A 70,619-nucleotide genomic window follows, 5' to 3' on the forward strand; every position below is an offset into this window, starting at 1 on the left:
GGCCATATGGGCCTTAGTGGAGAGAGAGAGGGGCAGCCAAAGGTGGGCCGCACGCCTCCTCCCCCCTGGTCCGAATTGGACTAGGAGAGGGGGGGCGGCGCCCCCCTTTCCTTCTCCCTCCCCACTTCTTTCCCCCTCCTAGTAGGAGTCCTACTCCTACTAGGAGGAGGACTCCTCCTTGGCGCGCCATAGGGGCCGGCCGGCCTCCTCCCCTTGATCCTTTATATACGAGGGCAGGGGCACCCCTAGACACACAAGTTGATCCTCATGATCATTTTCTTAGCTGTGTGCGGTGCCCCCCTCCACCATAATCCTCGATAATATTGTAGCGGTGCTTAGGCGAAGCCCTACGACGGTAGAACATCAAGATCGTCACCACGCCGTCGTGCTGATGGAACTCTTCCCCGACACTTTGCTGGATCGGAGTCCGGGGATCGTCATCGAGCTGAACGTGTGCTAGAACTCGGAGGTGCCGTAGTTTCGGTGCTTGATCGGTCGGGCCGTGAAGACGTACGACTACATCAACCGCGTTGTTATAACGCTTCCGCTGTCGGTCTACAAGGGTATGTAGATCACACTCTTCCCTCGTTGCTATGCATCACCATGATCTTGCGTGTGCGTAGGGAAATTTTTGAAATTACTACGTTCCCCAACAGTAACATACCGATGGACAAAGGGAATAACATATGTTGTCATAACGGTTAGACCGATAAAGGTCTTTGTAGAATATGTAGGAGCCAATATGGGCATCCAGGTTTCGCTATTGGTTATTGACCAGAGAGGTTTCTCGGTCATGTCTACATAGTTCTCGAACCCGTAGGGTCCGCACGCTTAACGTTCGATGACGATATAGTATTATATGAGTTATGTGATTTGGTAACCGAATGTTGTTCGGAGTCCCGGATGAGATCATGGACATGACGAGGAGTCTCGAAATGGTCGAGAGGTAAAGATTGATATATAGGGCGATGGTATTCGGACGTCGAAATTGTTCTGGAGGGTACCAGGTACTTATCGGGTCACCGGAAAGGAGTTTCGGGCACCCCCGGCAAAGATATGGGCGTTATGGGCCAAGTGAGAGAACACACCAGCCCTGATGCGCCCCTATAGAGCCCAGCCCTATGAGGAGGAGAAGGAAAGAGGGGAGGGCAAGGAAAGTGTGGATTAGGATTCCTACTTCCTTTCCTCTCCCCCCCCCTCTTTCCTTCCACCTCGGTTATATATGGCAGGGCGGGCGCGCGGTTTGGGAGGACTCCAAGTAGGATTCCTCCTACTTGGGCGCCTCCTATGGCTGCTCCTCCCTCCCTCCCACCTATATATATGAGGAGGGGGTGCCTAGCACAAAACAAACAATTTCCTAGCCGTGTGTGGCGCCCTCTCCACAGTTTACACCCTCGGTCATACCTTCGCAGTGGTTAGGCGAAGCCCTACGAGGATCACTTCACCATCACCGTCACCATGCCGTCATGCTAACGGAACTCATCTACTACCTCTTCGTCTTGCTGGATCAAGAAGGCGAGGGACATCACCGAGCTGAACATGTGCAGAACTCAGAAGTGTCGTACGTTCGGTACTTGATCGGTCGGAGCTAGAAGAAGTTTGACTACATCAACCGCGCTGTCAAACGCTTCCGCTTACGATCTACAAGGGTACGTAGACACACTCCCCCCCCTCGTTGCTATGCATCTCCATGGATAAATCATTGCGTGTAAGTAGAATTTTTTTGAAATTTCATGCTACGTTTCCCAACAGTCTCGTACCCTATAAACAATTTCATCTTATACTCTCCATGATAGGAACTTTGGAGTGATTCATTGCTGCATGCTGAGGGATTTTTATATGATCCAATTATGTTATAATAGTTGAGAGATCTTGCACTAATGAAAGTATGAGCCCTAGGGCTTGTTTTCAAGCATTGCAATACCGTTTTTGTTCACTTTTGTCACTAGTTACCTTGATGTTTTTATTTATTGAGAAAAGTATACTTTCCATCCTTCAACTCTTGGCCGAGTCTAAATTTAGTCCCTCAACTTCAAAACCGGGCAACTTGCACCCTCAACTACTAAAACCGGAAAAGATTCATCCCTGGTCTTGGATTTGACTGGTTTTGGTGCTCACTCACCCCAGTTTTGACCGGTGCTGACTCAAATTCGCGTAGTTTTTTCAAATCCATGAACTTTTTCTTTGAAATTCACATACTTTTTTCATACCCGTTTACTTTTTCAAATCTGTGTACTCTTTTCAAAATCGCTTTTTTTAATCCATAAACTTTTTGAAATTCAGGTACTTGTTTCCAGTTTGTGTAATTGTTTCAAATTCGCGTAAGTTTTATCATCGGTCAACACATTCGCTTAATGTTTCAAATTCGTGTAAGTCTTTTCATCAGTTCATATAATTGTTTCAAATTCGCATAAGTTTTTTCAAAAACTACAGTAATTTGAAAAAATGAATGAATTTAAGAAAATATGCAAACTTGAAAAAGTACGTGAGTTTGGAAAAAAATACATGAATTTGAGTCAGCTCTGCCAAAATAGGGGGAGTCAGCAGCAAAACTGGTCAAAATCGAGTCCAGGGATAAACCTTGTCCAGTATCAGTAGTTGAGGGTCCAAGTTGTTCGGTTTTGAAATTGAGGGACCAAATCTAGACTCCGCCAAGAGTTGGGGGGGTGAAAAGTATACTTTTCTCTTATTTATTCATACTATAAAAAATATATTTCTACCATACTACGCTTTTATCACCATCTCTTCGCCGAACTAGAACACCTATACAATTTATCATTGTATTGGGTGTGTTGGGGACATAAGAGACTCTTTGTTATTTGGTTGCAGGGTTATTTGAGAGAGACCATCTTCATCCTACGCCTCCCGCGGATTGATAAATCTTAGGTCATCCACTTGAGGGAAAATTGCTACTGTACTACAAAACTCTACGCTTGGAGGCCCAACACGAGCCATAAGAACAAGTTATATTGTAGACATCAAGCTCTTTTCTGGTGCCATTGCTGAGGAGGTGAGTGCTTGAAGGTATATCTTTAGATCTTGCAACTGAATCTTTTAGTTTCTTGTTTTATCACTAGTTTGGTTCGTAAAAGTATATTACAAAAAAATGGAATTGATGTTGCCAGATATAATTCATCTTTATAATGTGTTTCGTGAAAATGATGAAAATAAAAGGTTGTGCTCAATTGTTAGAAGAAGAATTCAATAAAATGTTTGGCACAAAATCTTTAAATGATGAGCATGATTGCAATGTTGCTAGTATGAATTATTTGAATATCCATGATGCTAATGATATGCAAAGCAGCTTGGGGATGCTTTGTTTTATGAATATGATATTTTTAGTCCCCCAAGTTTTGATGTGCAAATTTATTATGATGATTGCATGCCTCCTATTTATGATGATTATATTGATGAAAGTGGGTTTGGAAGAGTGTCAACTCTAGGTAATAATTATCCCACTATTTTGGAGGGTGTTGAATCTTATTGTTATAATTATAAAAGTGGATTTGGAGAGGTCATGACTTTATTAGTTGATGAATTCAATACTTTGGAATAGGTTTCAATTGACTATGATAAAAAGTTGCTATCTACGATGATTATTGTGATGATATGTATGCTAGAAAGAGTATTGATATCCATGAAACTTGTCATCATGATTTTAATGCTCAAATTGATTATCCCAATCAAGTATCACATGATAATTATTTTGTTGAGTTTGCTCCCACTACTGTTCATGAGAATAAATTTGCTTATGTGAAGAGTAATAAAATTTCTATTCTTGTGGATCGTGAAAAGAATGCTTTATATGATAGTTATATTGTTGAATTCATTCATGATGGAACTGAAAATTATTACGAAACAGGAACATTTTCTTTTACATATCTCAATAATATCAAGTCACCTCTCTATATGTTGAAAATCTTGACGTCATGCTTGTTTTTTTCCTTTCTATGCTAGTTGATTCTTGTTCCCATAAATTGTTTGCTCACAAAATCCCTATGTATAGAAAGTGGGTTAGAATTAAATGTGCTTGCTTTGTGAGTCATGATGCTCTATTTGTGTTTCATTCTTTACTTCTATGTGAGCATTATTGAATCATCATGCCTACCCAAAAAGACATTAAAGAAAAGCATTTGTTGGGATACAATCCAATAATTACGCCTACTGTTTTTGTGTGTTCACATGATTAAGCTACTATAGCAATCATGTTTTATAGATTTTGTTTTAATAAAGTGTCAAGCCTTTGAGATAGTGTCGATGATAGTTGACTTGATTCTATGCAAAAACAGAAACTTTTGCGTCTAATGGCAGAATTGTTGAGATTTGCTGAAGCGTGATAAAATTCTGAATTTTTTACACATGATTGATATACATATTATCTATGTTTCCTAGTTTTTTAGAATTTTTGGATTTATAGAAGTGTGGTCATTGTTTAGATCATTACAGACTATTATATTTTTGACAGATTTTGTTTTTAACGCATAGTTTGCTTGTTTTAGTGTTTTCATTGCTTATATTAAATGATATAAATTGTGTAAATGATAAGGTAGTTGGAATTATGTGGAAACAATTATGAATCTTGTTTTTGACAGTAAAATCTGTTTTCAACGTATAGTTTGCTTTTTTAGTGTTTTCATTGCTTATATTAAATGAAATAAATTGTGTAAATGATAAGTTAGTCAGAATTATGTGGAAACAATATGAATCTTGTTTTTGACAGTAAAATATGTTTCCAACGCATAGTTTGCTTGTTTTAGTGTTTTCATTGCTTATATTAAATGATATAAATTGTATAAATGATAAGGTAGTTGGAATTATATGAAAACAATTATGAATCTACTTGTCTGATGAAATTTTGTTAAATTTTGTGTGGTTCAATTTCCGATTGCGCGAGTCCGCAGACGTATATGGGGGAATTTAGGATGTGTTTGGTAGCATGTATGGACCTAGCCTAGTTGTTCTCCTCTTATACATGCTAAGTGTAGACAAGCTGAGTCCATGCAGTTGCTGTTGTTTGGCAGCGATGTATGCGCTGAGACATGCTGAGCTGAGACTTTGTTTGGTAGCCTGCATGTGTTTAGACATGCTGAACAATTTTGAATTATGAATATTTTTTTGAATGATGAACAAAATCAAAAAATGTGAACACAAATGTAAACATATTTTGAAAATTTAAACAAAATTTGAAATTCTAAACATTTTTTAGAAAATTAAAATAAAATTTGAAAATCTGTAATTTTTTGAAAATTTGAACATATTTGAAATTCTGACCTTTTTGAAAATGTAAACAAAAATTGAAATTTTGAATATTTTATAAAAATTTAAATAAAATTTGAAATTCTGTATTTTTTTCAAAATTCAAACAAATATTGATTTTCTTTTGAAATTCCGATTTTTTTGAATTTTTTAAAAAATTGAAATTCTGAACATTTATTGAAAATTCAAACAAATTTTGAAATTATGAACAATTTTTGAAAATTTAAACATTTTGAAACTATAAAGTTTTTCAAAAATTTAAAGAAAATTTGAAATTCTGAAAATTTTCAAAAATTTAAACATATTTTGAAATTCTGAACATTTTTTGAAAATATAAACATATCTGGACGTAGTCTAGTGGGTGGGGACGAGTGTCAGGGCCAGTATGGCTGTCTCCATGCACCCTGTATGGGGTGCATGAGATGAGCATGGTTAAGGATCCTTTTATGCATCAGATGAGCATAGCTCAAGTGAGCGCATGCACCCTACCAAACAAGCAAAAATGGGTTAGATTGAAATTTTTTGCCCTCATGCACCCTATCAAACACACCCTTAAGGACTGCCCGGTCGGGCGAGTCTGCGGACATATATGGGGGCGGATTTGATAGTGCGGGATTATATAGGTTGTTACAACAAGTCAGGGGGAGATTACAGATTTAGGATTATATAGGTTGTTACGACAAGTTAAGGGAAGATTACAGACTAGGATTATATAGGTTGTTACAACAAGCTAGGGAAAGATTACAGAGTAGTGGTATACACAGAAAGAGTTAAACGTATCTACTCGCCTATCGTTTGACATCACACACACCAACGTGATAGGCACAAACTGAGCAAGTGAGCAAGGTTTTGATGTGCGCTCCGTGCGCGTGTTCAGTTCATCACATGACGATGCACCCAGCGCTAGGCTCCTCCTCGTAGCACTGCGGCTGGTACGGATTCCTGCCGTACCCTCCGACGTACGCCCCGTACGCGCCGTGGTCGTACACGGGCCCGCCGTAGTACCCGCCGGCAGGTGCCCCTCCGGCGTGCCCGTATCCGTATGCGGGTGCGCTGTACCCCCACCCAGGGGCGGCCGGCCAGATGGACGGCGTGGCCATCGCCTGCGGCATCATCGTCATGCTAGGCGCCGGCGTCGGCATCCGCATCGGCGCCATGGCCGCCATGGACGCCGGCTGCTGGCCGCGCGGGGCCTCATTCCGTGACATCGCCGTGGTAGTTACCACCTTCGGCTTTCCGCCGTGGCCATTGCCGTGTCCATGTCCATGTCCTTGTCCGTGGCCTTGGTCGTGGTGACCGCGCCGATCGATTCGTTCGTCGTCCTCCATGCCGAACTGGACGTGCTTGGTCTTGTCCGGCTTGCCGCCGTGACCGTGCACTTGCGGTCCGGGGCCGTGCCGATCGATTCGTTCGTCGTCGTCCATGCCGAACTTGACGTGCTTGGTCTTCTCCGGCTTGCCGCCGTAACTGTGCGCTTGGGGCCCAGCGCCGTGGCCGTGACCGTGCGCTTGGGGGCCGGGGCCGTGGCCGTGGCCCTCCTTGCCGTGCTGCTTGGGCGCCACCTTGGCACTGGGGTTCATCTGTTTCCCCCTGGCGACTTGTACGTCGGTGATCACCTTGCCAGCATCGGAGCAGAGCCTGTCGGCGACCTCCTCGGCGTCGAAGGAGCCGGACACAGTCACCGTGTTGCTCTTCTCGTCGTACGAGATCATCTTGATGTTTTCTCTGTCTGTTGATGCATACAGAAACATAAGTGAGTTGTCACTTGTCTAGTCCATGGATCAAGAAGTGAGTTGATGCACAATTTGAGATCTCGGGGCAATTAACCTTGGAGCTTGCAGAGGACCTTTCTGATCTTCTTGTAGCATCGGTCGCAGTCAAGGTCGACTCTCATGATGATTGTCGCCATCTGAAAGTAAAAAGTATCTTGCGATTAGTCCCAACTAATTTCTTTTTAACAGTAGTACAAACTATTTTTGTTTGTTACATTCCCTAAAATACTTACTGGTTCCGTTTATATAGACATAAAGGACAGAGAATTTTTTTAAGAGAGCTTTGGCCTGAATTGAATCTTGCAGTAGTTTTCTTTCATGAGAGAAGCAGAGGATGAGCGAATCGGAATCCTAATTTCCTGGGAATATTGACTACTTTTCCGGCCGACATATCCCCGGATCAACAACTACTAGCTACTGTAGTAGCAAGGTAGTTAGTCAATTTATTAAAGAGAAAGAGGAAAGCATATCGCTCGTTGCCTTGATCTCTACTTCACGTCTCCTACTTTGGTAGACAGAGCACAAAGCAATCAGTTATCCCACCAAGCGTTAGTCACAGTACACCAAAAGTACTGTACTGATCATCTCAACATGGATCTACTAGCATTAGAGATCTTCTGCCTCGTTAAAAAATAGAGTTTCGATCGAGAGAGACTAGCATTAGAGATCTTCTGCCTCGTTAAAAAATAGAGTTTCGATCGAGAGAGAGGGAGAGAGAGAGTGTGTGTGTGTGTGTTTTTCAAGTCTCAAGGATTTCATGGCAGTTGATGAACGTTGATAGTGTTTGCGTGCGTAGCAGGAGAAACTCCGGTCATGTAGGAAAAGACGCGCGCTAATGAAGAGAGCAGAGAAGGTCTTACCTCCGAGGTTAGGTTCTGCCTTCTGCCTTCTTCTTCGTGGTGATCGCTCGTGGCAAAGAGCCAGCCAGCCGAGAGGGAGGCCGGCAGGAGGAAGAAGAGATGAGGAAGCAAGACGAGAAAGAGAGAAAGTGAGGGTGGGTGCAGTGGCAGCTCTGGTTTTAAACTAGCCGGTGGCGCAGGCAGAGGCTGACACGCATGATTGCGCGCAGCTGCTGCGATCGACGAATACCAGCTCTCGGTGCTGGGTGGGCCGACCACCTTAAAACCAGCGGGATTTCATGCAGGAAATAAAATAGTAAAAGGGGGTGTGATCCACAATGGCTTACCGCCACCTTTCCACCCGTAGCGCTTTCGCTGCAGCCGCTTTTCTGGCCCGCCCGGCACGTAGTCCGTAGTGTGTCGGCGAGCAAGGAGGGCACTACCCTACGCGATAAGATTGAGTGAGTTTTGATTAGGCTACTAAGTGCCATGATTTTCGATCTGAGTGGAGAAGTGGCGTCTCCCGCCTTTTCCCCACCATTCGCCGGGGACGGAGGGAGGAGCAGAGCTGTCGCTAGCGGAGCTGCTGCCGCACTGTTGAGCTGCCGCGCTGTTGAGAGAAGACGCTGTTCGAAAAGGAAACCAAATAAAGCTACCACAGCCCTTGAGATGTTGATGCAGGAGCGTTCGCGTGGTGAAAGTAGCACCAAGCAGCGGTGCTCCACCTACTGTCTGCTGGGTGAGTACTAGGATCACTGCATTGCAGGCAATGCAGCAGAAGCCCGTGACGGTTTTGATTCTTCCGGATCTGCCGTTGCTAGAACAGCGCCCAACTGACTCCCAGTTCAGGACGTACGTGCGCTGTTTGCACGGGGTTGGAAATGTGTGTGTGCAAAGGCTTCCTTTTGTCCTCATTTAGCAGTCCCTCCTACCAATGCAGTGCACGGGCACGCTTTAAGTGGGCGGACGCGCCTAAGGAAGGAAAACTTCTTTGGTTTGAAGGAATTTCATAGAAATTCTGAAAGATAGGATTTTTATAGGATTTTTTCCTTAAGAGCTCTTTGGTTCATAGGAATGGATTCATATTTCTATATAGGATTGGTTCATATCCTCCACATTTCATAGGAAAATAAAAATGAGCCTAGACTCGATGGAAAATTTTCTTTGGTGTGAACCAAATGACATCTCGTTTCCTATTCCTACTCATAGGATTTGAGATACATGTCATCTCATTTCCTACAAATTTTCTATTTCTATGATAATCCTATCCTATGAACCAAAAGAGGCCTAAGCTGTTATATTTGTGTCGAATATTATGTACGCAAGGGGTTACGTGGACTTGGAGTTGTAATTGGTGTGGTTAGGTACAAGTTGTGTAGGAGTCGGACACTTGTATCCTAGGCCTTCTTATATACGGAGGGGCACCACACGTTGTAACCCATGACGACTTGATAGCAACAGGTACGCGGGGGAGCCGACGGCTTGTGCCGGCGCCCGGGCGGCCGGTGTTGTGGTATCTTGGGGAGGAGCGCCTGTAGTCATGCCCCGGGGATGTAGCCATATCGGTGAACCTCGTTAACAAATCTCGGTGTCGTGCTCGTGTGATTGCTTGGTCCTCGGATGATCAACGGTGGCCTCGGATTTATTCTAACATAAGCAAGCGACGGGGCTCAAAATTGTATGCCGGACAATGTACCACTAGTCGTGTTTAAATCGTTTGGCCGTTCCAAAAGCTCTTTCTTTTACAACACCGTTTATGAGTATGTGAAAGTGCGTTATATCGACTAGAGGGGGGGGTGAATAGGCGATTTTTATGAAAGTCTTCAAACCGTGGAAGTTTCGAAGACAAACGATAGAAATAAACCTATTACCATGCAGCGGAAGGTAGACTACACTAGGCAAATCATAGTCAAGTATTCAATAAAGTGAAAGCACAATGACTAATAGCAGCGATGTAGTAAGGATCAGGTAGGAAGATATTATGAAGCCAAACAGAACACGCAGTCACTCAGTGAAGATAGAAGATAGTGCAATCATACAATGACTTCACAAGGACCAACAGTAAGTAAAGAGAAGGGAAGGATGAAACCAGTGACTCGTTGAAGACAATGATTTGTTGGACCAGTTCCAGTTGCTGTGACAACTGTACGTCTGGTTAGGGCGGCTAGGTATTTAAATCTGAGGACACACAGTCCCGGACTCCCAGTCCTGAACACGCAGCTCAGGACACCCAGTCCTCACCGTATTCCCCTCGAGCTAAGGTCACACAGACCTCGCCCAATCACTCTGGTAAGTCTTCAAGGTAGACTCCCAAACCTTCACAGACTTCGTTCACCGGCGATCCACAATGTCTCTTGGATGCTCAGAACGCGACGCCTAACCGCTGGAGGATTCACAGTCCTCAAGTGTAATAAGTCTTCAGATCACATAGACAAGAAGACTTAAGTGATGCCTAACACTCTTTGGCTCTGGGTGGTTAGGGCTTTATCCTCGTAAGGAATTCTCTCTCAAAGGCTTCGAGGTGGGTTGCTCTCAAACGACAAAAGACGTACTCTAACTCTGAGCAGCCAACCGTTTATGGTTGTAGGGGGTGGGCTATTTATAGCCACTAGGCAACCTGACCTGGTTTGTCCGAAATGACCCTGGGTCACTAAGGAACTGACACGTATTCCAACGGTCAGATTTCAAACACACACGACAACTTTACTTGGGCTACAAGCAAAGCTGACTTGTCCGACTCTGGACAAGATTCACTCTCATAGTCTTCACTCGAAGACATAGGTTTTGGTTAAGCATCACTTCAGTCATTCTGACTGGTTCTCTTGGACCCCACTTAACAATACGGTGGTTCCTATGACTCAACAAAGAAGAAAAGGAACTACGAAAGATCTAAGTCTTCGAGCTCCATAGGCTTCATGCGATGTCTTCTCTTGTCATAGTCTTCAATATGAATATCTTCACATACCACCTTTGACTTCAATGTCTTCATATATTTTTAGGGGTCATCTCTGGTAGGAAAACCGAATCAATGAGAGACTTCTACCTGTGTTATCCTGCAATTCTCACAAACACATTAGTCCCTCAACTAGATTTGTCGTCAATACTCCAAAACCAACTAGGGGTGGCACTAGATGCACTTACAGTATGTCACTAGCATCATCAATTCTTTTTCTAGGAATGTTTTGAAGTGTTCTGTGTTTTTTCGCGAATACGCAAAAGACTTGCGTACCATTGCATTGATAGGAGGAGTAGATTGTAGCAATTATAGATGTGAGCTCGTAAGCACAAGCACGGCACACAGTCGGGTGAGCGAGGCACACGAGCGCATACAAGCTAAGGGGTGCGCAGCCCTACATAACTGTCATAAATCTAGCCGATGAGGTGGCCAAGTCCCCTGGCCCCGGCGTGGGCCCATGCTTCTAGCGTATTCCTTGATCTACTCGACAAGCCGCGTAACTGAAGGCCGATCGGCGTTGAACACACATCCGTTGTGGTGTTTCCAGATCCTCCAAGTCGTGAGGATGAAGATGGTTGCGAGGTCGCGTCGTAGGGACGTCGGGGAATCACGAATAGAAGCGGCGAACCAGTCACGGAATTCCGAGTCTGGGGATGGCAGGTTGGTGGTGGAGCGGCACCGCACCAGGATCTCATGCCAAACTTGTCGAGTGAAGGAGTGCCCATAGAGCAAGTGTTGCATGGTCTCAGGTTCTTGGTCACACATGAGACAAAGGGGAGCATGCGGCATACCATAGTGTGCCAGCCTATCCGCCGTCCAACATCGTCCCTGCTAGGCGAGTCATAAGAAGATTTTGACTCAAAGTGGCGCCCACGATCTCCAGGTCAGCCGCCATTCGGGCTCGATAGTCGATCCATAGAAGAGGGCACGAGGGCGCAATTTGGCGGAGTATGCGTCATTCCGCGTCCATCGAGAGAAGATGCGGTTCGGGGCGTCCGAAAGGGAGATGTCACGTAGATTACCCTAAAGTGTTACGTACTGCACCAGCGCTCGGCGCCGAGCGACATGTGGATGGCCCGCACCCAGTCGCGGTTGGAGAGGGCATCACACACGTTGCGTGTATTGCGTTGGCGATGAGGGATCAAGGTGTGGGTCAGGAGGGCAATCTCACTGTGCTCGATCCGTCCAACCAGTGGTCCTCCTAGAATGAGCAACTCCTGCCATCGCCGAGCTCCCAGTAGGTTGAAGCGCGGAAGATGGTGTGTACCTGAGGCGCGCAGGGAATGTGAAGATGACGCCATGGCCACGATGGGTCGGTCTTGCGCAGCCAAAGCCACCTGACCTGAAGCGCGTGCCTGGACCGGAGCAAGTCGGGGACGCCCATGCCTCTAAAGCAATAGGGCGACAAACTACCCCGGCTCACAAGACAGTGACCACCACTCGCGGTATTCCTTCCATGCCACAAGAAACACGCGAACCAGTCGATTCATCTACTTGAGTATTGCGGGGTTAATTGCCATGGCGATGATGATGTGAGTCTGCATGGCATAAAAGACGTGCCGCACCATGGCAAGCCGCTCGCCACGAGAAAGCATCAAAGCCCCCCAAGGTGAGAGCTCCTTCCCGAGCTTGTCCACGTAAGGCTGCAAGGCATTGGTGGGGACCTTGCGAATAGACAATGGGAGCCCAAGGTACTTCATTGGGAAATCCAAGATTGGGCAGGGAGAGTGGCTGGCAATGGAGCCCACTGTTATTCGATAATTAATAATATGGTTGTGCGAATGAGCAGGTGTAGAGGCCGGGATCTATCCTTATATAAAATACAGAAATAGCACATACATAAAACCTGACATACATACGAGTCAAATGGAGTAAGCGAGCAATCAGTCAGTGATTACAATCGGCCGTTTGTGCTCATCGATACAATATATCACAGACCGGTCGTCTCATAGAACGTTGAGTGATAACCTTCAAACCGAGACCAGGGATACATATCACTGATGTGCTTTTCGTGTTGGTATGTGATGGCCCTCATCAGTGACGCTTGGCCCGTGGCGTTTAGTGATGAGGGCCAGTGTTGTTCGGATCTGTAGTTGTGCGCCAAGAATTGAGGTTAGATTTGTCCTCTTGCTAGAGGTGAGTGAGTAAAATAGGGGGTGAGACTCGACCCCGCGCCATCCCGTGCCTATAGATTTTGGTCTACCGCCATCTCCATGCCGATTCCTCCGTGCACTGATGCGTACTTCACATTTTGCGCTCGACTCAATCTGGCTCGCTGGAAACTAACGATTCGAGCGTCCCACCGAGCTAGGCTCTGGACTGCTTTAAGTTTTGTGTGCATGCGGATCAGCACCTCGTGTACACAACCAATGTGTTTTTTTAAATCCAGTGGCCTATTGGGGGAGGGGGGCGCTCCAGGAAACAGGCCCCTAATCACTGAAATGCAGCTCCCTGAATTTCTCCCAAACTATCGTCCTTCAAAACATTTTCCTTTACTAAAGAGACCTCGTGCTTGACGCTTGCGAGCATTTATAAGTAGACGAGCCTTCACGTAGTGTATATGCATAATGGGCCTCCAACCCATTCAGGCGATACGCATAATGGGCCTCCAACCCACTCACGCATACGTGACATGCTCTATTGAGCAATTTTCTTTCATTTGTTTTTTAGCAGTTGTTTGAACTATTTTTTATGACTTTAAATACATCCGAACCTATTAAAATAAAAGGTAAAATATTTACAAAGTTTATCATTTAAAACATATATCCAATATATGTCTAAAAACACTCTACAAAAACAATTTGAAAATTGTTGACCAAGTAGTTGAAAAGTGTTGAACAAGTATTTTAAAAAATGTTGATCATGTATATAAAAATGTTGAACAAGTATTTGATTTTTTTGAGGAAATATTTGAAAACTATTCAACAACTATTTGAAACAATGTTGATCATGTATCTACAAATGTTAATCAATAATTTGAAAAAGGATGTTGAACAAGTTTTTGAAAATAAATTTGATCATGTATATAAAAATGTTAATCAAGCATTTGAAAAAAAATGTTGAACAAGTATTTGAAATATGTTAATCAAGCATTTGAGATGTTAAATGTGTATATAAAAAATGTTGACCATGTATTAAAAAATGGCGATTTTTTAGCATTTATATGAAAATGTTAATCAAGCAATTGAGCATGTATTCGTAAAATGTTGATCAAGCATTTGACAAATGTTAAAATGTGTATAGAAAAAATGTTGACCATTTATTTAAAAAATGATGATTTTTCTGATGATGCATATAAAAATTTTAGTCAAACTTTTGAGAAAAATATTGAACAAGTATTTGAAAAATGTTAATCAAGCATTTGAATGATGTTAAATGTGTATAGGAAAAAATGTTGAGGATGTGTTAGTATTATATTTAGAAAAATGTTAATCAAGCAATTGATTTTTTTAAATATATATACAAAATGTTGAACATGTAATAAAAATAATATTAAATTTGTATTGTAAAAATGTTAAACGTATATTAGAAAATTGTTTTGACGTATGAAAACTGTAGAAATGACAAACAAAATAAACAAAAAAGAAGCAAAATAAACCAAAGAAAAAAAGCTAAAGAAACAAATGAAAAAATCTGAGAAATAAAAAAAAATATAGAAAAGAAACAAAACCGAGAAAGATATGAAGAAACTCGAAGAAACAACAAAAAAAGCAAGGAAAGAAAAACCCCAATGAAAACATAGAAAACCCGGTGAAAACAAAAGGAAAAAAACAAAAAAACCGAAAAACCCATTGAAAAAACAGGAAAACTTGTTTTTTCGCCTTAAGTAGAACGCGCCTAACTTACTAGACACGAACACGAGATTAGCCGAGTGGCAAGGAGCGCCGCGCGTGGTTCCCCCTTTCCTTCCCCTTTTTTTAAAAGTGGAGCAACACAGGACACAGGTCGGCCCAGTAACCTACAAGAAGGAAAAACCTTCAGCGATGCTAGCCTATGGCTCGTTTAATGCGAGATACAGTCGCCGCGCAAATATAAACCACCATCGTTAAAAAGGGAGAGCTTCTATTGAACGCGCGCGGGCATCAAAATAGGGTAGCCTCCCCTTGAAGCCGAGGCAAATGGGCCGACCACTCTACCTTCGAGCGGTTTTCATTTTTTTCTTTCGTTCCTTTGTCGTTTAAAAATAGAATCTTGTTTATTAGGAGATAGACATTTAAGAATATATTAAAACATAATTAATATATTTACAAAATGTTCAATATGTGATTTAAAAATGTTTAGTATACCAAAAATATATTCAGTGCGTATTACAAACCATTCATTATATAATTGGAAAACATTCATTGTATATTAGAAGATGTTTATTTATTTTACACAAATATTCATCATATATTTAAAAGTATGCAATGTGTATTTAAAAAATATTCACTGTCCATTAAAATAACTTTATTGTATATTTAAAAAATTCTCACCATATATCACAAAAATAAATAAAAGATGTGGAAAAAAGCAAAAGAAAAACCAAATCTTTAAATAGAAAACAACAAAAATGAAAAAGGATATGGAAACACGAAATAAAACCAAACAGAAAACTGCAAAACTAAAAAGAATGGAAAAATCAACTTCTAGATTATTATTTTTCAGAAACAAATCAACTTCCATATAAACAAGCAAAAGAAGACACGAACAGAAAAAGAAGACGGAAAGGCTTTTTTAGGCGAACGAAAAGATAAGCGAAGCAGCGCTGCCGCGATGTGGGCCGGCCAAGGATCCGCAGGTTAAAAGGAGGTGATGCCCCGCACATCCAGCCGTTGGGGTGACACGAGGCAGCCGCCGGCCCTCACCACCAAGACACGTTGCAGATCTCAAGGTAAAAAGAAACCCTAGACACGTCGCAAAGCCCTATATACGGGCAGCGTTTCCCCTATTAGCGCCGCCTCTGTTCCTTTCGGTGTCAGTCCCCTCCGCCGCCAGCGGCGCTCTCTCCTTCCCCATCTGCTGATGCTGCTTCGTCTGGGGGTGCTGGGTTTGCGAAGCTCTTCTAGTTCGGGAGGCGGAAAATCCGAGGGGACGCCGCGAGATGGTGGTACGTCTTCTTCTCTCTCTGCTTCATAGTCTGGGCATCGTCTCTGTCCTTCTCCTGTGGGGTTTCTCGAGGTTTCCTCTCCCGGTGGAGGCGGCGGGGCCGGGGCCGGGGCCGCAGCGGATTTGCCTTGATCCCCGCCGGCGACATGGTCCTTTTGTAGGAGGGATGGGAGCGATCTGTCTGACGCGTTTGGTTGGGTACAGGTAATGTATTCAGTGTTGTAATGAGAATACGCTGTATTAGATCGGGAACTATGCGTTTGCACGATGTGTTTGGTTCAAGCAAGGGAAGAGGAAGCGGTGGGTTGGGTTGCATTAAAAAACGAGGATGCCAGCTGCTCATGACGGCGGCAGGATCTTTGGCGCTGCTGCGCACGGCAGGGGATAGATCGCCGGTGCTGCTCCTCATGGCGGGGGAGATCGCCGGCGCTGCTCCTCACGACGGCGAAAGGAAACCAGCGCTGCTGCCAATGGTGGTGACGCAAGATCGCGACGCTGCTGCTCACAGCAGAGGGAGATCGCCGGCCGTGTTTTCCGTGGACGCGGACGAAGATCTACTACGGCGCTGCTGGTTGTTGCAGCGTGCTTGTGGTGAAAAATATTCAGGACGAGCAGAGAATAGAGAGAAGGGGGGGGGGGTGTTTTCCCATGCCAATCCGTATAGGCCTTTTTTGGTTTTGAGAAGAGTTGTTTCCGATTAGAGGGATCTGAAACCGGCCGGACCTAAACAAACACCGGTAACGTAATCACGAGCCGGTGTAATCGGAAGATAGTGAAAAAATTGCTAACCAAACGTGTTGTCTGTTTAGAGTGGATGAGATTAACTGAGACTATTTATTTGGGAGATCTGTGAAGCCAATGCTAATTCGACAATACATCTTTTGGTGAATTTTCTTGTGCAGGATGATGTCTGTGGTGAGTGCGGAGATGTAGGCTACAGTCATCTTCTGCTGCGATGCATCAACTGCAACAATGCTGCTAGGCATCGGTATGCTTCTCGATCTTGCTAGATATCTACTCCTATTAGTCACCATGCCCCATGCTTTTCATCTGAAAACGCAATATCAGAGGATTTTACTTCTTACTAAATGCATAGATTTTATTTATTCATGCCACTTTTGGTCCAGGCTAAAGTGATTGCGTAGTTTGCTACCCATCTTCTTGATGCTATTTTTGCAATTTAGTGGCAGTCATAATTTGGGAATTTGGGGAGAATTAATACCAAATTCTTGGATTAATTGGATCGCGTCCCCCAAAGGCGATGACATTTTGTTCTTTCTCCCTAATTTGGCCATCCTTTGATCTTTTCGCCTATCCATATCTATCACTATCTTTGACTCTCAAAGAAGGGCGTTGTTGCTTTGCTGAGTATATTGGAATCCAAATGATTGAGGCCATGCATATTGATTATGATGCCAGTTTTCATAGTTAAGTGGGTGTCATATTTTGGGGAAAGATATGCAAAAATCTTGGGACAATTTACGTGGTGTTTGGTTCTCTAGTCCTAGGACTTTTTGAAAAAGGCTCTCAAGGAGGTGCTTTTAAGGACTTTTAGCAAAAAGTCCCATCTGTTTGGTTTGCTAGGGACTTTTTCAGTCCCAACACACAAACCAAATACCCCCTTAGTCTTATCCCCCAATTGATGACACTTTGTTCTTTTTGCCTAATTTGCTCATCCTATGGTTCCTTCCCTAATTTGGTCCTCCTTTGATCTATTGTATCTATATCTGTTACTCCCTTTGTTTCATAATATAAGGTGCATAGTTCAATAATATAAGGTGCATAAATTTTCGCGGAAGTCAGACATGTATATGTTTGACAAGGATTCTAGAATAAAATATCAACATCATTAATACAAAATAAATAAAATATGAAAATACATTTCATGATGGATCTAATTTTTATATATTTGGTATTATAGATGTTAATACTACTTTTTCTAAAATATTGGTCAAACATACACATTTGATTGGAAAACTTTATGCACCTTATAACCTTATAACATGGAACAGGTGGAGTTTATTATACCAATACAGAAACTATCACTGTTTTGGAATCCAAACAATCTTAGCCACATGCTTTACGGAAAATCTTGGGGTAATTCCATCAATCAAATCCCCGAAAGCTAATGAGGCTTTGGTTTCTCCTCTAAAGTATTCATGATTTGGCCTTTATCCCTATCTATATCTATGAGAGCACATATATGCATGAATCTTCCACCTCACGCGGACATCGTTACATTAATTATTAAATTCAGGTTTTAAAATGATTTATTTTACAAATCGTTAATCCAATTATAAATTTGTCTTTGTCGTTGAGTTTGTCTTGAGAGCTTCAAAAGAACCCATGTTGGCATGTTTGTATGATCTTTTTTGTCACTACAAGTTGCCATATGTATAACATGGTTGTCATATTAGCAATGAACAATTGCCACAATAATATTGTGTGGTTACCATGCAATATTTTACATGTGTTGTCAAGCACTCCAGTGCTATGTAGGACTACAAACTGAGTTTTCAAGTATTCCAAGCAAGTCTGCATAGGTGGGGGAGAATGACATCTAGTAGTAACTTGGTAACTTAGTTGCTATAATTTGGTATAACTAAGAATTAAGTAATGAAGTGACTACAATCTAGGAAGTGATATTAATCTGGCAATTATTTATAGAAGAGAAGTCGCTAAAATATATCAACACGGGATCAATTAGATTACGGTTTGGGGATAAAACATTTTAAAAAGTTTAAAACGAAGGAATCTTCGTTGATGCTTACATACATTGGCCTCTTTTTGGTTGCATGCATGTCTAGAGAAAGAAGTGGAGTGGTGGTCGCATGCTGTACAAAATGTGACGCCGTTCTGTACCATATACATTATAATGCATGTACGTGAGAGGAAGAGAGAGGAGTGGTCGCCTCATAGTAGAACTGAAATATGGCAATGTTGTGTAGCATTGTCCTATATTATAAAAAAATCGCATATATTGTTGATCTATAAATTAAAGATGGACCTCTACTAATTGTGCATTAGTAGAGCATTAAAACATTAGGCAAGGAGCGCACAACCATTATGCCCCCAATGGTCTCAGACACACCAGTTTGCCTCATTTGACGGAGGGCATCGTTTTGAACACTAGCCACACATAGTAAGAGTTTATAACTGGTTTCTAGCAAAATTGGTTTTACGAACTTCTTTTTGAATAACCAGTTTATAGAAAATCATGTTTTGGTTAGGAAGTAATAAATTAGCCTATTCCTATTCTCTTGTCATATGCGTGTGACCTTCTCTTCCTCAATTTCTCCAATGTGACCCATTGAAGACACTTTCCAAGCTCCCTAGCCCCTACTTTTTTTCTCCTTGCTGCTGCTTGCCTCCCCTTAGGCCTACCATTGGTCGTTGAGATCGCTTGAGACACTTATTTTGAGATGGAGGGAGTAATAAACTAGCCTATTCCTATTGTCCTGTCATATGTGCGTGACCTTCTCTTCCTCAATTTCTCTAGTGTGGCCATTGAAGACACTTTCCAAGCTCTCTAGCCCCTAATTCCTTCTCCTCGCCATTGCTTGCCTCCCCTTCGGCTTATCATTGGTCTTTGAAATCGCTTGCCTGTTGCCCTAAAATGTGACTCAAGAACAAGTGGTGGTTGGGAATACAAAGGCTATGAGAGTTCCAATGGTATCATAAAGTTCGCTCGAGCCTAAGGGGTTAATGCCTTGTACAGGCAACCTAGAGAAAAGAGCCACTATGCTTCAAGATTCTCATCTTATAGGGGCGACGGTTTTGTGATCAGATGCACCAGGTTCTCCAAACAATGCTTGAAACAATGACAATGAATGCACACATGATAACTTGCTTCAGGTATCCTAACGTCAAGCATGACACCACACCATGAATCCCCCTCGCATCACCCATAAGTATATCCATGGCACTCATGCCTAAGTTGGCAAGTTTTATTAGTTATTAGTTGAAGTTGTTCTAGTATCAAGTACAAAATCACCAAGTCATCCATAACATTGGACATGGCTATTTGGATAAATTTAATCCTATAGGGATGTAACATTGTACCTTAACACGTGCCTATTGCTCTTGGTGCCTGTGCGAGTAGCATGCACGGTATGTTGGCGGAGTGAGATAAGCCACAAACACTTCCCACACGTTGTAGAATAAGTCCAACGAGCCACCCAACTGAGTTGTACCCGAATCGAGAGTCCAACGATAGCTTTGAGTCAGACCCGACCATTGTGTGCGTGGTCCAAGATGTCTAGAGCCTTGACCAGGATAATCACTTGGCTCGGCTACATTCCTATATGTATGAAAACATTAGGTGAAAACATCATCCCATGATAAAAATAACATCTTATACTTATTGTAGACGAAGATGATTCATGCAACTACCTGTATGCCAAAAGGGGAGCCTGAACTATGGGGCCCCTGGACAGGTCTGGGGATTAGGTACTAGGTCATGAGAGGGGCCTATTCTCTCCCATTGAGAGTTTGGTACGCTCGGTCTTTGATCAAGATAAAGAGCTACAATGGGAATGGGAGTTTAGGAGATCTAAAACATAAAGTTGCTTGTTTGGTCGGAAGGAATGGGAATTTAGGAATGGATTGCAAAGAGTCAACTCCCACCATTTTATCAACAGGGGAGTGGGTGGGAATTGATTTACATAGAACATCTCGTCCCTTCATCATAACTTATGTTGCCATCTCTCAGCTAAGTCCACATGAATTCCCACTAACAAAATGAGGGAATAAACACCCCTCTTAAATTTCCACATGCAATCTCACCCATACCAAACAAGGAATTTGGAATAAAATAGCACTTCCCATGTCTAATCTTGTCACAACTCCCTCCTCTAAATTCTGCTCCCCTTCCCAAGATTACCAAACATGTTGTCGGGTCATAGTGTTAGAGCATCTCCAGCCGCGCCCACAACAGGCCTACCCGAAGCCCCTTTCTTGTTGTTGGCGCCGAAAAAATGGCCCAATGCCCCCAGGAGCCCATTTTTCGCTGGCTCGGGCCGATTTTCGCGTCGGCGGACCCAGGCTGAACTCGGCGATAGGGGGTGCCGGTGGAAACAATTTTGGCGCGAATTGGAGCGGGTTTGCCGAGCCAGCGACTCGCCTCATTCGTCGTCCTCATCGCCTTAGTTCCATTGGGAAACAATGCCAAGGCTGCCACGCCGTCGCGTCGGTCAGCCTTCCATTGATGTCTCACGGGCGGCGCAGTAAAGCCGCCGCGATGCGCGTCCCGCCCGCTCCCTCCACGCGGTACCCGACTGGCAGCTTCTCACCGACCATCTTCGGCTATAAAAGCCGACCTCCCTGCCGGTGAACGCCACAACTCGCCACTTCTCGCCATCGTAGCCCCTCTTCCCCACTCTTCCCCCCGCCGATGAGCAATGGTCGAGCGTTACCCAGGCGACGCCACGGAGGCGAATGGCTTCGGCCATCGCCATCTGCGCGAGGACGAGGCGCGCCTCCTCTATGAGGGCGACTACCCGGCGCCCCCGGACATGCGGGTGCCGGGCTCGTGGAGGCTGAACGCCGGCGGCGTCCCTGTGCCCTCGGCGCCCACCGGTGCCGAACGCCGCGCCGAGATAGCATGCATCCGTTCATCGCTGTCGGAGGCGCAACGGAACGAGCCAAGGTATGCTGCCGACAGCCACAACCTATGGACGATGTACTTAGACCGCCGCCATGCCGACCAGGTCGCCTCCGCAAACGGCGTCGTGCCCCGCGACCACCTCAACTATGACGGGCAGCGCGAATGGTGGGGCGTGCCCGGTCGTCCTCGACCACATTGAGGCCGGACACACGCCACGCCTTGAGTACACGTCTCCCCTGTCCTTCTCTCGCCGCCGTGGTAGTTCCTGGACACCGCAGCGAATGGAGACGGCGACCTCATCATCGTCGGGCTCCGGTTCGCTTTCCTTTGGGCCGCCGGCGCTGCGCCCATCAAGCCATAGCTGCAGGAGACGCCACTTGGGCGCTGCACCTGCAGCGCCGCCCTTGTCATCAACGAGGGCGGCGGCTGCCCCTCCCCTCGTTCCCTTCGCCTTGTCCGTTTGAAGATCGAGACAGGGTTGCTCCTTGTGAAGGAGCACGAGGAGATGGCTGCCGCCGACGAGACCGCCCTCAAGTGGGCGAAGGCGGACTATGTCCGCGAGCAGGTGGAGCGCCAACGCTGGGCCTACGAGGAGATCAAAGCTCGGCGCCACGGACGGGACGAGGGCGGCATCGTCGTCCTTGACAACGACGATGAGGACGCGCCCGAGGCGTCCAACCCCCCTCGCGTCTGCGACCCTGGTCAGGGGTGCAGCAGGGACGGCGGCGGCTCCGGTGGGACGCAGGGCGACGACGATGACGACGATGACGGTCGCGACTACACTCGGTTCTACAGGCTCCTCGGCATGTAGAAGGCGGGCGGCGGTAGCGACGGCGTAGTAGGGCTAGGCGTAGTTTTTAAATCATGTTTTCTGTTTTTTGTACAAATTTGAATGAATTCACCGAGCTTGTGCCGTGTTTGTGTCGTGTTTGTGCCAATTTGGGGGCGTCGACTGGGAACACGTTCGCCCCCACGCCAAAATTAACACCGGTTCGGCCCTAGATGTCGCTTTTTCGGCGTCCTGGGGGCCGGACGGCTGGAGATGCTCTTAGCTCAGTTGAACAAACACCATGTGCCCAAACATGGCCTCCAATCGTTGCCTTTGTTACATATGAACATAAGTATATTCATAGCGCAATAACAATGTATCAGAGCCAGGTTTGGCTACTCATAAACAATGGTAAGTAGATATAACATGACTCAAGCAACAATCCTAAGCATGCATACCATGACCGGTAAGAAGGGCTAAATAGGCAAAGAACACAACCAAGTAACTACTCATGATAGGACTAGAAAGTAAAGGTAATATCACAACGACTGATGCCATCTTCAAATCCTATCTTGAAGAAGCCAACAAAGATGTAGTATGTTCATGAAATGCAATGCTTGACATGTATATGGTTATGCAAGATTATCCTAATGAACAAGAGGCATGTTAATTGAACTTGGAATGCATCACATGAACCATTTCCAAAAGACCCCAATCTGGGCATTCATCTAGTGGTACTTACATGAATGCAAGTAAATATTGCCTAGCCATTTCCATCAGTTCAGACTTTTGGTTGTGTTGGCTACTACATTAAGCTTAACATGGTATCAGAGCCCATGGTTTTGAGTTCAAGTCCTGGCTTTTGCAATTTATCTAAAAATTGTTGTTACCCCCTTTTTTTCACATATACCTCTGAATCTATCCATGTGTTGAATTTTCGCATCACACATGAGAGGGAGTGTTGAAGTGTATATGTTACCTAGCTCTTTCCATCAGTTCGTACTTTTAGTTGCGTTGGCTAGTACATGAAGTGTAACAAGCATGAATATGGTGCGGAGCTGAAAATAATCTAATGCAACACCATCAAGTTATTTGGAGTCGAAACACACTAAGCATAACATTTTCACTAATTTCAACAATTAATGTAAGGGCTCATCTGAACATGGCATAAGATTATGAGGGATGCACTAGTCAAATTGCAAAAGTTAAATGAAGAAGAATCATTTATATAAAGTAACTCCTTCTCCATGTCAATAGGAAGTCATAATGTTATTTGAGTTAAATAACAATTTTATGGTGTTAACATGCATTAGAATGACACATCAAGGTTATATGCAATTTTCTAAATAATTTGATATATAATATGCGTTTTACGATTTCGTGCCACGACAAGCACAAGTTGGTAGCCATGGCAGTGATTTGGGTTCACAACAACAATATGCTTGTCTAGTTTCTCATTAGAGATTTTGGCGCAATTGGTCCCAATTGTGTGTGTGTGTGTTGTGTTCTGCTACAGGGAGTGATCCGGTTCATCAGCGGAGATAATACACTAGGTGCATCTCATACATCGCATGCATACGTCAAATCTCAACCATGGAGCAAGTACCTACGCATTATTTGAGTATGCATGTCATCGCACTCGGCGGTTGCCTTGAAGGTGATAAACTTGTAGCGTGCAGGTGATGCAGATCGGGTCTGTGGGTCGTCGTCATTGAACTTGGTGGTGCGTCCACGGTGGTCATTGGCGATGAGGTACTTGCGGGGTGGTGGTTCTAGTTGTAGACGAATTTGGCGGGGCCTCGTTGGACTAGCTAGGTGGTGGAGTCGTTCGGTGTTGGAAACAGATTCGATGGTCGTTGATTGTCGGGTCTGGAGTGGCGCTGATACGGAGGCGACGGTGGACGACATGTGTAGCGGGGCTGGTGGGTGAGCGAATTCGAAGGCGGTGGATGTGGGCGATCGACGGAAGCGGAATTGAGCTCGTCAATGATCCTGGGTAGGGGCTGCCAAAGTCAATGACTGGGTCGACAGAGGGCAGAGGTGATTCTATATGTTGGTTGTGGGTTAGCTGACCCCATAACTTTTGAATAAAACAGCCTGAAACACGGTATACTAATTGTTCATTGTGATTTTTTTTCAAATAATTAGCAACGAGCCCACAGATACTTGAGTTTGGCTTCGCCGCTGACAGAGGGCATAGGGAGGCGCTCGAGGTGGTTGTGGTCGAGGACGCCTGATATGCTGGGTGAGGTGGCTCGTCGACGAGGTGCAGGGGCGTCCCTGTAGACTGGGAAGGCAAATGGTCGGGCGTCAGGCTAGCGACCGGTGATGGGGAGCCATGGAGGTAGCGTTGGTAGGGCTATGGTGCGGCAAGGCACGACAATCGCCATGGTCGGTGCAGGAGATGTCGGTTGTTGGACTGCTGGGGGTCATGGCGCGATCTAGGAGAGGGAGGGGGAACGAAGGGTGCGGCGGTGGATCAGGCTTGAGGTGGGCGTCTACATCTCCTAGCTGCTAGGGTTTTCACTAGGGTAGGTGGGGGTGGCCGATCGGGCTTATATAGACTAGATGGGCCTTGGTCCTTAGGTGGTGGGCTGGCTAGGGTTGGTTGGCCAGTTAGTGTTTATATGGGCCGGCCTGTTAGCTACTAGCTGCAGCGTTGTGCAGCTATATTGCGCCCTTGGCGCATTTGGTTGAATTGCGGCACAGTAGCAATTTCTCTCTCCTTAATTATTTCATTTAAAATAATTACTCACTATTTATAATTTGTTGGGAACTCCAAAATTTATGAAATTTTTGTGGGGTTTATTTGTACTATAATGAAGCCTCACAAAAAGAATCATAATTTTTTGGGTCATTTTTATATTTTTATAGGAAAATAACCTCAATTAGTTATGCTTAGGGTTTTAAGCCAGACTAGGTATGTGCCTGTGTGTTGCCACGGGGGTCAAATATTTTTTAACACAACAAGAATACCATACGGGACAAATCTTTATTCAAAGCAAATATACAAAATAAGATTTGTTTTGGTTATAAAGTATAGATTTTCCAGCTATTTCTTAAACTGATAAAATAAGAGATTGATTGATGTTGTATTTATTTGCTTGTATGGCCATGAATTTATTGCTATACCATAAGAAGGGGATGAAAATCTAGAAAAAAAAATGGTGGAGGGTGGAAGGTTGGATGAAGGGATGATGGGAGAAAAGTGAAAGATGAAACCTTAGCATTCTAGTAGATTAGCCCATGACTACACGTCCCTTAGTACATGATGCGCTAAAATCTCAGCAAGATTTTATATGCAATCGCCATAATTTACCTGCCATATAAGTAGAGATCCATTTTAAACCTTAAAATTCCAGGAGGGCCCACATAATGATTATGAGGTTTTTGCCAAATATTGTAGGTTTCAGGAAGGGCATTTTGGACAATTGGCACAATTTAGGGTTTTAGCCCTTCAAGAAAAATTGGAGTGTTGAATTAATCCTCAATCCTATATCAAAATTAAATAAATACTCCCTCCATCCGGAATTACTTGTAAAATGGATGTATCTAGATGTATTTTAGTTTTAGATACATTCATTTTTATCCATTTCTGCGACAAGTAATTCGGAACGCACGGAGGGAGTATAATGTTGATGAGATGATCATGATGCACAATCAATTTCTAAGGAAATGTTGGTCCGGGGCTATTACACCGCCTCTAAACAAACCGACACATAGGGTAACTCTCAATGGTTGGGTTCTGTAACTCCCGACACATAAGCGAATTGCTTGGCACCTATTTCCAATCCAGTAGTACTGCTCATGAAGTGCTACGGGGTCGCAGAGAGTCACTAGCTGTGTTTTGAAGATATTTCAAAGGCTTTGTTGTGTTGTGTAAGTGGTTTGGCTCTGTAGTGGATGGAACTTACTATGGGAGGATGACTAACCAATCATCATTATAGTTGACTCTACAACAACATTTTACATTGCCATGAGGGCAAATCCCTTCTTGACATGTGGTTGTCTCTATTAACATCTTGAATAATCCAAGCTATATCTTTAACTTAACATGGTCTGTTGTTTTGTAGATATTGTTTGGATGAGATAAACTTCGATTCGGCAGTGGAGTGGTCATGTAGTGATTGTATCCCAAAACAGAGTGAAGCCATTAAGTCGCCAGGAGACACAAATTGTCAAAGGCAACCAAGGAACACCCAGTTGGATTTCTCTGTAGTCAATGAACCAAATGTCGAGCAAGAGAAGGTAACGAAGGCACGCGGACTTCGTAGAAATAGACCATGCCGAGAAAGAGAAGCTAGTTTTGATGAAAGTATTGAACATGTCCCGGGTGGAGACACATCGAGTCGGGGACGATGTGTTGAAGAGACATTAGATTCTTGTGAAATCTCTGTTCGGGATATACCCAACCTCATTGATTGTAAGAAGGAAGGGGAGGATATAAATGGGCACTTAATTTGCACACCGGAGAGTTTTGATGGTTCAAGTAATTTGGCTTTGGATCATGCTTCAAGTATTGAACCCAACAATTTGCAAAAGGAAATTGGTGGTTCTAAACTTGCTTCAGATTCTATGGACTGTCCTGATCTCCCAAATGCAAGGAGTGGCTGCTTTGCTTCATCGAAGTATGTTGAGGGTTTTGTTCCACCAGGAAGAAAGGGTGATATTTTTTCTCTAATGAGTGAGGTCGAGGGATCCCGCCCAATGATTGTGGACAAGTCTTGTTCTACATCGGTAAGCATGGAGCAAGCAGATGGTTTATTGGTAAACATAGAGAAATCTGAACCTTTGAAGTTGGTTAAAGGATTGGAGGAGACTGTTGTAGCATCAAAGTTTGCACCAAATCATTCAAAGCCGATGCTAGGATCAGATCTGGAGACAGGGAGTGTGGATGTCTTGAATCCTCTAGAGCAGCGTTTGGACTCTTGGGCAATGCCACTGATGCAATCAAGTCCCTCAAATGAACTAGAAGATGCGGCTATTCAGGAAAACAGTGCTGAAAGAACAAGGTGCTTGGTGGACATGGAAACCGTTGCCTCTGAATTGGAGAACCACAAAGGATCAAATCCCAAAATGGCAAATGAAAGCTTGAGTTGTGGTGAAGGTAACTCAGATGAAGCAAATAGAAGATCAGATGAGCTTTTATCAAGCACCAAAAACAATAAGATGCGAAGGCGAATATGTGTTGCTAGAAAGATAGTTAACTCTTGCAAGGTAAATGGAATTACAGATCCTGAGCCAGCACATGGTAACCGAGATGCAATAAACCTCCAATGTAATGCAGGAAAGACATCTTCTCTTGCCGTAAAAAAGGTGCCTCTTCAGCTGATATTGCATGAGGAAGGCATTAGCAATGAGTTGTTGCAAGAGGAAGGCATTAGCAATGAGTTGTTGCAAGAGGAAGGCATTAGCAATGAGTTGTTGCAAGAGGAAGGCATTAACAATGAGTTATTGCCTTCCAAGTTTGTTGGTCCATGTGAGTCAACAAAAATCAACCCTAGAAAGCGTAAGCAATCAGAAAATTACGCTTCTGATGGAACAAAATATCAGAAAGCCTGTATTATAAGTGGGAATGAAAATGCCAATGTTGCACGGTCAAAAAGTGGTAGACCAGTACGAACTTGCCAGAACACACCCAGGAAAGACAATGGTAGCAATGATAAAGTTATTGGGCACTCAAAGATGGGAAAAGATAAGAAAATTGTTAAGTCATGGCTGGCTAACAATGGCATCCGATATTCACGGAAGACAGGTGTCTTGCAGCCCTACTCTCTTCGTAGACGTTCTGTGGACAGATCAAGACCTTCACGGAAGAGAGGTATGGTTACCAGTGTCTTGCAGCCCTACTCTCTGCGTAGACGTTCTGTGGACAGATCAAGACCTTCACAGGAGAGCGGTGTTGTTACCAGTGTCTTGCAGCCCTACTCTCTGCGTAGACGTTCTGTGGACAGATCAAGACCTTCACAGGAGAGAGGTATGGTTACCAGTGTCTTGCAGCCCTACTCTCTGCGCAGACGTTCTGTGGACAGATCAAGACCTTCAGAAAACATGGATCTGGCGCTGATGGAAAGCAGCTGCGCATTGAATAATCCAAGCAGCAGTTGTGCAGCGCAAGCATCAGGTTTCTCTTCAAAATCGAAAGAATTACGCGAGAGTGATGAGCCAAAGAAACGAAGAAAACTCATTTTAACTTATGACGAAGAGGAAGATGCTGAGGCCTTACAGGCAGAAGATCTGAATTCCCGGTCTTGTGATGATAATGAACATGTGAAGAAGCAAAGAAAATGCGTGGAAAATGCTGCGAAGAACCAGAGAAGATCTGTAGAACAAGGTAAAGAAGCTTTGGGGTCAGGAAATTTGAATCGATGTTTGAAGAATCATAAGCAGGTGAAGAAGCAACGAAGCGTAGAGGCAGAGGAAGATGAAAATGCATCTGTAAGAAATCCGAATGCTGGATGTTCAAGGATGCCAGTCATTTCAGAATGTATTGGCGGGCAACCCCTTGATATACCTTGTTGGACGTATGTTACATGCCCTTTATTCCATTACTTGCATACTTCTTTTTCTTCTGTCAAGTGCTAATATGGTCTCTTTATGTTGATAGTGGAATCATGAAGATCAACAATAACTATATTCCATTGGCTGCACACCTGTCAACCAAAGCAGGCAAGAAGGTGCAGGAACTGTCAAGATCACTGCCACCAATAATGAAAGCGGCCAAGCTTTCTACATCGGAATCATGTCCAAAGCACTTTGAGGCACCGGTACCTACAGCTGACAGCATTGGCTTGTATTTCTTTTCGGGTGATATGAGGTTTGTTGAGCCTGTGCATGTTGTTTGTCTTATTTCTTCTACACATACTAGGGTCTGACATTCTTTGATCCTCTAGGCCAAATAAAGAGCTGGATGAGCTGGCGAAGCATCTCGCTGATAGTGGAATTGTTCTAGAAGCTGTTGTTGGTTTGAGGAAGCTGTTTCTCTTCCCTTCTGGTGTACTACCAGTGGAACATCAGAGTAAGTCATATGGCAGATTTCATTATTCAAAATTATGAGTATCCTGAAAATATACCATATTACACCTAATCTGCCTATGCTACCACTAATGTAGTAAACTGCATTTGGTATAGTAATGTGTAATGCAGTTGTGCATGATTTTTCATACTGCCTACTTGAACATTGTTTTGTTTGTCATGGTGGAGCATGTATGGTTTATACAAGGCCTTTTTGCTCCATGTCAATTTTTCTTTTGTAGTAATTTGTCAGCCAGTCATTAGTTTCTGTCTTGTTGCAGCATTCCAAGGGAAACCCTATCTATGGGGAATGTTCAAGCCCAGAAAAGATAAGATCAGAAGATTTCCAGTGGAACAAGATTGTACTGCACATGTTTCAAAGGAAGAACATGCGCAAGAACAGCATGCCTTGGACCAGCAAGACATGGCACAAAGTGACACCCTGGACCAGGTCGTGCATCCCGAGAATCAACCCTTACTGGATGCAAACCAACTAGGAAAGGAAGCGCTGTCTGGCAATTGCCTGCCCCCTGTTGACGTGCAAGCTCTAGTCTCTGCAAATATCGGCCCAGCTGATCATGGACAGCCCTGCTCAAATCCAGAAGCTCAGCCACTTAAACTCTGTGGTTTTGTTGTCTCACGGACACCAAGGTCCGCGCAACTCATCCAGGAGATGCAGAAGGAAGGTGCATTACTGTTTGCTGTGCAGCAGGTGATGACAGAACCTGGGTCAGTGATATAGGATCAGAATATGTGCGTGGCAACCATGCTGTGGTTTCAGAGCATACTTGTGGTTTCAGAGGACCATACCTGTAGCTGTTGTCTCTTAAGGCGTGGCGCGCTGCAGTGGTCACTCTTAGGGCAGAAACATGCTAGCAGTAGACCTGAGAGCTCTTTAGCTTCAGTGCCGGCTCATTGTGCCTCGCATCTTCTATGTCCGCCTATGTGCTTGTCTGCTAGCTAGTCCCTGTCATGTTCAGGACCGGACTGTGGTGTTCGCTCTTTGTATGTTGTATTAAGAGCCGACTTAGCTGAGCTTACCTTCTGTTGTGCAAGTTGTACAAGTTTGAGCCAATTTTGCCGATTGTACTGTAAAAGCATCTCCTCTGTTTATATAATGGCATGCAAATTATCATCAGTTCATCTTGTCATTATCATGGAGCTATTATCCTGTGCTCCTTGTGATTCTTGCCATGTCGAACTGTTGAGTAACCTTTGTGAAGTAACCACATGAACTTCACATGAACCGTTGAAAATTCACAATGACAATTGCAGTTCCATTTTATTTGAAGTTGTTGGGACATGGGCTTTAAGCTAAGCTGATGCATCAACCAGCAAGATCAACCACATGAAGATTACTCCTACGTGCCAATGTGGGTTAACCTGGGTAAGACGATCACCATGGAGAAGGAAATAGTAAGTTTCAGGGAACCTGGGTGAAGCCTAAAGATAATAAATTCTGACATGATGCACTTTTTCTTCTTCTTGTTTTCCACTGTATCCATCACATACACAAAAGGAAGATATCCACGGTATGAACATGGTGGAGGCAAGGTAAAAAAGAAAGAAACATGGATAGAACTGATCAGTTGACAAAACACATGATCAAAACTGTGTAATCATCATTCGATTATGTATGTTTGGTATAATGTACAAAAGATGTGTGGAGTAACAAGGCTTGAGGGTTGAGAAGCATCTAGGAGCTAAGGATGTTCAGGAGTGAAACCCTGCTCTGAATCAACCTCCTGAACAGGGACTCAACACCGTTCTCGAGATCCGCTACACTGCGCTCCAGCGCTTGCAGCTGCGCCGCCTCGCAGACAACCCTCTTCTTCTGGAACTTCTGTGAGACCAGAGACCATCTGCTTCCATTGGCAACCCCAATTTGCTTCAGCAGGAGGCGCGGCGCGGATTCAAGCAGAGAGACCGCCATGTCTCTTGCTTCTGCCAATAGCCTGACCGCCCCGCAGCCTTCGGCGGTAGCCTTGCCGCTTGTGATCTTCTTGAAAGGCTTCTGCGCCTTCTTCGCCAGGCGAACAAAAGACTCGATCTTGAGCTGAACAGCCACGCCATCTCCCCTCTTGAGGGCGAGCCGCAAGTCCTGGATGCTCATCTTCAGCTCTGCCAGGCTCTCCTGCATGGCATTGCAAAGATCCACCAGGACAAGTGATCTGTCAAGCTCTTCCTCGACCGTCTTCCTCTGCAGGGGCAGGGAGAGGCCGATTTGGTTGCTGGGCAGGCTCATGATCTCTTCTATGGAGCTGTAGATGTCTCCGAGCCTGCTCAGACCGCCGCACATCGTGTCGATGGTCGCGGAAGGCATGGAGATGTGTGTCTGCAGGCCCTGCAGCTCCACCTCCACTTTGGATTCGGTGGAGTGGGGGATGGAAGGCAGACTCGCAGATCTTTGATGGCAGGCCATGTTTCTAATGGATGAACTCAACTGATGATCTGCTATTTCTGTTTGTAATGATGGAAGAGAAAGTGAAGAGCAGATGTGTTTTGTTGGTGCTCAACCCTTTGTACCCCGCTCTATTTATAGTCGAGAGCCACAAGGAATTGATAATGGAGCAAGTTCTCCGCTGCGGCTTAATCATCCGCGCGAAACTGGCGCTCTCTTATTTTGGTTAGTGCAACTGACATCAATGAGTGAGATCGAGTGCGTGTACATGTCTCGCCTATAGATGTCAAAGTATCCGCACGAGTGGTTCGTCTCATCATCCAGATTGGCAAAATACCTTCTGGCAATTTGGTTGTCAACGTGTGATGGTTGCACCCGCACCTCAACCCTCGTGCAGCAGCACTGTTGTCTTCTTGGCATGTCTGCTAATTGCATCATGGTCAACCACACATGCGCTATAATACTCAATAGACGCTTCAAATCTTTAGTTGATGGCTAAACTAATAGTCTCGAATCAAACTAGAGTAACATTTCTTATGAGAGCTATTTCATAAATGTCATATTTTACTACTCCCTCCGATCCATATCAATTGTTGCTGATTTAGTACAACTTAATACTAAATTAACGACAATTAATATGGATCGAAAAGAGTATTGGAAAACATAATAGGGGCACGAGCTCTGAGCTCATAGTGTACTAAATCAGCGACAATTAATATGGATCGAAGGGAGTACTGAAAAACATAACAGGAGCACGAGCTCATCGGATCTTGGGAACTATAGAAGGCCATGAATCTAGGTGCAGTAATGTAGAAAGTAATAACATGGGATCTTGACATGGACTCTGACTGCATCCTATTTTCTCTGAGAAGAGAATATATAACAAGTTTGATTGGATAAATTAGCGCTCTATCGCTGAGCTCCAACAACTGTTACAACCCCACGAGTAGTACTTCATAATAATATGATAATGAGATACATGTATGTATGTAATTAGTATTGCCTATTTGTCATGTTTTGGTTATTCAAGAAAAAGAAATAGAATGCACGAGGGAGCAAGATTCATGGAAGCATAGGATGCATCAGATTACATCCCATATGGCTAGTGCACCTAATATGCTAAGAGCTTTATTGAAAAAAGAAGTTGTTAAGAGAGGGGGAAGAGCTGACTTTACCTACAGAAACACGCTCAGTCATGATACTGTCCAGGCAACATCTAGATGAGCATGAACTCAACACCTCGTGGAGCATTGCTGTCTTGTTTCATAAACCTGCAACAAGATCCGCCGCACAACAGAAAGATCAGCATTATTCTTGACCAGCCCAAGCAGAAACTCGCTAAAAGAGCCGTGAGAGAACTTCACGTGCAATAGAATATGAGCTGAGATACAGAGATATTGCTTATTTTTGCCTCTCTTAGATGATCTAAATAAACATAATGCATATATACAATAGATTCTGAAAATTGAGCCTTTTTTTTGTTTCCTACTGTATCCATCATATACACAAAAGAAAGATAATCCACGGTATGGACATGGTTGAAGCATCGTAAACAAGAAAGAAACATGGATAGAAGTGATCAGTTGACAAAATACATGATCAAAACTATGTAATCATCATTCCATTGTATGTATGTTTGGTATAATGTACAAAGATGGGTAGAGTAACAAGGCTTGAGAGTTGAGAAGCATCTAGGAGCTAAGGATGTTCAGGAGTGAAACCCTGCTCTGGATCAACCTCCTGAACAGGGACTCGACGCCGTTCTCAAGGTCGGCCACGCTGTGCTCCAGCACTTGCAGCTTCGCCGCCTCGCAGACAACCCTCTTCTTCTGGAACCTCTGTGAGACCAGAGACCATCTGCTTCCATTGGCGACCCCAATTTGCTTCAGCAGGAGGCGCGACGTGGGTTCAAGCAGACAGACCGCCATGTCTCTTGCTTCTACCAGTAGCCTCACCGTCCTGCAGCCTTCGACGGTAGCTTTGCCGCTTGCGATCTTCTTGAAAGGCTTCTGCGCTTTCTTCGCGAGGCGAATGAAGGACTCGATCTTGATCTGGACAGCCGCGCCATCTCCTCTCTTGAGGGCGAGCTGCAGGTCCTGGATGCTTGCCTTCAGCTCTGCCAGGCTCTCCTGCATGGCATTGCAGAGATCCACCAGGACAAGTGACCTGTCGAGCTCTTCCTCGACCATCTTCCTTTGCAAGGGGACTTGGTTGCTGGGCAGGCTCATGATCTCTTCTATGGAGCTGTAGATGTCTCCGAGACTCCTCAAACCGCCGCACATCGTGTCGATGGTCGCGGAAGGCGAGGATATGCGTGTCGGCAGGCTCTGCAGCTCCAGCTCCACTTTTGATTCACTGGAGTGAGGGATAGAAGGCAGACTCGCAGATCTTTGATGGCAGGCCATGTTTCTAATGGATGAACTCAACTGATGATGTACTATTTCTGTTTGTGGTGACGGAAGAGAGAATGAAAGGCAGATGCGCTTAATTTGTTGGTGTTGAGAACTTTGCAGCGCGCTCTATTTATAGTCGAGAACCAAAAGGAAATAATGGAGCAAGTCCTCTGTTGCGGCCTAATCATCGGCCGCCTAGGCAAAACGGCTGCTCTCTTATTTTGGTTAGTGCAACTGACATCAATGAGCGAGATGGAGAGCGTGTGCATGTCTCGTCTATAGATGGCAAAGTATCCGCACGAGTGGTTCGTCTCATAATAAAGATTGGCAAAATACCTTCTGGCAACCTGGCAATTTGGTTGTCAACGTGTGATGGTTACACCCGCACCTCAACCCTCGTGCAGAACTGTTGCCTTCTTGGCATGTCTCTGCTAATTGCATCATGGGCCACCACACATGCGCTAGAATTCTTAACAGACGCTTCAAATCTTTATCTCATGGCTAAACTCGAATCAAACTAGAATAGCTATGCAAGCTAATATTTCATAAATGCCATAGTACCTCGATATTAGAAAACATAACAGGGGCATCAGCTCAGCAGATCTTAACATGGGAGCTATAGAAGGCCATGAATTTAGCTGCGGTAATGTAGAAAGTACTCCCTTTACAGAGGGAGTAAGAAAGCAAATATTCTGTCTTAACACACACAGTGACACTGACTGTGCCCATTTTCACTGAGAAGAGAATATATAAAACAAGTTTCACAGGATAAATTACCGGTCTATCACTTACTGCAAGTTGCTGGTTTAACCTAACAGCCGAAATGATAACAAACAACTGATAGAACGCGCAATCTTCACGAGTACTTCATAATATAGGATAATGAGATACATGCACGTATGTATTTAATTAGTATTGCCTATCTGTCATGTTTCGGTTATTCGAGAAAAAGAAATAGAATGCACGGGTGTACAAGTTCGACTTAGCCGTAGCACGAGGGAGAAAGATTCATGAAAGCATAGGATACATACATCAGATTGCATCTCATATGACTAGTGCACCTAATATGCTAAGAGTTGTAATTCAAAAAACAAGTTGTTAAGAGAGAGGGAAGAGCTGACTTTACCTACAGAAACACTCTCGGACATGATACGTTCCAGGCAACATCTAGATGAGCATGAACTCAGCACCTCGTGGAGCATCGCTGTCTTGTTTCATCAACCTGCAACAGGATCCGCCGCAGAACAGAAAGATCAGCATTATTCTTGACTAGCCAAAACAAAAACTCGCTTAAAGAGGTGTGCGATAACTTCACGTGCAATAGAATATGAGCTGAGATAGTGGTTATTATTGCTTCTGTTCAGAGGATCTAAATAATTGGTGGCATATGCTTAAGTCTGGTACATCCGTGGGAATAACAGGGCGCGCCAGCCATCAGGCTAATGATGAGCGGCTACCACATGGCTTAGAGCTGGCATGTCCATGGTTGTTCAGAGTACTGCAGGTAAAAGATGGTGGCGCCAGTTGTAAACTGTAATTGCTGTGACCTAACATGGCCGTTTCAAAGATAAGATCGAATAAAATTGTACATGTGTACAACTTACAGTCACAGCTAGAAATTACTACACATACAGCTCCCACCGAAATTCTGAATAATTTAATCTTCACTTAGACTCAGCTATGAAAAGAAATCAGAATCACTGCCCAGTAAATATCAATGTGAGCGAAATCAGAAGTGATGGTATGAACATAGTCAAAACTGTTTTCATCAACTGATCATTTGCATGTACATTTGGCACTGTGCTCTGTACACAAGCTAGAAAGGTTCTATATGACTGGTGAATCCTTTAAAAGGCGGATGCCAATCGCAATATGCTAGAGAAACAAGGCCTGGGAGTGTCTACGAGCTGAGAATGTTCAGGAGTAAAACCCTGCTTTGGATCAGTCTCCTGAACAGAAGCTCCGCACCGTTCTCAAGATCTCCCATGCTTCGCTCTAGCACCTGCAACTGTTCCTCCTCGCAAACGACCTTTCTTTTCTGGATAAGAGACCATTTGCTTCCTTTGGTAGTGGCGAACTGCTTCGGCAACAGCTGCGATGTGGACTCGAGTAGAGAGACAGACATCTCTCTGGCTTCCGCCAGTAGCCTGATCAGCCTGCAATCCTCACCACTAGCTTTGCTGCTTGTGATCTTCTTGAAAGGCTTCTGAGCCTGCTTCGCCAGGCGAATGAAGGACTCAACCTTGAGTTGAACAGCCGCATCATCTCCTCTTTTGAGAACCAGTTGCAGCTCCTGGGTACTCATCTTCAGCTCTGCTAAATTCTCTTGCATGGAATTGCAAAGATCAATCAGCACGAGGGATCGCTCCAGTTCCTCTTCCACCATTTTCTTGTTTTGGGGGAAGGAGAGGCCAACTTGGTTGCTGGGCAAGCCCATGATCTCCTCTATGCAGTTGTAGATGTCTCCAAGCCTTGCATAACCACCACACATTGTGTCGATGGTTGCGGAGGGTGAAGAGATGCATGACTCCAGGCCCTGCAGCTCCACCTCCACTTTGGATTCACTGGAGTGGGCGATAGAAGGCAAACTTGCAGATCTTTGATGGCAAGCCATGTTTCTAATGGATGAGCTGATGATGTGTTTCTGTTTGTAGTGCAAGAGAAAGTGAAGGGCAGGTGTGCTTTCTTGGTGCTCGACCATTGTGGTGGACTCTATTTATAGTCAAGAAACAAAAGCAGTCTTGCTGGCAAAGCCAGTTAGGCAGCAAGAGTATTGTGCATAACCATCTCTGTCCAATACAATCTTGTTAGGAGACAAGAATCACTAAGTGCATGACATGTCTTAACAATTGGCAGCAAAGCATCAGCACAATGCTTAAGGCAGAATCCAGATCACCAAACAGAGACAAAATAAACTAGAATGCAAGTCATGCGGCTGAGGTGTATGTTGAAGGACTAGAAGACTTCACCTTCCAACAGCCTGTCAATTTGGTTCCGATAGTTGCACCTTCGCCCCAATTGCTGTGAAGCACTGTTGCTGTGCTGGTATGTCTCTGCTACCTGCGGCATGATCCACCACACATGCATTATAATCATCAATAGATGCTTCACTTCTTCTCATGCAACATTTACTCGTTTAGAACATAAGCGAAAACTAACTCATAAACGTCACTGGAATGGGTTCTAGCTTGCAAAATTCTAGATATTCTGCTTCTGTAAGAAATATGTTGTGTTATCCTTCAGTAGCAGAAGTAGAGGTGCACAATTTGGCCAATTGCATGAGAAATTTGAGAATAAGGCACAACGGATTGATATACAGACAGAAAGTATCTCTTTCTCTGCAGATCCCATGTACTCACATGGCCACCACAGCCTCAGCCAAGTTGGTACCTTTGTCTATCTTAGTTTAAAACAGCACGCGTTGCTAAATTACTAAACAGTGCAGCCTTGACATATTCCAAACGTAGGCAAACTACTACAGGAAGACAAATCGCTATTTTTGTATTTCCAATCTGTCATGTTTCAATTATGTCCGGCAAAATGGACTGCACGAGTACCCAGAGTTGTTTTCTGCTATAAGGTGGTGGGCAAGAATCGCAGTTCATGAGAGGAAAAGTTGAGACACAGAACCTCCAAAAACGTGTTCAATGCTAATATGGGCCAGTCAGCTTCAAGATAAGCATGAACCTCACGGAGTACGACTGACAAGTTTTATCCACCTACAGTAAGATCCAATTATTGTTTCAAGAGTACTTCATAATATAGATAAGGAAATAAATGCATCCAACTAGTGTTCCCTATGTGTCATTTTTCAGCTGTTCGAGAGAGAAAAAACGGAATGCACGGTCGATAATCTGGGTGCGGTAATAGAGAAAGTTAACTCTTTTTTCTGTCTTGGACACAAAGTGACAATGTGTCCTAATTTCACCGAGAAGAGAATATAGAACAACTTCGATTGAATAAATTACCGGTCTATCTCGCTTAATACTGCAGATTTCTGTTTTAACCTACTAACAGCCCAGATGATAACAAACAACTGTTAGAATGTGCAGTCTTCACGAGAACTGGAGGAGATAAATTAATATATCTAATTAGTGTTTCCTAACTGTCACGTTGCAGTTGACCCTGAGAGAAAAATGGAATGCACGGGGGTTCATGTTTGATTTGGCCATAGCACCAGGGAGAAAGATTAATGAAAGCATAGGATACATCCGATTACATCTCATATGGCTAGTGCACCTAATGTTTTCCCTAGGACACAGTGTCTATAAGTTGTTAAGAGAGAGGAAAGGAGTTGACTTAACCTACAGAAGCACACTCAGTCCAGGTAACATCTAGATAAGCATGAACTCAACACCTCGTGGAGCATCGCTGTCTTGTTTCATCAACCTGCAACAAGATCCGCCGCAGAACAGAAGGATCAGCATTATTCTTGACCAGCCGAAAAAGAAACTCGCTTAAAGAGGTGTGAGATAACTTCACGTGCAATAGAATATCAGCTGAGATAGTGGTTAGTATTGCCTCTATTCAGAGGATCTAAATAATTGTTGGCATGTGTTTGATTAAGTCCAGTACATCTGCTGGGCATAATGTGCTTCTACCTTATGCTAGTGATCAGGCTAATAATGAGTGGCTATCACATGGCCCAGAGCTAGCATGTTCATGGTTGTTAAGAGTATTGTAGGCAAACGATAATGGCGCCGATTGACGTAACATGGCCGTTTCAAAGGTAAGATCAAATAAAAATCATACATGTCTACAACTTATAGCTAGAAATAATTACACATAAAGCTCCTACCAAAGTTCAGAACGATTAATATTCACCTAGACTCTGCATGCCGTTTTCTGAAGAGGAATTTCCTTTTCGGTTCCTTAGCATTCATCATATACTTGAAAGAGAACATATCGACATGACATTCAGCTAAAAAGAAAATCTAAATCACCGGCCGGTAAAGATCGGTGAAATCACAAATAATGATATGGGCATAGTCAAAACTGCTTTCGTCAACTGATCATTTGTATGTACATTTAGTAGTGTACCCAGTACACAAGCTAGAAAGGATCTATATGACTGGTGAATCCTTTAAAAGGCAGATGCCAATCGCAATATGCTAGAGAAACAAGGCCTGAGAGTGTCTACGAGCTGAGAATGTTCAGGAGTGAAACCCTGCTTTGGATCAATCTCCTGAACAGAAGCTCCGCACCGTTCTCAAGATCTCCCATGTTTCGCTCTAGCGCTTGCAACTGTACCTCCTCGCAAACGACCTTTTTCTTCTGGACAAGAGACCACTTGCTTCCTTTGGTGGTGGCGAACTGCTTTGGCAACAGCTGCGACGTGGACTCAAGTAGAGAGACAGACATCTCTCTACCTTCCGCCAGTAGCCTGACCAGCCTGCAATATTCACCACTAGCTTTGCTGCTTGCGATCTTCTTGAAAGGCTTCTGCGCCTGCTTGGCGAGGCGAATGAAAGACTCAACCTTGAGTTGAGCAGATGCATCATCTCCTCTTTTGAGAACCAGTTGCAGCTCCTGGGTACTCATCTTCAGCTCTGCTAAATTCTCTTGCATGGAATTGCAGAGATCAATCAGCACGAGGGATCTCTCCAATTCCTCTTCTACCATTTTCTTGTTTTGGGGGAAGGAGAGGCTAATTTGGTTGCTGGGCAAGCCCATGATCTCCTCTATGCACTTGTAGATGTCTCCAAGCCTTGCGTAACCACCACACATTGTGTCGATGGTTGCGGAGGGTGAAGAGATGCATGACCTCAGGCCCTGCAGATCCACCTCCACTTTGGATTCACTGGAGTAAGGCAAACTTGCGGATCTTTGATGGCAAGCCATGTTTCTAATGGATGAACCGATGATGTGTTTATGTTTGTAATGGAAGAGAAAGTGAAGAGCAGATGTGCTTTGTTGGTGCTCAACCATTGTGATGCACTCTATTTATAGTCAAGAAACCATCTGCTCATTAGGCATTAAGAATATTATGCATGACGCTCCATTTGCGACCAATAGTGGATCAATTTTCTGGACCAGCATAACCATCTCTATCTATATAATCTTGTTAAGGAGACAAGCATCACTAAGTGCATGCCCTGTCTCGACGATTGGAGGCAAAGCATCAGCACAAGTGCTTGGCTTAACAGAGAATCCAGATCAGCAAACCGAGGCAAAATAAACTAGAATGCAGGTCATGCAACTGTGCTGTATGTTGAAGGACCAGATGACTTCACCTTCCAACAGCGTGTCAATTTGGTTCCCAGTTCATGACAGATGCTCCTTCGCCCCAATTGCTGTGAAGCACCGTTGCAGCGTTGCTGCGCTGGTATGTCCACCACACATGCATTATAATCATCAATAGATGCTTCGCTTATTCTCATGCAACATTTACTCGTTTAGAACATAAGCGAAAACTAACTCGTAAACGTGACTGAAACGGGTTCTAACTTGCACAAGTCTAGATATTCTGCTCTGTAAGAAATATGTTGTGTCATCCTTCAGTAGCAGAAGTACAGGTGCCCAATTTGGCCAATTGTATGAGAGATTTGAGAATAAGGCAGAAGGGATTGATACACAGACATAAAGATCTCTGCAGATCCCATATACTCATATGGCCACCACAGCCTCAGCCAAGTTGTTACCTTTGTCTATCTTGGTTTAAAACAGCATGTGTAGTGTCAAAAACGCTCTTATATTATGGGAAGGAGGGAGTACTAAACGGTGCAGCCTTGACATATTCCAAACATAGGCAAACTGTGGTCTGCATGACTACTTGACACTACAGGAAGACAAGTTGCTATTTGGTATTGCCAATCTGTCATGTTTCAATTATGTCCGGCAAAATGGACTGCACGGGTACCCAGAGTTGTTTTCTGCTATAAGGTGATGGGCAAGAATCGCTCATGAGGGGAAAATTTGAGACACAGAACCTCCAAAAACGTGTTCAATGCTAATATGGGACAGTCAGCTTCAAGATAAGCATGAACTCAACGCCTCATGGAGTACGACTGGCAAGTTTCATCCACCTAAAGTAAGATCCAATTATTGTTTCAAGAGTACTTCATAATATAGATAAGGAGATAAATGCATCTAATATAGATAAGGAGAAATGGATAAAAATGGATGTATCTAGAACTAAAATACATCTAGGTACATCCGTTTTTTCGACAAGTATTTCCGGACGGACCGACGGAGGGAGTATCATTTTTCAGCTGGTCGAGAGAAAAAACAGAATGCACAGCTGATAATCTAGGTGCGGTAATAGAGAAAGTTAACTCTTTTTTCTGTCTCGGACAGAAAGTGACAATGCGCCCTAATTTCAGTGAGAAGAGAATATAGAACAACTTCGATTGGATAAATTACCGGTCTATCTCGCTTAATACTGCAGGTTGCTGTTTTAATAACCTACTAACAGCCCAGATGATAAGAAACAACTGTTAGAATGTGTAGTCTTCACGGGTACTGGATGAGGAGATAAATTCATATATCTAAATACGTTGCAGTTGATCCCAAGAAAAAAAATTATATGCACAGGGGTTCATGTTTGATTTGGCCATAGCACCAGAGAGGAAGATTCATGAAAGATAGGATACATCATATTACATCTCATATGGCTAGGACAGTGTCTATAAATTGTTAAGAGAGAGGAAAGAGTTGACTTTACCTACAGAAACATGCCCAGTCCAGGTAATATCTAGATAAGCATGAACTCAACACCTTATGGAGCATCGTTGTCCTGTTTCATCAACCTGCAACAAGATCCGCCGCAGAACAGAAGGATCAGCATTATTCTTGACCAGCCGAAACAGAAATTCTCATGAAGAGGTGTGAGATAACTTCACGTGCAATAGAATATGAGCTGAGATACTGGTTATTGCCTCTATTCAGAGGATCTAAATCATTGGTGGCATTTGTTTAATTAAGTCTGGTACATCTGCTGAGCATAATGTGCTTCCACCTTATGCTAGTGATCAGCTAATAATGAGCGGCTTCCACATGGCCTAGAGCTGGCATGTTCCTGGCTGTTAAGAGTACTGTGGGCAAAAGATGATGGCGCTGATTGCAAGCTGTAATTGGTGTGACGTAACATGTCTTTTTCAAAGGTAAGATCAAATTAAAATCGTACATGTCTACACCTTCCATTACACAAATTCAGAATGATGTAATCTTCACCTAGACTCTGCATGCCATTTTCTTGAGAGGAATTTCCTTTTCGCTTCCTTAGCATTCATCGTATACTTGAAAGAGAACATATCGACATGACATTCAGCTATGAAAAATAAATCTAAATCATCGCACGGTAAAGATCAGTGAAATCACAAGTAATTTTATGGGCATAGTCAAAACTGCTTTCGTCAACTGATCATTTGTATGTACATTTAGTAGTGTACTCAGTACACAAGCTAGAAAGGTTCTATATGGCTGGTGAATCCTTTAAAAGGTGGATGCCAATCGCAATATGCTAGAGAAACAAGGCCTGAGAGTGTCTACGAGCTGAGAATGTTCAGGAGCGAAACCCTGCTTTGGATCAATCTCCTGAACAGAAGCTCAGCGCCGTTTTCAAGATCTCCCATGCATCGCTCTAGCGCTTGCAACTGTTCCTCCTCGCAAATGACCTTTCTTTTCTGTACAAGAGACCATTTGCTTCCTTTGGTGGTGGCGAACTGCTTCAGCAACAGCTGCGACGTGGACTCGAGTAGAGAGACAGACATCTCTCTGGCTTCCGCCAGTAGCCTGACCAGCCTGCAATCCTCACCACTAGCTTTGCTGCTTGCGATCTTCTTGAAAGGCTTCTGCGCCTGCTTGGCGAGGCGAATGAAAGACTCAACCTTGAGTTGAACAGACGCGTCATCTCCTCTTTTGAGAACCAGTTGCAACTCCTGGGTACTCATCTTCAGCTCTGCTAAATTCTCTTGCATGGAATTGCAGAGATCAATCAGCGCAAGGGATCTCTCCAGTTCCTCTTCTACCATTTTCTTGTTTTGGGGGAAGGAGAGGCCAATTTGGTTGCTGGGCAAGCCCATGATCTCCTCTATGCAGTTGTAGATGTCTCCAAGCCTTGCGTAACCACCACACATTGTGTCGATGGTTGCGGAGGGTGAAGAGATGCATGACTTCAGGCCCTGCAGCTCCACCTCCACTTTGGATTCACTGGAGCAAGGCAAACTTGCGGATCTTTGATGGCAAGCCATGTTTCTAATGGATGAACTGATGATGTGTTTATGTTTGTAATGGAAGAGAAAGTGAAGAGCAGATGTGCTTTGTTGGTGCTCAACCATTGTGGTGCACTCTATTTATAGTCAAGAAACAAAAGCAGTCTTGCTGGCAAAGAATATTTTGCACCACGCTCCATGTATTGCCAATGATGAATCAATTTTTTGGAGCAGCATAACCATCTCTATCTGTTACAATCTTGTTAAGGAGACAAGCATCACTAAGTGCATGCCATGTCTCGACGATTGGAGGCAAAGCATCGGCACAAGTGCTTAGCTTAACAGAGAATCCAGATCAGCAAACAGAAGAAAAATAAACTAGAATGCAAGTCGTGCAACTGAGGTGCATGTTGAAGGACCAGAAGACGTTACCTTCCAACAGCCTGTCAATTTGGTTCTCAACTGATGTCAGCTGCACCTTCGCCTCAATTGCCATGCAGCACTGTTGCTTTCCTGGTATGTCTCTGATATCTGCAGCATGATCCACCACGCCAACACATGCATTAGAATCATCAATAGATGTTTCGCTTCTTCCGTTGCGTCATTTACTCATTTAGAACATAAGCAACTTATGAAAACTAACTCATAAACGTCACTGGAATGGGTTCTAGCTTGCAAAATTCTAGATATTCTGCTTCTGTAAGAAATATGTTGTGTTATCCTTCAGTAGCAGAAGTAGAGGTGCACAATTTGGCCAATTGCATGAGAAATTTGAGAATAAGGCACAACGGATTGATATACAGACAGAAAGTATCTCTTTCTCTGCAGATCCCATGTACTCACATGGCCACCACAGCCTCAGCCAAGTTGGTACCTTTGTCTATCTTAGTTTAAAACAGCACGCGTTGCTAAATTACTAAACAGTGCAGCCTTGACATATTCCAAACGTAGGCAAACTACTACAGGAAGACAAATCGCTATTTTTGTATTTCCAATCTGTCATGTTTCAATTATGTCCGGCAAAATGGACTGCACGAGTACCCAGAGTTGTTTTCTGCTATAAGGTGGTGGGCAAGAATCGCAGTTCATGAGAGGAAAAGTTGAGACACAGAACCTCCAAAAACGTGTTCAATGCTAATATGGGCCAGTCAGCTTCAAGATAAACATGAACTCGACACCTCATGTTGTACCACCGGCAAGTTTCATCCACCTACAATAAGATTCAATTATTGTTTCACGAGTAATTCATAATATAGATAATGAGATAAATGTATCTACTTAGTGTTTCCTATCTGTCATTTTCCCGCTGTTTGAGAGAGTAAAAAGGAATGCCCGGACGTTAATCTAGGTGCAGTAATAGAGAAAGTAAACTCTTTTTCTGTCTCGGACACAAAGTGACACTGCGCCCTATTTTCACTGAGAAGAGAATATAGAACAACTTTGATTGGATAAATTACCGGTCCATCTTGCTTAATACTGCAGGTTTCTGTTTTAACCTACTAACAGCCGAGATGATAACAAACAACTGTTAGAATGTGCAGTCTTCACGAGTACTTCATAATATTAGATGGGGAGATACTAATTAATGTTTCCTATCTGTCATTGCTGTTGATCCAGAGAAAAAACTGAAATGCACGGGGGGTCATGTTTGATTTGTCCATAGCACGAGGGAGAAAGATTCATGAAAGCATAGGATACATCAGATTACATCTCATATGGCTAGTGCACCCCCTAGGGCACAGTGTCCATAAGTTGTTAAGAGAGAGGAAAGAGTTGACTTAACCTACAGAAACACGCTCAGTCATGATAGATCCAGACGACATCTAGATAAGCATGAACTCAACAGTCAACACCTCGTGGAGCATCGCTGTCTTGTTTCATCAACCTGCAACAAGATCCGCCGCAGAACAGAAGGATCAGCATTATTCTTGACCAACCGAAACAGAAACTCTCATGAAGAGGTGTGAGATAACTTCAGGTGCAATAGAATATGAGCTGAGATAATGGTTATTGCCTCTATTCAGAGGATCTAAATCATTGGTGGCATGTCCGCATGTGTTTAATTAAGTCTGGTACATCTGCTAGGCATAATGTGCTTCCACCTTATGCTAGTGATCAGGCTAATAATGAGCAGCTACCACATGGCCTAGAGCTGGCATGTTCATGGTCGTTAAAGAGTACATTAGGCAAAAGATGATGGCGCCGATTGCAAACTGTAATTGGTGTGACGTAACATGGCCGTTCGAAGGTAAGATCAAATAAATACTGTGCATGTCTACAATTTATAGCTAGAAATAATTACACACAAATTCAGAATTATTTAGTCTTCACCTAGACTCTGCATGCCATTTTCTTAAGAGGAATTTCCTTTTCGCTTCCTTAGCATTCATCGTATACTTGAAAGAGAACATATCGACATGACATTCAGCTATAGAAATAAATCAAAATCATCGCACTGTAAAGATCGGTGAGATCACAAGTAATTTTATGGGCATAGACAAAACTGCTTTCGTCAACTGATCATTTGTATGTACATTTAGTAGTGTACTCAGTACACAAGCTAGAAAGGTTCTATATGACTGGTGAATCCTTTAAAAGGTGGATGCCAGTCGCAATATGCTAGAGAAACAAGGCCTGAGAGTGTCTAGGAGCTGAGAATGTTCAGGAGCGAAACCCTGCTTTGGATCAATCTCCTGAACAGAAGTTCAGCGCCGTTTTCATGATCTCCCATGCTTCACTCTAGCACTTGCAACTGTTCCTCCTCACAAACGACCTTTCTTTTCTGGACAAGAGACCATTTGCTTCCTTTTTTGGTGGTGAACTGCTTTAGCAACAGATGCAATGTGGACTCAAGTAGAGAAACAGACATCTCTCTGGCTTCCGCCAGTACCCTGACCAGCCTGCAATCCTCAGCAACAGCTTTGCTGCTTGTGATCTTCTTGAAAGGCTTCTGGGCCTGCTTCGCGAGGCGAATGAAAGACTCGACCTTGAGCTGAACAGCCGCATCATCTCCTCTTTTGAGAACCAGTTCCAGCTCCTGAGTATTCATCTTCAGCCCTGCTAAATTCTCTTGCATGGAATTGCAGAGATCGATCAGCACGAGGGACCGTTCCAGTTCCTCTTCCACCATTTTCTTGTTTGGGGGAAAGGAGAGGCCAACTTGGTTGCTGGGCAAGTCCATGATCTCCTCTATGTTCTTGTAGATGTCTCCAAGCCTTGCGTAGCCACCACACATTGTGACGATGGTTGCGAAGGGTGAAGAGATGCATGACTTCAGGCGCTGCAGCTCTACATCTACTTTGGATTCACTGGAGTGATCAATAGAAGGCAAACTTGCAGATCTTTGATGGCAAGCCATGTTTCTAATGGATGAAGTGATGATGTGTTTCTGTTTGAAATGGAAGAGAAAGAGAAGAGCAGATGTGCTTTGTTGGTGCTCAGGCCTCTGCAGCACACTCTATTTATAGTCAAGAAACAAAACAGTCTTGCTGGCAAAGCCCATTAGGCAGCAAGAATATTGCGCACCATGCTCCATTTGTTGCCAACAATGGATCAAATCATTTTGGAGTAGCATAACCCTCTAAATCCATTACAATCTTGTTAAGGAGACAAGAATCACTAACTGCATCCCAAGTCTCAACAATTGGCGGCAAAGCATCTGCGCAAGTGCTTAGCTTAACACAGAAACCAGATCAGCAAACCGAGGCAAAATAAACTAGAATACAAGTCATGCAACTGAGATGTATGATGAAGGACCAGATGGCTTTACCTTCAAACAGCCTGTCAATTTGCTTCTCAACTTATGACAGCTGCACCTTCGCCTCAATTGCCGTGCAGCACTGTTGCTGTGCTGGTATGTGTGCTGACTGCAGCATGATCCACCACACATGCATTATAATCATCAATAGATGCTTCACTTCTTCCGCTGCAACGTTTACTTGCTTAGAACATAAGCAACTTACAAAAACTAACTTATAAGTCTCAGTGCAGCGGGTTCTAGCTTGCGAAATTCCAGATATTAAAAGCTAATACCTGTTTCTGTAAGAATCTGTGGTGTGATCCTTCAGTAGCAGAGGCAAAGTTGCTCAATTACATGTGAAACTTGAGAATACGGCACAGACAGAAAGTATATTTATCTCTGCAGAACCCATGTACTCACATGGCCACCACAGCCTCAGACAAGTTGATGCCTTGTCTATCTTAGTTTAAAACAGCACGCGTTGCTAAGTGCTAAATAATGCACCTTTGACATGTTCCAAATGTAGGCAAACTGTGGTCTGCACGACTACTAGATAGTACAGGAAGACAGGTTGCTATTTGGTATTGCCAGTATGTGATGTTTAAATTATGCCCGACAAAACAGACTGCACGAGTACAGAGTTGTTTTCTGCTATAAGGTGGTGAGCAAGAATCACAGTTAATGAGAAGAAACGTTGACACGCAAACCTCCAAAAACGTGTTCAGTGCTAATCTGGGCCACGTAGGGTTCAAGATAAGCATGAACTCAACACCTCAGGGAGTAGTGCAGGCAAGTTTCATCCACCTACAATAAGATCCATCATAAAAGGATCAGCATCTTTGACCATATTAAAAGTAACATGGATAAATGGTAAGATTGTAAACTTCAATGAAACTCAAAGTATCCGTGTCATAGGTAGCATGCGCTTAAGTCTGGTCCCTGCACAGTTGTTAGTTTTCCAAGTTTTCTCTTCTTTCTTATTATTCAGTCTAATTAAGAGCCTACACACATAGCCTGGATCTTATGTACTCATGCATGTAAAGCAAATCAATCACAAAATAATAAGCTTAATGCAAGTACAGGAAAAATATGAGGTAAAAGCGTCAAGTGAAAATACAATAGCTCCGGTTAAAACCTACAGACAACAGATGAGAAGTATTGTCATACTGAGGATACCAGTATTCAGCCAGGAATAAGCAAAATCACATTTCACCAGAGTCAGAATTAAGAAGTACTCCCTCTGTAAAGAAATATAAGAGCGTTTACATCACTAAAGTAGTGGTCTAAATGCTCTTATATTTATTTACAGAGGGAGTACATACAAAGGATCATTGGCAACATAAACATGATGAAAGCATTTTTCCTTTTAGTCTACCAGTAATATCTGCATGTGGTCTCAGCATACACACTCGATAGACTTACACAAGGTTGGCAAACCCCTTAAAAGGTGGATGCCATTCACAGGGCGCCAGAGCAGCAGCATATGGATGAGCTAAGAATGTTCAGGAGAGAAACCCTAGTCTGGATCAATCTCCTGAACAGAAATCCTACACTGTTCTCAAGATCTCCAATTCTGCACTCTAATGCTTGTAGCTGATCCTCCTCACATACAACTTTCTTTTCTGGAACCATTTGGACACCAGATGCCATTTGCTAGAATTGGATGTGACAATCTGATTGGGCATGAGGTATGATGTACATTCAAGTAGGGACACAGCTATCTCTCTGGCTTCTACTAGTAGCCTGACAAGGCTGAGACCTTCAGGAGTAGCTTTGCTGCTGTATTTCTTGAAATGCTTTTGCATATTCGTTGCTGAACGGAAGAAAGGCTCAATTTTGAGATTGGCAGTGGCATGATCTCCTCTTTTAAGGACTAGTTGCAGCTCTTGGATGCTCATCTTCAACTCGGCAAAGTTCTCTTGCATAGCATTGCAGATATCAAGCAGCACAAGGGACTGTTCCAGTTCTTTCTCCAGCATTTTCTTTTGCTAAGGCAAGCAGAGGTCAACTTGGTTCCTTGGCAAGCGTACAATCTCCTCAACACAGTTGTAGACATGTGCAAGCTTCCTCAAACCATCACTCAGTGTGACAGATGCTAGCAGGCTGCCTACAGAAGTGTGTTTTTAGGCCGTGCAACTCTTCTTCTGCTTTGATCTCACTAAAATGAGGCCTAGAAGGCAGACTTGTAGATCTTAGATGGCAAGACATGTTGTTGATGGATGGTGCGAATGAGTGATGGTATATTTCTTCAGGACATGGAAGAGAAGAGAAAGGAAGAAAAGTTGCACACCGTTCAGCTCTTCAGGCATACTCCATTATAGTTGAGAATCAAAAGGCCAATGGAAGCAAAGCCGGTGATCATCTAAACAATATGGAGCAAGTTTTGTGCTATGGTTATATGGCGTAGCCATTTGTGTCAAAGACAAGTTCATGTTGTTTCATCTTGTTTGTGCAACAGACATCAATAAGTGAGCTTACAAGCAGATGATGTCCCTACAATTGGTGGCAAAGCATATGCACGAGTGTTTAAAATTAATCAGAATCAATCTACATTGTTGACTGATAGGCAGCAACCAAAAGAAAAGAAATGTGAGCTGTGCAATTGGTGTTTGTTGGAGGACCGCCTGCTACCTACAGAATGATCCATGACCCACGCATCGAAATTCTGCAAGCGTGCTTTGATGCCATGTTCCGATTGTTCCGGGCAGGATAAACTGCACGGGCATCCCATTTTCTGCTGGATAGAGGTTGAGGGGGCAGAAACAAGAGGATAATAAGAAATAAGATCTGCTAGTTGACTCAACCTCCAGGAATGTGCTCACCTAGTTCAGGTAATGAACTGTCCACCTCTTGGAACTGCCCTGGCATGTCATGGCCATCTGTGACAAGATCCACCACAAAATGATCTGCAATCTTGGCCATGTGAAATGGAATCAATTATTGAAAAACTAAACCAATCGATGAGCTTCTGCGAATGTCATTAGGGGTTGGATGTCAACCGGATCATCAGAGAGCGCTGCTATTTAGGAGCAGCCTTCCAGCCCAAGAGAGGTTGAGAAGAGACACCCTGCTCTACCTCACAGCTGGAAATGCTGCTCTGCTCCCCACTTTCGGCAGAATTAGGCGCGGCGGTTCGCACGGCAGCAGCCGCCGTCATCGCCGTCGCCCTGAACCTGAGGTTTCTGGCGAAGAAACTTCCATGGATGGCGAAAAAGGGCTCCGCACCCCAAGATCCAGCGATTTGAGAGACCGTGCAAACACAACGTCGTCCCTTACTGCCGCAGCCGTACGAGCATGCGGTGGAAGAAGTAGGTCGAGGCGCGTTGAGGCGGACGAGGAGGAGGAGACGAGGCGGCGGCGGCGCGGCGCCGGTGGCGAGACATGAGGAGAGGAATGAGGTGGGGATTGAAGTCGGACGGGGCAGAAACCGGGGCCGCATAGCAGCGATGATCCCAGGTGTTTTCACTTTGAATACAATGTTAGGAAGAATATAGCAACAAGGGCATTTGGTCTAGTGGTATGATTCTCGCTTAGGGTGCGAGAGGTCCCGAGTTCAATTCTCGGAATGCCCCACTTTTAATTTTGTTTTTCCTTTTCCACAATTTTTTTAGATTTGTTTACTTCTTTCATCATGACGTGTAGACCTTTTTGCTTCCTCACAGTTTTTCTTTTTGCATTTGCTTTGTCTAATTATTACACAATTTTTTAGGGGGTAATCTAATTGCATAATTTAGAGATAGTGATGTGGACCTGAATTATTTCTCTCTGAGTTCACATGCACCAGTGTGAACGATAAAATTCAAACAATATTAAAAATTCTTAATTTGTTTGGCAACAAACATGGCTGAGTTTTCTATTTACGTATGAATTTTCATGAAGATAAATGAAATTTATGTTGCTCTAAAAAGAAGAAAATGATGCTCTAAAATGGTCGTTTTGTAAAGCTCATTGGAGCATTGTTTTTCCTTTCTTCTCCGAACCACCATGAATGCTATTTCTTCACAGTTTTTTCAGATTTGTTTGCTTCCCTTCATCACGACGTGTGGACCTTTTCGCTTCCTCGCCGTTTTCTTTTTGCATTTGCTTTGTCTAATTATTACACAATTCTTTTAGGGGTAATATAATTTCATAATTTAGAGATAGTGATGTGGACCTGAATTATTTCTCTCTGAGTTCACATGCACCAGTGTGAACAATAAAATTCAAAAAATATTTAAAATTCTTAATTTGTTTGGCAACAAACATGGCTGAGTTTTCTGTCTACGTATGAATTTTCATGAAAATGAATGAAATTTATGTTGCTCTAAAAAGAAGAAAATGATGCTCTAGAACGGTCGTTTTGTAAAGCTTATTGGAGCATTGTTTTTCCTTTCTTCTCTGAACCACCATGAATGCTATTTCTTCACAAAACTCTGTGCATACGTAGAACGCTCAACCGTGTTTGTTGCCAAAACAATCATATTCTTTTTTTTAAAATCATTTTTCATTTCTAGGATTTTAGCTACCCCGGATGCATATGAGTTTGGTATTACACAAAACACCACCGTAAGAGTGTGCTCATCAAATTTGTTTACTTCTCACATGGACAAGACTCGATGCATTATTTTACTTCCTCTTCTTCCAATTGCAGAACTTGGAGATAATGATGTTTTCATCAAATCGATTATGACACATGGCTCGATGCATCATTCTGCTCCCTCTTTGTCCAATTGCGCAGTTTGGAGATGGGGACATTGAAAAGACATCTTGTAGCGACCCGACCCGAATGGGTCAAGTCTCTGTGCTTACGTGTCATCCCTGGATCGGTATGCTGACACACACAGTACTCGAAGGATTTATAACAGAGGTAAATCACATGTATAAAGTAACGTAAATACTATTACCTCAAATCCAAAATCGCGGAAGCAACAAGGTTGTGGTTACCCATCAACACCAACGGCAAAGTTGAGTGTAGAAATCGTAACCCTAACGTATCACTTACTCGTCGTAAGATAATCCTGCAACATGAGACGTTGCAGCCCGAAAACGGGTCAGTACATTGAATGTACTGGCAAATTCACACCATAGAGAATAATGAACAATGGCTATCACTACATGCATATTTGGCTGGTGGAAAAGCTCTATGGTTATAAGGTTTTTGCGTAAAGCCAATTTTTCCCTACTGCAAAGGAATAAATTTATTTAACTATCATGGTGGTTGTGAAACATTGAGAATGGTTGACAGCATTCTCAATCCTAATTAAAAATAATTAAAACCCAACAACATTAATTAGAAGTAACGTGATGAGATTTACAATGATATTCAAGTACTAGATACTCAAGTTGTCCATAACCGGGGACACGGCTAATCATGATTAGTTTGTTACTCTGCAGAGGTTTGCGCACTTTTCCCCACATGACTCGATCGCCTCCGTTTGTTTTCTCGCACTACATGGTGTTTGAGAAACAGATGACCGAGACATAGTCTTTCAGAAGCACTAGCACCTTACATGTGGGGTAGACCGGTACACCTACATCCCCTACATCTGCTAGTCCACCCCGTAAGAGTTCGCACAACTTAGTCAACTATGCCAGAGCCCATAATGGCTTGTGGCTACACACGGAAGTTTCTAGCATGAAATATCTTATGATCCCTTTGGGCCTGGGTGGCGGTCCAAAAAAATAGGCAAGTCCTGATAGACATCAGGTGCCTCAATCCAACCAGATGTGTGTTTAAGTTGCCACCTTAAATAAACCATTAAAATTATCAACTCACATCTGTCATGGATATCACTCACCCAATCCACGTCTACTAGCATAGCATGGCATAATAAGCAAACGTAGAAGTAACTCCCAAAGGTTTCATATAATACAGGTAATAGGTACTACCTCATGTACTTCCCATCCCACAATTTAATTAGATCCTAATCATGCAATGTGTGAGGATTGATCTATTGCAATAAAACTGGGTTGTAGAAAAGGTATGATCAAAGTGTGAACTTGCCTGCAATGTTGATGAAGATGATTTGCACTCAAAACTCGTGATAGATCTACTCGTCACACTCCGATCAATCTATCGTAAGCAAACAATAGTAACCACACAATAAGTACTCATCTAATGCACAAGTAAAACTCGAACGAGAGAACGAACCAGATAGTTCAACTTAAGAACTCCGGTTGCAAAGAAAGAACGAACCGAACAAACGACGGAAAACAAACGGCGGAAGAAAACAACTCGGTTCTAGCAAGTTGAACTAGGTCAAAATTTTACAGTAGCAAGAACTTGTTTAAGTTGATTAGACGGAACGGCGGTTTCGAGACGAAACTCCAGGCGCTTGAATCACCTGATTCCGATAAACGAGCGAGAAGATAAACTAGAACGAAGATCGGATCTGAGATCGCGATCGCGGAATAAATCCAACAAAAAGAAAAAGAAGAACGGTTAAACGAACGGATGTTCGTTAACCTAGAAGAATCCGGTGGTCACGTTCGTTGAAACGAACGGTCTGAATGAAGAACGAAAACCGATCTAGAAAACCGGAACGGTTTGGCGAAGAATCGGAGAGAAAACGAATCGGTAGAGAAGAAAAGAATCGGAACGGTTTATAAGATAAACCGAACCGAGGGAAAGAAGAGACGCGGCGCGGTACCTCCGGCGAACGGCGGCGACGGCGGCGTTGACGCAGGGCGGCGGCGGCGCGGTGACGCATGGCGGCGGCGACGGTGTATGGCGGCGTTGGGCGCGGCGGCGATGCACAAGGGCGGCGGCGCGGGTGAGGCGGCGGGCGAGGCGGCGGGTGGTGGAGAGAGGGGTTTTGATTTGATGTGTTTGGAGGGGGGGTGTTGGGGTATTTATATAGGTGAGGGGAGAGGGTTTCTTGGGGTAGGGAACAAGAAATAGAGTAGGAATAGGAATAGAAAAGAGGGAAGAAAAAGATCTAGAAATAGAAAAAGAATATACGAAAGTAGGACAAAAGTCCTACTAGGACTTCCAAAAGACTAAGGCGGCGGCTCTTGGAGCCTGGGCACGCGCGCGGTGCGGCGATGGCCTTGGCCTTGGCTGGCCGGTCGGCGGCTTGGGCCTTAAACGGTTCCGCGCTCGGAAAAACACACAAAAACAAAATCTACCGAACTCCAAAACTAATAAAGTAAATTTTCTCCGACTCTTAAAAATGAGTCGAACAAAATGAACTTTTCTCCGGACCTAAAATGCAATTTTTGAAAACGCGCATTTTTCCCTATCCAAATAAAAACAAACAAACACCGGAAAACAAAATTTGATCTATTTATTAAATCTTCATTTTTCCTAAATTTCAGGAAAGTCATATTATTCCCGCTCTCTTATTTTGACATCGGAAAAATTTATTGAAGATGGAATAAATAAATCAAATGATCCTCTTTTCCAATTCGAGAAAACTCTCAAATAAGAAAATAACGAAATCTCCAACTCTCTCCGAAGGTCCTTGAGTTGCGTGAAATTTCTAGGATCGACCAAAAGCAAGAAAATAAGATAGGCATGATGATCTAATATTCCAAACTGAAAATAAATTCAAAAGAACTTTGAATTTAATTCTTTGAAACTCCCAACTCATATTTCATATAATTTGAAGAAGTCATTTTATCTTCTCTCGTGAAAATCATTGAGTCGCATAAAGCTTCAGAATTGGAATATTTCCAAATGAAATTCAATTGTTTTTCAAACACCCTTTTCATTTTTAAATGGAAGAAGTCATGTCATCTTCTCTCTAGGGTTTTGTGTTTGAAAGAATTTGAATTCATGGAGATCAGAAAGCAAATATGAAAGTTTGGGAAAGTCCTTTTATTCCCTCTCATTTAACTTTCAAAAGAATTCGAATTTCACTCAATTCACGCAATCAATCAAACAATCAATCAATCTATCTATGTGTTTATAACATTCCAAAATTTAGAATTTTGGGATGTTACACATCTAAACTTCTAAGTGAATTTTGACATAAATGACAAGTAATTAGCAGACTAATGATGTTACAAGTTATCCTATATACCTAAGAGAATCATCCTCACTGACTTATTCATCTCAATATGCAAGCATGCTCACTCACGATACTATTATGAAATGGGATAACCCACACCTCAACATGAAATCATGCATGGGAAAAGACCCACCACAACATTCAACCATGCATGGAAAAATATTTTTCATTCGGTTATTCTACTTATATTCAATAAATATTGTTAAAAGTATACGTAATCAAATATAATAAGTCATGTATATTTTAATTTTGGTTATCATGATATGAATCCAAATTTTCATCAACCAAATCCCTCAGGAACGTGTGAGGTATCCACTATTTTGAACAAGTATTGGTTTGATGGTTGAAAATAAAAGGTGGTTGAAGATCCCAAGCAAAAACAAGAAAAGAAGATCATGTGTTTAAATCTTTGCGATTTATCGTATGGTTGAGTTATAAGAAAGTTGAACTATTAAGAGGATGTGATGAACTTAAATGTGGGAGACAAACATCCTCTGGGATCATACACCCACATCCAAACTTGAGAGAAAACCCAAAGAAAGAGAGAGACATAAGTAAAAAGCCGCAAAGTTAACCTAGGTTTTGCTCTATGTGTGGCCCAGAGGTTCCGGATGGGAGTTCTGGATGCCCCAGAGCTCCATATGGCACTCTTGTTGAGGTGCAAGATGAGTGCAGAGGCTACTAAATTGGAACGGAGGCGGGTACGGAACCAACTCAGAGGTCTAGGTGGTCTAGAGGTTTCGAACTGGTGTGTAGAAAACATAATGAGTATATTTTAGTGGGCCATATATAAGCCTGCCTCATTTTCTCCGAAGGATATTCCAATTTGAGCCAAATAAAACTCTCTCACAGACACTGTTGTTGGAGCTCCAAAACTCAGGAAGCTCCCCTCACCTAGCCAAATGTCGTTGAGCCTTTGAGGTCAAAGAAAGAGGCCCCCGCGATCTATGGTCTAACCCAAGACAAATTTGAACCCTCCTTGTTTTCATCGTTTTGATTATTACTCTTGAGAATTTGGTAATCCTCCTTGCTTGTTACTGTAATAACCTAAATTTAATATGTGCCAATAATTAGTGTAATTGGATCATTGTAATGGGATTATGTGTTAAACTACCATGCTAGAATATAAAAAGAATAGATATGTACAACACCTAGCAGATTATTTACGCAAGAAGAATACCTTTTGTCTGGTTCTTAAAATATCTGGGTAACTAGGCTAATGAAACGACTAATAGATAAACATCTCCATAACCAGAGTGAGCAACCTTGGGGTAACCCAAATAGTTAAAGCATCCTCGTCCATGTAGCCTTTCCTCTACAAATGTCACACTCTCGGCTCTCTTCTTCTCCGCTATAAACAGACTTTTAGTCACATGTTACTAATCGCCCCACTTAAAGTTCCCCACTTTAGTCAAAAACGACCGGAGAATGACGTCTGATGAGAGAAGCCTAGGAGAGATTGAAGACAAGGAGGTTGGAGCTCGGATTTAACCGAGGAGGAACCACATCAAGACTATGCATATCATCTTCTTTCTAAAGTAAACTCTTGAGATAATTTAGTTAATATTATTTAAATCTATAATATTTATGCCACATGAGGATAATAGGTGATGAATTATTAATTTGTACTACCATGATAACCACTGATAAACGACAATTCAAGAACATACACCGTTGTGATCATGGTATGTATGGTATATCAAGCTCGGGGCAGCTGATATCTGAAATAACGGTACACGACTAATTTAGTCGGTACTAATGTGAGATGAAAAATGCCTCACACAAGTAGGGGATGATAACCCACAAGTATAGGGGATCGCAACAGTTTTTGAGGGTAGAGTATTCAGTCCAAATTTATAGATTTGACACAAGGGGAGCCAAAGAATATTTGTAAGTATTAGCAATTGAGTTGTCAATTCAACCACATATGGAGATTAAATATCTGCAGCAAAATGATCAATAGCACAGTAGTATGATACTTTTGATAGCAGTGGTAACAGTAGCAGTGGTAACGGTAATAGCAATAACAGTTGTAATAGTAGCAATATCAATAGTGACGCAACAAGAACAATATGTGAAAAGCTCGTAGGCATTGGATCAGTGATTACGTTGGATGATATTCCTCATATAACAGTCATAACCTAGGGCGATACAAAACTAGCTCCAGTTCATAAATATAATGTAGGCATGTATTCCGTAAATAGTCATACATGCTTCTGGAAAAGAACTTGCATACCATCTTTTGTCCTAGCCTACTGTGGCAGCGGGGTCCATAAGAAAACTAAGGGATATCAAGGCCTCCTTTTAATAGAGAACCAAAACAAAGCATTAACACATAGTGAATACATGAACTCCTCAACTATGGTCATCACCGGTAAGTATCCCAATTGTTGTCACCTTGGGGTTTACAAATCATAACACATAATAGGTGCATATGACTTGCAAGATCAGATCAAGAACATAGATATAATGGTGAAAACATAAACGGTTCAGATCTAAAATCATGGCACTTGGGCCCTAGTGACAAGCATTAAACATAGCAAAGGCATAGCAGCATCAATCTAAGAACATAGTGGACATTGGGGATCAAGCCCTAACAAAAACTAACTCGATTACATGATGAATCTCATCCAACTCCTCACCGACCAGCGATCCTACGAAGGAATTACTCACTCCCGGCGGTGAGAATCATGAAATTGGTGATGGAGGATGGTTGGTGGTGACGAAGACGGAAGATCCCCCTCTCCGGAGCCCCGAACGGGCTCCAGATCTAGCCTTCCGATGAAGAATAAGAGGTGGCGGCGGCTCTATATCATAAAACATGATGAAAAAAAGGATTTTATAGCGTCGGAATTAGGGTCAGTGGAGTATCGTGGGCCCCACTACCCACCAGGGCGTGCCAGAGGGGGGTGGCGCCCCCTTGTGCCTTGTGGGCAACTGGAGCCCTGATGTTTACTACACAACCTTCTTCTTGTAGACGTTGTTGGGCCTCCAAGTGCAGAGGTTTGTAGGACAGTAGCAAATTTCCCTCAAGTGGATGACCTAAGGTTTATCAATCTGTGGGAGGCGTAGGATGAAGATGGTCTCTCTCAAACAACCTTGCAACCAAATAATAAAGAGTCTCTTGTGTCCCCAACACACCCAATACAATGGTAAATTGTATGGGTGCACTAGTTCGACGAAGAGATGGTGATACAAGTGCAATATGGATGGTAGATATAGGTTTTTGTAATATGAAAATATAAAAACAGTAAGGTAACTAATGATAAAGTGAGCGAAAATGGTATTGCAATGCTAGGAAACAAGGCCTAGGGTTCATACTTTCACTAGTGCAAGTTCTCTCAACAATAATAACATAATTGGATCATATAACTATCCCTCAACATGCAACAAAGAGTCACTCCAAAGTCATTAATAGCGGAGAAAAAATGAAGAGATTATTGTAGGGTACGAAACCACCTCAAACTTATCCTTTCTGATCGATCTATTCAAGAGTCCGTGATAAAATAACACGAAGCTATTCTTTCCATTCAATCTACCCTAGAGTTCATACTAGAATAACACCTTAAGACACAAATCAACCAAAACCCTAATGTCACCTAGATACTCCAATGTCACCTCAATTATCCGTGGGTATGATTATACGATATGCATCACACAATCTCAGATTCATCTATTCAACCAACACAAAGAACTTCAAAGAGTGCCCCAAAGTTTCTACCGGAGAGTCAAGACGAAAAGGTGTGCCAACCCCTATGCATAGATTCCCAAGGTCATGGAACCCGCAGGTTGATCACCAAAACATACATCAAGTGGATCAATAGAATACCCCATTGTCACCACGGGTATCCCACGCAAGACATACATCAAGTGTTCTCAAATCCTTAAAGACTCAATCCGATAAGATAACTTTAAAGGGAAAACTCAATCCATTACAAGAGAGTAGAGGGGGAGAAACATCATAAGACCCAACTATAATAGCAAAGCTCGCAATACATCAAGATCGTGCGAATCAAGAACACGAGAGAGAGATCAAACACATAGCTACTGGTATATACCCCCAGCCCCGAGGGTGAACTACTCCCTCCTCGTCATGGGGAGCACCGGGATGATGAAGATGGCCACCGGAGAGGGATCCCCCTCCGGTAGGGTGCCGGAACGGGTCTAGATTGGTTTTCGGTGGATATGGAGGCTTGCGGCGGCGGAACTCCCGATCTAGGTTTATTTCTGGAAGTTTGGGTATATATAAGAGGTGTTGGAGTCAGGAACAAGTCAGGGGGGTCCCCGAGGCGGCCACGAGATAGGGGGCATGCCCCCACCCTCGTGGTGGCCTCGGGACTCCTCTGGTCCATCTCCGGTACTCCATGGGCTTCTTCTGGTCCAAAAACAATCTCCATGAAATTTCAGGTCAATTGGACTCCTTTTGGTTTTCCTTTTCTACGATACTCAAAAACAAGGAAAAAACAGAAACTGGCACTGGGCTCTAGGTTAATAGGTTAGTCCCAAAAATCATATAAAATAGCATATAAATTCATATAAAACATCCTAGATGGATAATATAATAGCATGGAACAATCAAAAATTATAGATACGTTGGAGACGTATCAAGCATCCCCAAGCTTAATTCCTGCTCATCCTCGAGTAGGTAAATGATAAAAACAAATTTTTTATGTGGAATGCTACCTAACATAATTATCAATGTAATTATCTTTACTGTGGCATGAATGTTCAGATCCAAAATATTAAACATAAAAGTTTAATATTGACATAAAAATAGTAATACTTCAAGCATGCTAACCAAGCAATTATGTCTTATCAAAATAACATAGCCAAAGAAAGCTTATCCCTACAAAATCATATAGTTCGGCCATGCTTCATTTTCGTCACACAAAATGCTCCCATCATGCATAACCCCGATGACCAGCCGAGCAATTGGTTCATACTTTTTAACGTGCTTCAGCCTTTTCAATCCTTACTCAATACATGAGCGCAAGCCATGGATATAGCACTATAGGTGGAATAGCATATGATGATGGGGGTTATGTGAGAAGACAAAAAAAGGAGAAAGTCTCACATTGACGCGGCTAATCAATGAGCTATGGAGATGCCCATCAATTGATGTCAATGCGAGGAGTAGGGATTGCCATGCAACGGATGCACTAGAGCTATAAGTGTATGAAAGCTCATCAAAAGAAACTAAGTGGGTGTGCATACAACTTGCTTGCTCACGAAGACCTAGGGCATTTTGAGGAAGCCCATCATTGGAATTTACAAGCCAAGTTCTATAACGAAAAATTCCCACTAGTATATGCAAGTGACAAAATAAGAAACTCTCTATCATGAAGACCATGGTGCTATTTTGAAGCACAAGTGTGGAAAAAGGATAGTAACATTGTCCCTTCTCTCTTTTTCTCTCATTTTTTGTTTGGGCTTCTTTGGCCTCTTTTTTTATTTGGGCTTCTTTGGCCTCTTTTTTCACTTTCCTCACATGGGACAATGCTCTAATAATGATGATCATCACACTTTTATTTACTCATAGTTGTTGGGAAACATGGTAATTTCAAAAAAAATCCTACGCACACGCAAGATCATGGTGATGCATAGCAACGAGAGGGGAGAGTGTGTCCACGTACCCTCGTAGACCGAAAGTGGAAGCGTTAGCGCAACACGGTTGATGTAGTCGTACGTCTTCACAATCCGACCAATCAAGTACCAAACGCACGGCACCTCCGAGTTCTGCACACGTTCAACTCAATTACGTCCCTTGAACTCCGATCCAGCCGAGCTTTGAGGGAGAGTTCCGTCAGCACGACGGCGTGGTGACGATGTTGATGTTCTACCGTCGCAGGGCTTCGCCTAAGCACCGCTATGGTATTATCGAGGTGGAGTATGGTGGAGAGGGGCACCGCACACGGCTAAAAGACCCAAGAGATCAATTGTTGTGTCTATGGGGTGCCCCTCTCCTCCTTATATAAATGAGGGGAGGAGAGGGCCGGCCAAGGGGAGGAGGCGCGCCCAAGGGGGGAGTCTTACTCCCACCGGGAGTAGGACTCCTCCTTTTTCCTATTTGGAGAGGGAGAGGGAAGGAAGAGGAAGGAGGGAGGAAGGAAAGGGGGTCCGGCCCCCCTCCCAATTCGGATTGGGCTTTGGGGGGGGGTGCCCCCTCCCTTGCTCCTTTCCCCTCCTTTCCACTAAAGCCCATTAAGGCCCATATACCTCCCGGGGGGTTCCGATAACCTCTCGGTGCTCCGGTATTATCCCGATCTCACCCGGAACCATTCTGGTATCCAAATATAGTCGTCCAATATATCGATCTTTACATCTCGACCATTTCGAGACTCCTCGCCATGTCCGTGATCACATCCGGGACTCGAACTACCTTCAGTACATCAAAAACCATAAACTCATAATATAACTATCATCAAACTTTAAGCATGCGGACCCTACGGGTTCGAGAACTATGTAGACATGACCGAGACACGTCTCCGGTCAATAACCAATAGCGGAACCTGGATGCTCATATTGTCTCCTACATATTCTACGAAGATCTTTATCGGTCAAACCGCATAACAACATACATTGTTCCCTTTATCATCGGTATGTTACTTGCCCGAGATTCGATCGTCGGTATCTCAATACCTAGTTCAATCTCGTTACCGGCAAGTCTCTTTACTCGTACTGTAACACATCATCCCGCAACTAACTCATTAGTTGCAATGCTTGCAAGGCTTAAGTGATGTGTATTACCAAGTGGGCCCAGAGATACCTCTCCGACAATCGGAGTGACAAATCCTAACCTCGAAATATATCAACCCAACAAGTACCTTCGGAGACACCTGTAGAGCACCTTTATAATCACCCAGTTACGTTGTGACGTTTGGTAGCACACAAAGTGTTCCTCCGGTAAACGGGAGTTGCATAATCTCATAGTCATAGGAACATGTATAAGTCATGAAGAAAGCAATAGCAACATACTAAATGATCAAGTGCTAAGCTAACGGAATGGGTCAAGCCAATCACATCATTCTCCTAAATGATGTGATCCCGTTAATCAAATGACAAATCTTTGTCTATGGCTAGGAAACATAACCATCTTTGATCAACGAGCTAGTCAAGTAGAGGCATACTAGTGACACTCTATTTGTCTATGTATTCACACATGTATCATGTTTCCGGTTAATACAATTCTAGCGTGAATAATAAACATTTATCATGATATAAGGAAATAAATAATAACTTTATTATTGCCTCTAGGGCATATTTCCTTCAGTCTCCCACTTGCACTAGAGTCAATAATCTATATTACACAGTAATGATTCTAACACCCATGGAGCCTTGGTGCTGATCATGTTTTGCTCATGGAAGAGGCTTAGTCAACGGGTCTGCAACATTCAGATCCGTATGTATCTTGAAAATCTCTATGTCTCCCACCTGGACTTGATCCCGGATGGAGTTGAAGTGTCTCTTGATGTGCTTGGTTCTCTTGTGAAATCTGGATTCCTTTGCCAAAGCAATTGCACCAGTATTGTCACAAAATATTTTCATTGGACCCGATGCACTAGGTATGACACCTAGATCGATATGAACTCTTTCATCCAGACTCCTTCATTTGCTGCTTCGAAGAAGCTATGTACTCCGCTTCACATGTAGATCCCGCTACGACGCTTTGTTTAGAACTGCACCAACTGACAGCTCCACCGTTTAATAAAAACACGTATCTGGTTTGCGATTTAGAATCGTCAGGATCAGTGTCAAAGCTTGCATCGACATAGCCATTTACAACGAGCTCTTTGTCACCTCCATAAACGAGAAACATATCCTTCGTCCTTTTCAGGTATTTCAGGATGTTCTTGACCGCTGTCCAGTGATCCACTCCTGGATTACTTTGGTACCTCCCTGCTAAACTAATAGCAAGGCACACATCAGGTCTGGTACATAGCATTGCATACATGATAGAGCCTATGGCTGAAGCATAGGGAACATCTTTCATTTTCTCTCTATCTTCTGCAGTGGTCGGGCATTGAGTCTTACTCAACTTCACACCTTGTAACACAGGCAAGAACCCTTTCTTTGCTTGATCCATTTTGAACTTCTTCAAAACTTTGTCAAGGTATGTGCTTTGTGAAAGTCCAATTAAGCGTCTCAATCTATCTCTATAGATCTTGATGCCCAATATATAAGCAGCTTCACCGAGGTCTTTCATTGAAAAACTCTTATTCAAATATCCTTTTATGCTATCTAGAAATTCTATATCATTTCCAATCAACAATATGTCATCCACATATAATATCAGAAATGCTACAGAGCTCCCACTCACTTTCTTGTAAATACAGGCTTCTCCAAAAGTCTGTATAAAACCATATGCTTTGATCACACTATCAAAACGTTTATTCCAACTCCGAGAGGCTTGCACCAACCCATAAATGGATCGCTGGAGCTTGCACACTTAGTTAGCTCCCTTTGGATCAACAAAACCTTCCGGTTGCATCATATACAACTCTTCTTCCAGAAATCCATTCAGGAATGCAGTTTTGACATCCATTTGCCAAATTTCATAATCATAAAATGCGGCAATTGCTAACATGATTCGGACAGACTTAAGCATCGCTACGGGTGAGAAGGTCTCATCGTAGTCAATCCCTTGAACTTGTCAAAAACCTTTTGCAACAAGTCGAGCTTTATAGACAGTAACATTACCGTCAGCGTCAGTCTTCTTCTTGAAGATCCATTTATTCTCGATGGCTTGCTGATCATCGGGCAAGTCAACCAAAGTCCACACTTTGTTCTCATACATGGATCCCATCTCAGATTTCATGGCCTCAAGCCATTTTGCGGAATCTGTGCTCAACATTGCTTCTTCATACTTCCCAGGTTCGTCATGGTCTAGTAACATAACCTCCAGAACAGGATTACCGTACCACTTTGGTGCGGATCTTACTCTGGTTGACCTACGAGGTTCAGTAACAACTTGATCTGAAGTTTCATGATCATCATCATTAACTTCCTCACTAATTGGTGTAGACGTCACAGGAACCGGTTTCTGTGATGAACTACTTTCCAATAAGGGAGCATGCACTGTTACCTCATCAAGTTCTACTTTCCTCCCACTCACTTCTTTCGAGAGAAACTCCTTCTCTAGAAAGGATCCATTTTTAGCAACGAATGTCTTGCCTTCGGATCTGTGATAGAAGGTGTACCCAAGAATTTCCTTTGGGTATCCTATGACGACACATTTCTCCGATTTGGGTTCAAGCTTATCAGGTTGAAGCTTTTTCACATAAGCATCGCATCCCCAAACTTTAAGAAATGACAACTTTGGTTTCTTTCCAAACCACAGTTCATAAGGTGTCGTCTCAACGGATTTTGATGGTGCCCTATTTAACATGAATGCAGCCGCCTCTAAAGCATAACCCCAAAATGATAGCGGTAAATCAGTAAGAGGCATCATAGATCACACCATATCTAGTAAAGTACGATTATGACGTTCGGACACACCATTATGCTGTGGTGTTCCGGGTGGCGTGAGTTGCGAAACTATTCCGCATTGTTTCAAATGTAGACCAAACTCGTAACTCAAATATTCTCCTCCACGATCAGATCGTAGAAACTTTATTTTCTTGTTACGATGATTTTCAACTTCACTCTGAAATTCTTTGAACTTTTCAAATGTTTCAGACTTATGTTTCATTAAGTAGATATACCCATATCTACTTAAATCATCTATGAAGGTGAGAAAAAAACGATACCTGCCGCGAGCCTCAACATTCATTGGACCACATACATTAGTATGTATGATCTCCAACAAATCAGTTGCTCGCTCCATAGTTCCGGAGAATGGCGTTTTAGTCATCTTGCCCATGAGGCATGGTTCACAAGTACCAAGTGATTCATAATCAAGTGATTCCAAAAGTCCATCAGTATGGAGTTTCTTCATGCGCTTTACACCAATATGACCCAAACGGTAGTGCCACAAATAAGTTGCACTATCATTATCAACTCTGCATATTTTGGCTTCAACATTATGAATATGTGTATCACTACTATCAAGATTCATCAAAATAGACCACTCTTTAAGGGTGCATGACCATAAAAGATATTAATCATATAAATAGAACAACCATTATTCTCAGATTTAAATGAATAACCGTCTCGCATTAAACAAGATCCAGATATAATGTTCATGCTTAACGCTGGCACCAAATAACAATTATTTAGGTCTAAAACTAATCCCGAAGGTAGATGTAGAGGTAGAGTGCCGACGGCGATCACATCGACTTTGGAACCATTTCCCACGCGCATCGTCACCTCGTCCTTAGCAAGTGTTCGCTTAATCTGTAGTCCCTGTTTTGAGTTGCAAATATTAGCAACAGGACCAGTATCAAATACCCAGGTGCTACTGCGAGCTTTGGTAAGGTAGACATCAATAACATGTATACCACATATACCTTTGTTCACCTTGCCATCCTTCTTATCCTCCAAATACTTGGGGCAGTTCCGCTTCCAGTGACTAGTCTGCTTGTAGTAGAAGCACTCAGCCTCAGGCTTAGGTCCAGACTTGGGTTTCTTCTCTTGAGCAGGAACTTGTTTGCTGTTCTTTTTGAAGTTCCCCTTCTTCTTCCCTTTGCCCTTTTTCTTGAAACTGGTGGTCTTATTGACCATCAACACTTGATGCTCCATCTTGATTTCTACCTCCGCAGCCTTTAGCATTGCGAAGAGCTCGAGAATCATATTATCCATCCCTTGCATGTTATAGTTCACCATGAAGCTCTTGTAGCTTGGTGGTAGTGATTGAAGAATTCTGTCAATGACGCTATCATCCGGAAGATTAAGTTGAATCAAGTGATTGTTATACCCAGACATTCTGAGTATATGCTCACTGACAGAACTATTCTCCTCCATCTTGCAGTTGTACAACTTATTGGAGACTTCATATCTCTCAATCTGGGCATTTTCTTGAAATATTAACTTCAACTCCTGGAACATCTCATATGCTCCATGATGTTCAAAACGTCATTGAAGTCCCGGTTCTAAGCCGTAAAGCATGGCACACTGAACTATCGAGTCGTCATCAACTTTTCTCTGCCAGACATTCATACCATCTGGTGTTGCTCTTGCAACAGGTTTGGCACCTAGCGGTGCTTCTAGGACGTAATTCTTTTGTGCAACAATGAGGATAATCCTCAAGTTACGGACCCAGTCCATGTAATTGCTACCATCATCTTTCAACTTTGCTTTCTCAAGGAATGCATTAAAATTCAACGGAACAACAGCACGAGCCATCTATCTACAACAAACATAGACATGCAAAATACTATCAGGTACTAAGTTCATGATAATTTAAGTTCAATTAATCATATTACTTAAGAACTGCCACTTAGATAGACATCCCCCTAATCATCTAAGTGATCACGTGATCCAAATCAACTAAACCATAACCGATCATCACGTGAAATGGAGTAGTTTTCAATGGTGAACATCACTATGTTGATCATATCTACTATATGATTCACGCTCGACCTTTCGGTCTCAGTCTTTCGAGGCCATATCTGCATATGCTAGGCTCGTCAAGTTTAACCTGAGTATTCTGTGTGTGCAAAACTGGCTTGCACCCGTTGTAGATGGATGTAGAGCTTATCACACCCGATCATCACGTGGTGTCTGGGCACGACGAACTTTGGCAATGGTGCATACTCAGGGAGAACACTTTTATCTTGAAATTTAGTGAGAGATCATCTTATAATGCTACCGTCAATCAAAGCAAAATAAGATGCATAAAAGATAAACATCACATGCAATCAATATAGGTGATATGATATGGCCATCATCATCTTGTGCTTGTGATCTCCATCTCCGAAGCACCGTCATGATCACCATCGTCACCGGCGCGACACCTTGATCTCCATCGTAGCATCGTTGTCGTCTCCCCAACTATTGCTTCTACGACTATCGCTACTACTTAGTGATAAAGTAAAGTAATTATAGGGTGATTGCATTGCATACAATAAAGCGACAACCATATGGCTCCTGCTAGTTGCCGATAACTCGGTTACAAAACATGATCATCTCATAAAATAAAATATAGCATCATGTCTTGACCATATCACATCACAACATGCCCTGCAAAAACAAGTTAGACGTCCTCTACTTTGTTGTTGCAAGTTTTACGTGGCTGCTACGGGCTCAGCAAGAACCATTCTTACCTACGCATCAAAACCACAACGATAGTTCGTCAAGTTAGTGTTGTTTTAACCTTCTCAAGGACCGGGCGTAGCCACACTCGGTTCAACTAAAGTTGGAGAAAATGACACCTGCCAGCCACCTGTGTCCAAAGCACATCGGTAGAAGTAGAACCAGTCTCGCGTAAGCGTACGCGTAATGTCGGTCCGAGCCGCTTCATCCAACAATACCGCCGAACCAAAGTATGACATGCTGGTAAGCAGTATGACTTGTATCGCCCACAACTCACTAGTGTTCTACTTGTGCATATAACATCAACACATAAAACCTGGCTCGGATGCCACTGTTGGGGAACGTAGTAATTTCAAAAAAATTCCTATGCACACGCAAGATCATGGTGATGCATAGCAACGAGAGGGGAGAGTGTGTCCACATACCCTCGTAGACCGAAAGCGGAAGCGTTAGCACAACACGGTTGATGTAGTCGTATGTCTTCATGATCCGACCGATCAAGTACCGAACGCATGGCACCTCCGAGTTATGCACACGTTCAACTCGATGACGTCCCTCGAACTCCGATCCAGCCGAGCTTTGAGGGAGAGTTCCATCAGCACGACGACGTGGTGACGATGTTGATGTTCTACCGTCGCAGGGCTTCGCCTAAGCACCACTACAATATTATCGAGGTGGACTATGGTGGGGAGGGGCACCTCACACGACTAAAAGATCCAAGAGATCAATTGTTGTGTCTATGGGGTGCCCCTCTCCTCTTTATATAAAGGAGGGGAGGAGAGGGCCGGCCAAGGGGAGGAGGCGCGCCCAAGGGGGAGTCCTACTCCCACCAGGAGTAGGACTCCTCCTTTTTCCTATTTGGAGAGGGAGAGGGAAGGAAGAGGGAGGAAGGAAAGGGGGGCCGACCCCCCTCCCAATTCGGATTGGGCTTGGGAGGGGGGGGGCTCCCTTGCTCCTTTCCCCTCCTTTCCACTAAAGCCCATATACCTCCCGGGGGGTTCCGATAACCTCCCGGTGCTTCGGTATTATCCCGATCTCACCCGGAACCATTCCGGTATCCAAATATAGTCGTCCAATGTATCAATCTTTACGTCTCGACCATTTCGAGACTCCTCGTCATGTCCGTGATCACATCTGGGACTCGAACTACCTTCGGTACATCAAAAACCACAAACTCATAATATAACCGTCATCGAACTTTAAGCGTGCGGACCCTACGGGTTCGAGAACTATGTAGACATGACCGAGACACGTCTCCAGTCAATAACCAATAGCGGAACCTGGATGCTCATATTGGCTCCTACATATTCTACGAAGATCTTTATCGGTCAAACCGCATAACAACATACGTTGTTCCCTTTGTCATCGGTATGTTACTTGCCCGAGATTCGATCGTCGGTATCTCAATACCTAGTTCAATCTCGTTACCGGCAAGTCTCTTTACTCGTTCCGTAACACATCATCCCGCAACTAACTCATTAGTTGCAATGCTTGCAAGGCTTAAGTGATGTGTATTACCGAGTGGGCCCAGAGATACCTCTCCGACAATCGGAGTGACAAATCCTAACCTCGAAATATATCAACCCAACAAGTACCTTCGGAGACACCTGTAGAGCACCTTTATAATCACCCAGTTACACTATGACGTTTGGTAGCACACAAAGTGTTCCTCCGGTAAACGGGAGTTGCATAATCTCATAGTCATAGGAACATGTATAAGTCATGAAGAAAGCAATAGCAACATACTAAATGATCAAGTGCTAAGCTAACGGAACGGGTCAAGCCAATCACATCATTCTCCTAATGATGTGATCTCGTTAATCAAATGACAACTCTTTGTCTATGGCTAGGAAACATAACCATCTTTGATCAACGAGCTAGTCAAGTAGAGGCATACTAGTGACACTCTGTTTGTCTATGTATTCACACATGTATCATGTTTCCGGTTAATACAATTCTAGCATGAATAATACACATTTATCATGATATAAGGAAATAAATAATAACTTTATTATTGCCTCTAGGGCATATTTCCTTCAATAGTATGAAACAATTATGAAAGTGGCTTTTCCACAAATACGATGTCAACTACATGATCATGCAAAGCAATATGACAATGATGGAGCGTGTCATAATAAACAGAATGGTGGAAAGTTGCATGGCAATATATCTCCGAATGGCTATGGAAATGCCATAATTGGTAGGTATGGTGGCTGTTTTAAGGAAGATATAAGGAGGCTTATGTGTGATAGAGCGTATCGTATCACGGGGTTTGGATGCACCAGCGACGTTTGCACCAACTCTCAAGGTGAGAAAGGGCAATGCACGTACCATAGAGGCTAGCAAATTGCGGAAAGGTAAGAGTGCGTATGATCCATGGACTCGCATTAGTCATAAAGAACTCATATACTTATTGCAAAAGTTTATTAGCCCTCGAAGCAAAGTACTACTATGCATGCCCCTAGAGGGATAGATTGGTAGGAAAAGACCATCGCTCGTCCCCGACCGCCACTCATAAGGAAAGCACTCAAAGAACACCCCATGCTTCAAATTTGTCACACAACGTTTACCATACGTGCATGCTACGGGACTTTCCAACTTTAACACAAGTATTTCTCAATTTCACAATTACCCAACTAGCACGACTCTAATATTACCATCTTTATATCTCAAAACAATTATCAAGTATCCAACTTCTCATAGTATTTAATGCACTCTATATGAAAGTTTTTATTATACCCATCTTGGATGCCCATCATATTCGGAATAGTTTCATAACCAAAGCAAATTACCATGATGTTTAAGACTCTAAAAATAATATAAGTTAAGCATGAGAGTTCAACAATTTCTTCAAAATAAAACTACCGCCATGCTCTAAAAAGATATAAGTGAAGTACTAGAGCAAACGACAAACTGCTCCACAAGATATAAGTGAAGGTCAATGAGTAGTCGAATAATTATGCAACTATGTGAAGACTCTCTAACATTTAAGAATTTCAGATCTTGGTATTTTATTCAAACAGCAAGCAAAACAAAATAAAATAAAATGATGCTCCAAGCAAAACACATATCATGTGGTGAATAAAAATATAGCCTCAAGTAAAATTACCGATGAACGAAGACGAAAGAGGGGATGCCATCCGGGGCATCCCCAAGCTTAGGCTCTTGGTTGTCCTTGAATATTACCTTGGGGTGCCTTGGGCATCCCCAAGCTTATGTTCTTGCCTCTCCTTGTTCCATAGTGCATCGAATCTTTACCCAAAACTTGAAAACTTCACAACACAAAACTCAACAGAAAACTCGTAAGCTCCGTTAGTATAAGAAAATAAATCACCACACTTTTGGTACTGTTGTGAACTCATTCTAAATTTATATTGGTGTAATATATAATGTATTCCAACTTCTCTATGGTTATACCCTCTGATACTACTCATAGATTCATCAAAATAAGAAAACAA

General features: G+C 43.2%; 8 protein-coding genes and 1 non-coding gene across 12 annotated transcripts; 2 read left to right on the forward strand and 7 right to left on the reverse strand.

The window, feature by feature from the left end:
* Nucleotides 1-5,911: 5,911 nt before the first annotated feature.
* On the reverse strand, nucleotides 5,912-8,046 carry LOC125553633 (filaggrin-2-like). The gene is made up of 3 exons (XM_048717392.1): nucleotides 7,889-8,046; nucleotides 7,084-7,165; nucleotides 5,912-6,985 (listed from the first exon to the last, which is right to left on the reverse strand). Exons 2-3 carry the CDS (start codon nucleotides 7,163-7,165, stop codon nucleotides 6,138-6,140), a joined length of 930 nt encoding a protein of 309 aa, XP_048573349.1. The 5' UTR covers nucleotides 7,889-8,046; the 3' UTR covers nucleotides 5,912-6,137.
* Nucleotides 8,047-15,642: 7,596 nt separating this feature from the next.
* LOC125550892 lies at nucleotides 15,643-30,434 on the forward strand. Of its 3 annotated transcripts, none has more exons than XM_048714007.1 (7): nucleotides 15,643-15,909; nucleotides 16,811-16,896; nucleotides 26,356-27,689; nucleotides 27,720-28,806; nucleotides 28,890-29,099; nucleotides 29,176-29,300; nucleotides 29,578-30,434. In XM_048714007.1, exons 1-7 carry the CDS (start codon nucleotides 15,904-15,906, stop codon nucleotides 30,036-30,038), a joined length of 3,309 nt encoding a protein of 1,102 aa, XP_048569964.1. In that variant the 5' UTR covers nucleotides 15,643-15,903; the 3' UTR covers nucleotides 30,039-30,434. The 3 variants fall into 3 exon arrangements, with proteins under 3 accessions (XP_048569964.1, XP_048569963.1, XP_048569962.1); XM_048714006.1 differs by having other exon boundaries at nucleotides 26,356-27,629; nucleotides 27,660-28,806; XM_048714005.1 differs by having other exon boundaries at nucleotides 26,356-28,806.
* Nucleotides 30,435-30,906: 472 nt separating this feature from the next.
* On the reverse strand, nucleotides 30,907-37,765 carry LOC125550897. Its single transcript, XM_048714011.1, has 5 exons — nucleotides 37,721-37,765; nucleotides 37,060-37,150; nucleotides 35,217-35,312; nucleotides 32,873-32,968; nucleotides 30,907-32,119 (listed from the first exon to the last, which is right to left on the reverse strand). The coding sequence occupies exon 5, from the start codon at nucleotides 31,716-31,718 to the stop codon at nucleotides 30,993-30,995; it is 726 nt and encodes a 241-aa protein (XP_048569968.1). The 5' UTR covers nucleotides 31,719-32,119; nucleotides 32,873-32,968; nucleotides 35,217-35,312; nucleotides 37,060-37,150; nucleotides 37,721-37,765; the 3' UTR covers nucleotides 30,907-30,992.
* Nucleotides 32,988-35,205, reverse strand: LOC125550898. Its single transcript, XM_048714013.1, has one exon. The coding sequence runs from the start codon at nucleotides 34,100-34,102 to the stop codon at nucleotides 33,389-33,391; it is 714 nt and encodes a 237-aa protein (XP_048569970.1). The 5' UTR covers nucleotides 34,103-35,205; the 3' UTR covers nucleotides 32,988-33,388.
* On the reverse strand, nucleotides 35,823-38,428 carry LOC125550893. Its single transcript, XM_048714008.1, has 3 exons — nucleotides 38,399-38,428; nucleotides 37,060-37,150; nucleotides 35,823-36,879 (listed from the first exon to the last, which is right to left on the reverse strand). The coding sequence occupies exon 3, from the start codon at nucleotides 36,789-36,791 to the stop codon at nucleotides 35,991-35,993; it is 801 nt and encodes a 266-aa protein (XP_048569965.1). The 5' UTR covers nucleotides 36,792-36,879; nucleotides 37,060-37,150; nucleotides 38,399-38,428; the 3' UTR covers nucleotides 35,823-35,990.
* Nucleotides 38,429-39,048: 620 nt separating this feature from the next.
* LOC125550896 lies at nucleotides 39,049-40,266 on the reverse strand. Its single transcript, XM_048714010.1, has one exon. The coding sequence runs from the start codon at nucleotides 40,016-40,018 to the stop codon at nucleotides 39,227-39,229; it is 792 nt and encodes a 263-aa protein (XP_048569967.1). The 5' UTR covers nucleotides 40,019-40,266; the 3' UTR covers nucleotides 39,049-39,226.
* Nucleotides 40,267-42,426: 2,160 nt separating this feature from the next.
* Nucleotides 42,427-43,681, reverse strand: LOC125550895. Its single transcript, XM_048714009.1, has one exon. The coding sequence runs from the start codon at nucleotides 43,366-43,368 to the stop codon at nucleotides 42,577-42,579; it is 792 nt and encodes a 263-aa protein (XP_048569966.1). The 5' UTR covers nucleotides 43,369-43,681; the 3' UTR covers nucleotides 42,427-42,576.
* Nucleotides 43,682-45,715: 2,034 nt separating this feature from the next.
* LOC125550899 lies at nucleotides 45,716-47,152 on the reverse strand. Of its 2 annotated transcripts, none has more exons than XM_048714015.1 (2): nucleotides 47,012-47,152; nucleotides 45,716-46,900 (listed from the first exon to the last, which is right to left on the reverse strand). In XM_048714015.1, the coding sequence occupies exon 2, from the start codon at nucleotides 46,598-46,600 to the stop codon at nucleotides 45,977-45,979; it is 624 nt and encodes a 207-aa protein (XP_048569972.1). In that variant the 5' UTR covers nucleotides 46,601-46,900; nucleotides 47,012-47,152; the 3' UTR covers nucleotides 45,716-45,976. The 2 variants fall into 2 exon arrangements, with proteins under 2 accessions (XP_048569972.1, XP_048569971.1); XM_048714014.1 differs by having other exon boundaries at nucleotides 45,716-46,916; nucleotides 47,012-47,148.
* A 3,329-nt stretch (nucleotides 47,153-50,481) lies between these two features.
* TRNAP-AGG lies at nucleotides 50,482-50,553 on the forward strand. The gene has a single exon. It is a non-coding gene; the product is annotated as a tRNA-Pro (tRNA).
* Nucleotides 50,554-70,619: the final 20,066 nt, after the last annotated feature.

This window comes from Triticum urartu, chromosome 4 (genome assembly GCF_003073215.2).
Source record: "Triticum urartu cultivar G1812 chromosome 4, Tu2.1, whole genome shotgun sequence".
NCBI lineage: Eukaryota > Viridiplantae > Streptophyta > Magnoliopsida > Poales > Poaceae > Triticum > Triticum urartu.

Bases quoted from the DNA above. Each gene is read 5' to 3' on its own strand.
- LOC125553633 (XM_048717392.1), bottom strand. From the start codon at position 7,165: ATGGCGACAATCATCATGAGAGTCGACCTTGACTGCGACCGATGCTAC. The intron at 6,986-7,083 runs GTTAATTGCCCC...ATGCATCAACAG, and splicing joins GGTCCTCTGCAAGCTCCAAG to ACAGAGAAAACATCAAGATG.
- LOC125550892 (XM_048714005.1), top strand. The intron at 16,897-26,355 runs GTATGCTTCTCG...GTTGTTTTGTAG, and splicing joins AACAATGCTGCTAGGCATCG to ATATTGTTTGGATGAGATAA. The intron at 29,100-29,175 runs GTTTGTTGAGCC...TTGATCCTCTAG, and splicing joins TTCTTTTCGGGTGATATGAG to GCCAAATAAAGAGCTGGATG.
- LOC125550897 (XM_048714011.1), bottom strand. From the start codon at position 31,718: ATGGCCTGCCATCAAAGATCTGCGAGTCTGCCTTCCATCCCCCACTCC.
- LOC125550898 (XM_048714013.1), bottom strand. From the start codon at position 34,102: ATGGCCTGCCATCAAAGATCTGCGAGTCTGCCTTCTATCCCTCACTCC.
- LOC125550893 (XM_048714008.1), bottom strand. From the start codon at position 36,791: ATGGTCGAGCACCAAGAAAGCACACCTGCCCTTCACTTTCTCTTGCAC.
- LOC125550896 (XM_048714010.1), bottom strand. From the start codon at position 40,018: ATGGTTGAGCACCAACAAAGCACATCTGCTCTTCACTTTCTCTTCCAT.
- LOC125550895 (XM_048714009.1), bottom strand. From the start codon at position 43,368: ATGGTTGAGCACCAACAAAGCACATCTGCTCTTCACTTTCTCTTCCAT.
- LOC125550899 (XM_048714015.1), bottom strand. From the start codon at position 46,600: ATGGCTTGCCATCAAAGATCTGCAAGTTTGCCTTCTATTGATCACTCC.